General features: G+C 32.3%; 3 protein-coding genes, 1 long non-coding RNA gene and 1 other non-coding gene across 6 annotated transcripts; 4 read left to right on the forward strand and 1 right to left on the reverse strand.

Moving 5' to 3' along the window:
- Nucleotides 1-9,770: 9,770 nt before the first annotated feature.
- Nucleotides 9,771-11,617, forward strand: LOC132058577 (uncharacterized). Its single transcript, XR_009415342.1, has 4 exons — nucleotides 9,771-10,759; nucleotides 10,863-11,098; nucleotides 11,207-11,249; nucleotides 11,345-11,617. It is a non-coding gene; the product is annotated as an uncharacterized LOC132058577 (long non-coding RNA).
- Nucleotides 11,618-17,297: 5,680 nt separating this feature from the next.
- On the forward strand, nucleotides 17,298-17,371 carry TRNAP-UGG (transfer RNA proline (anticodon UGG)). The gene has a single exon. It is a non-coding gene; the product is annotated as a tRNA-Pro (tRNA).
- Nucleotides 17,372-29,997: 12,626 nt separating this feature from the next.
- LOC132057479 (uncharacterized) lies at nucleotides 29,998-38,723 on the forward strand. 2 transcript variants are annotated; one of them, XM_059450099.1, is made up of 13 exons: nucleotides 29,999-30,323; nucleotides 33,765-33,829; nucleotides 34,357-34,429; nucleotides 34,629-34,647; nucleotides 35,036-35,155; nucleotides 36,060-36,129; nucleotides 36,431-36,474; nucleotides 36,564-36,605; nucleotides 36,940-36,999; nucleotides 37,134-37,201; nucleotides 37,984-38,041; nucleotides 38,146-38,238; nucleotides 38,338-38,723. In XM_059450099.1, exons 1-12 carry the CDS (start codon nucleotides 30,034-30,036, stop codon nucleotides 38,233-38,235), a joined length of 999 nt encoding a protein of 332 aa, XP_059306082.1. In that variant the 5' UTR covers nucleotides 29,999-30,033; the 3' UTR covers nucleotides 38,236-38,238; nucleotides 38,338-38,723. The 2 variants fall into 2 exon arrangements, with proteins under 2 accessions (XP_059306083.1, XP_059306082.1); XM_059450100.1 differs by lacking the exon at nucleotides 34,629-34,647 and having other exon boundaries at nucleotides 29,998-30,323; nucleotides 34,357-34,448.
- A 5,783-nt stretch (nucleotides 38,724-44,506) lies between these two features.
- On the forward strand, nucleotides 44,507-50,042 carry LOC132057480 (alpha carbonic anhydrase 1, chloroplastic). The gene is made up of 7 exons (XM_059450101.1): nucleotides 44,507-44,635; nucleotides 44,754-44,837; nucleotides 46,465-46,685; nucleotides 47,260-47,366; nucleotides 48,185-48,287; nucleotides 48,750-48,929; nucleotides 49,728-50,042. Exons 2-7 carry the CDS (start codon nucleotides 44,756-44,758, stop codon nucleotides 49,857-49,859), a joined length of 825 nt encoding a protein of 274 aa, XP_059306084.1. The 5' UTR covers nucleotides 44,507-44,635; nucleotides 44,754-44,755; the 3' UTR covers nucleotides 49,860-50,042.
- Nucleotides 50,043-54,762: 4,720 nt separating this feature from the next.
- LOC132057481 (uncharacterized) lies at nucleotides 54,763-56,558 on the reverse strand. The gene is made up of 3 exons (XM_059450102.1): nucleotides 56,237-56,558; nucleotides 55,365-55,526; nucleotides 54,763-55,321 (listed from the first exon to the last, which is right to left on the reverse strand). The coding sequence occupies exons 1-3, from the start codon at nucleotides 56,475-56,477 to the stop codon at nucleotides 54,933-54,935; spliced, it is 792 nt and encodes a 263-aa protein (XP_059306085.1). The 5' UTR covers nucleotides 56,478-56,558; the 3' UTR covers nucleotides 54,763-54,932.
- Between the last annotated feature and the right edge of the window lie 6,790 nt (nucleotides 56,559-63,348).

A 63,348-nucleotide genomic window follows, 5' to 3' on the forward strand; every position in this document is an offset into this window, starting at 1 on the left:
ATGGTGTGATAATGTTCATTTTGGGCCAAGCCCGCGCTTTTTTCCCCAAAAAGCCCACACTAAGGGTGGGCGTTTGGGTTATCGGATTAGATATGAAAATTTCGGTTTGAATTTTTGATTCTCAGATTGAAGAAATTACAATCCAGATCCAATCTAAATAAGCTCGGATCGGATTGAACTTTTTAAGTTCAGTTTCATAGATACTCTTAACATGGTGTAATATTTCTGTTTTGGGCCATGCCCGAACGATTTTCTCTAAAAGGTCTCCTTTTTTTTTTGAGTGCCTTCTTTTGGTCTTTATATTTTGCCTCATTTATGTCTTCTTTAAATTTTGCCTTGCTTGCTGTTTAATGAAAGTTTTTTGACGAAATTATCCTTACCCCATTAAAATCCTTTTTATTTCGTCATTTGCCCCCTTTTTTTTTTTTTGCTTCTTCTTTCCTCCTCTGTTTTGTGTTTGTCTCATATGTTCTAAAACGTAGGTACGAATTTGGATCTTTTGCTCGTTTCAATATTTGTTTTTATGTTAAATTTTTATTTGTTGAATTAATATCTTTGTCTTCATCGTTTTTTATATTTAATTGATCCTTTTTTATTTAAAATGATAATGTCTTGTTATAGTGTCTTATGATTTTTTGAACTTTAGTTTCATTCCCCATGTATATATTTTAGTTTTTTGAATGTCGTATTATGAATGTCGTAATATGTTTTAGTTTATTTTGATATGCGTTTTGGTTTTCTCTTTGTTGAATCATTGAAGTTTTACCGTGAATTTCTTTGTTTTATGTTGTTCTTCTTTGTTTTTATTTAATAACTGTTTTTGTGAAGAATGTGTTTATTTGAGGCAACATATGCCTGGTCCGGCAGAGTTATTGATTTTTCAAGTTATCTGGGTTCCGCATAAAGTTATGCTTATGATAACTTCATGAATTAAGTTAATTTATGTGTGCTTGGTTTTATGGTGTTTTCTTGTTAATAATTTTGATTTTTATGCAATCTTATGTGTTTTTGGTGTTGTTTTGGTTATGAAAAATGAAAGTTTGCCTCTCACGGCATACTTTGTAATTTTGTCCGAAGTTATGCAGTTCCGGCATAAAGTTATGCTTGTTCGCATAACTTCATGAATTAAGTTAATTTATGTGTGCTTGATTTTTTGGTGTTGTCTTGTTAATAATGTTTTTATTTTGCTTATGAAAATGAAAGTTGCCTCTATGACAAAGATACTTTGTTCTTTTGTAAAGTAAACTTCGCCTCATCCGCATACTTTTCTAGTTCTTAACACTTGTATACTTGATGTTTTGCTTATGAAAATGAAAGTTTGCCTCTAAGACATAATTTGTTCTTCGTCATTTTTTATATTTAATTGATCCTTTTTTATTTAAAATTATAGTGTTTTGTTATAGTGTCTCTACGATTTTTTCAACTTTAGTTTCGTCCCCATGTATATATTTTGATTTTTTGAATGTCGTATTATGAATGTCGTAATATGTTTGCTTCGATTTTGATATGCGTTTTGGTTTTCTCTTTGTTGAATCTTTGAAGTTTTGCTGTGAACAACTTTTTATGTTGTTACTGTTGTTTTGTTTAATAATCGATTTTTTTGTGAAGAATGTGTTTGTACGAGGCAACATATGCCGGGTCAGCAGAGTTTATGATTTTTGAAACTAAAGTTATGCCGGTTCCGCATAAAGTTATGCTTATTCGGCATAACTTCATGAATTAAGTTAATTTATATGTGTCTTGATTTTTTGGTATTGTCTTGTTAATAATTTTGATTTTTATGCAATCTTATGTGTTATTGGTGTTGTTTTGTTAATAATATTTTGTTTTGGTTATGAAAAATGAAAGTTTGCCTCTATACTTTGTAATTTTTAAAGTGAAAGATGTCTAATTCTTAACACTTGTGTATTTTTTTGTTTTGGTTATGAAAAATGAAAGTTTGCCTCTCACGGCATACTTTGTAATTTTTTAAAGTGAACTTCGCCCCTCCGTGCAGACTTGTCTAATTCTTAACACTTGTGTATTTTTTGTTTTGGTTACGAAAAATGAAAGTTTGCCTCTCTCGGCATACTTTGTAATTTTTTAAAGTGAACTTCTTCCCCCTCGGCAGACTTGTCTAATTCTTAACACTTGTGTATTTTTTTATTTTGCTTATGAAAATGAAAGTTTGCCGCTAACAAAGATACTTTGTTCTTTTGTAAAGAGAACTGCTTCTCCTCCGGAACTTGTCTAATTCTTAACACTTGTATTCTTTTTTATTTTGCTTATGAAAATGAAAGTTGCCTCTAACAAAGATACTTTGTTCTTTTGTAAAGTGAACGCCTCCTCGGGCATACTTTTCTAGTTCTTAACACTTGCGTAAATTTTTGTTTTGCTCATGAAAATGAAAGTTTGCCTCAACATACTTGCCTCTAAAGAACTTTGTTCTTTTGTAAAGTGAAATTCTCGCTCCTCCGGCATACTTGTCTAATTCTTAACACTTGTGTAATTTTTTATTTTGCTTATGAAAATGAAAGTTGCCTATAACAGCATACTTTGTTCTTTTGTAAAGTGAACTTCTGCCTCCTCCGACATACTTTTCTAGTTCTTAACACTTGCGTAAATTTTTGTTTTGCTCATAAAAATGAAAGTTTGCCGCTAACAGCATACTTTGTTCTTTTCTAATGTAAACTTCTGCCTCCTCCGGCATACTTGTCTAATTCTTAATACTTGTGTATTTTTTTTATTTTGCTTATGAAAATGAAATTTGCCTCTAACAGCATACTTTGTTCTTTTGTAAAGTAAACTTCTGCCTCCTCCGACATGCTTGTTCGTAACTTTGCCGATTATTTTTTGTCAATCGAAGTTACTATAATTTCAAGTCTAAGTCATTGAGCATTGTATACTAATCAAATGGAACGTATAAACTAATAAAAATCAGAACAAAGCAATAAATTTGATCAATTCTATGTTGTTGAGTAAAATTATGAGATGTTGAAGAGCATAATTGTTTGTTCATAGAAGATGATTTGTTGTTATTTTCAAATATTAACAAATCTAAACTTAATAAAGCATGAAATTGAGTTGAATTACATTCAATTGAAACGCTATATATTATATATTTTATCTTTTTTGATGTTGTAGCAGCAAAATCAATGGAGATTTCTCCGGTGAAATGTTGGAACGATGGAACGATTGAAAGGTTTGTTGTTGAAATGATGGATAGGTTTAATTGGATGTTTGGGGTTCATTACGGACTTTTAGATTTTTATATGTTATGGGTAGGGATAGTAAAGTCTTTTTCTTATTATCTTTTAGCTTAGAAGGGCAAATATTAAAGACCACGCATTACGGGGGCAAAAATTAAAGACCAGCGCATTTGAAGGGCATTCGCGCCAATTGCCCAAAGGTCTCACACTATTAAGAGATTCCTACACCTTATATGTTGGCTCCCAATCTTTTCAGCTATCGATGTGATAGATTTAAAAGCCAGCAGATTGTGATTTTCATGAAGAATAACGCGAATCCTTTCTTTCTTAAAAACACATTTTTTATAGGGAAAATTTCAGAAATATACAAGTTGATCACTTACATTGCAAAAAAATAGCCCAAAACTTACATTACAAAAATAGCCCAAAATATACAAACATATACAAACAGATACAGACATATACAAACATATACATATACTTATACCAACATATACAAACATATACAGAGAGAGAGAGAGAGAGAGAGAGAGAGAGAGAGAGAGAGAGAGAGAGAGAGAAGTTTGGGTCATTGTTTGTAAGAACTAAAAAAATGGGTCAATTTTGGTAGCATTGATGCCCCAATTAACATACAGTGTAATTTTCTCTTTTTTGTATGCATTTATTAAAAAACAAATTGGCACTATCGGTGTAACTAATTAATATTCCCTCTGTTTCAATTTAAGTGAACATATTTACTTTTTATTAAGTTTAAAAAAAGACTGATCAATCTTTAAATTTGAAAAAAAAAATTACTTGTGAGATAATTGACACACACAAATATTTATGGCTTGTTATAAATCACAAGTTTGAAAATTCTTCATTTCTTATTTTACACTTTGTATCTAATCACATAAATAGAAACTGGGGGAAGTACGTTATAACAAGTTGCAGCCTTGCAGGTCTTATTTTACCGGATAATTACTAATTATGCAGTTTTAGACAACTACCTTCAATTATAATCCTATGTTTTAGTGGACCTTATAGTATAGGAAATTTTACACGGTTATCATAAAGGAAACTACACTCATAAAACTGATGACCTCGTACATTTGGGACAAGGGAAAATTTAATCATTTGATTTATTTTCGGGGATATTAAAACCGACCACCCATCTTCTTCTTTTTTCAAAGAGATAACAAAAACTTCAAATAATAACAATAACTTAAAGTAACAAGAAAACATGTAAGTAGTTGGATTTCTGTGATGACCGCAAAGAAACAGAGTTAAAGCAGTTGAAAAAATAACAAACTTCATTTCCGAAAGAAAGTTGTAATCAATACATCAACCTAAATTTGTAATCAATACATCAACCTACTGAATATAAACCAATTCTAATTATAACTACCAATACACCCATTGACTACATAATGGACCAAACAAAAAACATAGCACAAAAACCTAATACTCCTCAACATCATCATCATCTTCCCCTCTCCAAATTCACAACCAACTTCCTCATAATCCTTCTCAAGAGCAACCAAATCTTCCCCAGCTTCAAAAAACCCACCTTCTTCCATACCGGTACACAAAAGCCATCTTTGTAGAGGTGGGTTTAAGGAAGAAAAAAAAAAGTACACCACAACGGTGAAAAGTTGGAACAGTCACAGGAAAGTGAGAAACTGGAATTGCAGCGTCCTTATAAATTGAAGTTGATCTCAACATTGCTTGGATATACACGCAAAAGTACTCAATTGTTTATCATAGAAATCAAATAGTCCACATTTGAATTGAAGAAGAATGACATTGTCTTTGTCATTTCTAAAATGTTTTTCAGGTGTCATCTACATCCAAAATTTTTGAACGATAATGGTGTCTGTAACATGCAATTATCTTTCCTCATCAAAAGAAATACGTTGATGAGGAAAAATTAACGTTGTATATATCATTGTAGCTACCCCTGATCTTAGCATTGCTTGGATATACACGCAAAAGTACTCAATTGTTTATCATAGAAATCAAATAGTCCATACTTTTGAAGAAGAATGACATTGTCTTTGTCATTTCTAAAATGTTTTTCAGGTGTCATCTACATCCAAGATTTTTGAACGATAATGGTGTCTGTAACATGCAATTATCTTTCCTCATCAAAAGAAATACGTTGATGAGGAAAGTAATTAACGTTGTATATATCGTTGTAGTTGCCCCTGATCTGTCTACAATTTTCTCTACAATCTTGTCATACTTGAACTTTTTTGTCACCAAGTCCGGATAAACGCTTGAGATAAGTTGAGAGAATACACCCTCCAGCTCATCTAACACCATAGTGCGAAGTAATCTAGAGTGTTGTTTGAAGTTTCTGCCATAAATTACAACTCCATGTGAACGGCCATAAACTGGGTTATATGTGCACCTCGGGTCTGATGGGGGTGATGGATAGTATAAGACACTCTGGAACGCCTGCGGCTGGGATAGAAGTCAGGTATACCAACCGTAATCAAAATGATCAAGAAGATTGAAATTTTTACAAGCATTTGTGTCTTTCAGCAAAACATCATACATGTAAATATGGGCCACACCGGGGCCAGGCCATAGTTAAGGGGCCGAGCTTGGGGTGGGGAAATGATGTACGGCCGAGCCCCCTACCCGAGTAGGGGTACATCGTAGGCTTACCAGGCTAGACCAGATTTTAGTTAAGGGGTCGAGCCGAATTTTAGTTAAGGGGTCGGACTGAGTTTCAATTAATTTTAAAAAAAATCTAATACTATAAATCTATTAAATTTGAACTTTGAACTTAAAACATAACTTTTGGTCCTTTAAAAAAATAGCTGTTTAAATAACATTTCTAGCATACTAATTTAAAATTTTATATCCCTACGATTTAGGGATTTAGCTGACCCATAGCGTGATCTCTATCTATTTCATTTATTTTCCAAGTAACATTCTATCTCTCTGTTCTCTTTTATTGTTGCCATCTTTCATGCTTCATATTTTTTGAGAATGTTTATGGATGTAAAAAAATATAAATAAGTTCTATTTTATGAAACAATAAAGCAAAAGAATATTTAATAGAAATTAGAAGCTTGATTTGGGTATTTATTTGATATAAAATATGGTAAAGTAAGTTTTGAATACAAATTAATTAGGGGTGATTTTTTAAAATAATTTACTGACTCAGTACTGTGATTGCGATGCATGTCCATGTTTCAGTTACAACTGCATTCATTGATATTACTTGATACTATTGGCACCAAAGCTGCATATTTTAAAATTTCAAATTACTTCATGCATCTCTCTATTGGCCGGGGTACACTGATTTACACAGACGTATGAGCCAATCCAATTTGTGGTAGGCATTTTAAAAAAGATATGCTAAAATGAAAAATCAGCTAAGAATGAGCTAGAGACCTAATACACTAATCCGAAAAAATAACCAAACCTAATAGAGCTACCAAAGAAAGAAGAGAAGCACAGTCATTTGCTTTTATAGCTTGCACTAGTTGGTTGTTGATTCTGGAGCTCCATTCAACCTAATAGAGATTGTTTAATTTTAGCTACAACTAGAAAGGTCCATTCTTCGCTATTGTATTTTCTCATTATTTTTATTTTTATGCTAGCTAGCAATAGCATGCCTCTATCTATCTATTATCTATTGCTATGTCTGATGTGAAGGGAAAAATTAATTGAGTGGAAATTATTTCTAATGTTTTGTTTGGTTTAAAAGTAGGCAGTGTTTTTATGATTTTTATAGTAATGAAGGTTATAACAATGTGTGGGAAGTTATTTTTCCTCATTTAGTGGAAACTCTTTTTCTTGGGAAAACATTTCATTTTAATAATTTAAGAAGATCATTCTGCTATTAAAAAAAAAAAAAAAAAACACTCTAAATGAACCAGACACAGAGCTGCAAATGATTGGTCTTTTTTCAATAGTTAATTTGGGGATTTATGGTTAATATGCTATCTATGGATGATCTACTTTAGATACTAATGAGATTTATCGCTATCAAGGTTGCTTTAGTTTGTAGTTTGGTTATGTTCGTGAACTTTTAGGAAAATGAGCCACAAATGTTGGAATGTATCTGTTAGATGGTCCATTTCAAAAAGAAAAAAAAAAGGTATTTAGTTAGATGGTTTCTATATAAGGAATTAAGGAGTAACTGCAATGTGGCTTGATGCAGTAACCAAAGGTTATGTGTGTTGTAAATCCCTTCATTTTGTTGGCTAAGGATTGGATACCACCCTTTTTAACATCTGGGATGGGTTTTAGTCATTTTATGAACGGATGGTGTTATTTGACCCGTTCGAAAAAAGTCCAAAGCTTATTCTTTTTTATGAAGAAAAGAAAATTCCAGAGCTTAGTCCTCGGAAACCTTAGTTGGGATTTTAGGTCTGATGATCTTAAAGTTACAAGTTGAACCAGTAAATCAGTTTCGTGTAAAATGGTTACTTTCGTGTTATGGGAAACGTGAAAAAGGTGTGACGCAGCTCTGGCGGTGACATTTTAGGGTGTGGTTTCAGGGCAACATGTGATGGATAGTTGAGTCTTTTGCACTATGTATTACTTGGATATTTAGAGCTAAACTACCTGACCTCATACACTCATCTGCATTATAAAGATTTTCCACACACTGGCAACCAGGAAATCATGAGATATGAAGGTCCTTATGCATGTGGAATTTCATGAGATATGAAGGCCCGAGAGAGAAGTTCCATACAAAGAATGAATAAATAGGGAGAAAGAGGGTCTTCTTGTCATATTCCTCTCGTTGGAGAAAAAGCAAGTGTAGGAGTCCCATTGATAAGAATTTGGGTAGTGGGTGTGGAAATCAAGGAGCGTTTGGGTAGTCGGACGACACCAATCCACTGGTAACGGGTTGACTTCGGAGCTTCATTCGACATTCCATTGGGTTGTCGAGCTCTAGGAGAGTTGAAAATGGTCCATTCTTTTTGTTTTTTCTTTCTTTATCTTGTTCTATATATACTTGAAATAATTTAATGCCTTATTACTTGAGACCTGATTTGCCTACTATGTTGGGTTGGATCTTATTTGTGCAAAAAATGTTTAAAATGAAGAATGATGGATGAAATTTTGGCATTGTCTTATCAGATGATCAGTACATATTATTTCGATACTGAAGACTCTGAAATTGGGCCCAATTGTCTGAATGCAAAAGTATATTATGATGGACGAAAAGCCTTCCCATTTTAAAGCAAGTGTAATAACATATGAGAACTATTTAACTGCGGATTATCGCAGGGGGCGGATGAAACAATGTGGGAACACTTCGAAGGGCCTTACGTGGCAAGACCACTTTTTGCCGCCGTATGTCCAAAAACCAATAAGGGATTGCTTTTTGTGGATAGATTGTATCGAAGTCCACCAAAGCCCGAAATGTGGAGGGAATTAAAGGGTAAAGTTTGTAGGATTTTCAGATTTCTACGAGAAAAGATATCAGTAAGTACAATCTTTTCCTCTTGTAAATGTATGTTTAAAGATTAGTTGTCTTAAGATTTTTTTTTTTTTTTGAACTTTGTAGGCAGATTCTCCATGGTCTCTACCAGGGGTGGAGGCACATAACACCCGGCCGTGTCACCCGACATTGCTTGACTAAAAATATTTTTTATTTATATATACATAAATAATCTGGCGAACCAAAACATATACGGGTTATATATAAATAAAATGACTTGCTCGATAAAAGTGCTTCCGTCCACGCGCTAGTTTAGGCCTTTAGTTTTACTATCGAGGTCGAGTGTTCGAATCTGGTCAGCCCTAATGACTTTTTTTCAAAAAAAAAAAAAATAGCATTGTTTAGAAAATTTACTGAAGTCAGGTCTTGATCATTTGACGCCTACCCAAAAATAAAGTTTCTAAACCAAGTAAACCAACATCCATCAAACTCATATTGTTGCCAAAAATAAGTTATTGCCTTTGATGAGCTTATGAGTGGTTGTTTTATGACTTGTATAAAAAAATTATTTAGTAATATTTTCAATGAGTGTATTATAGATAAGTTTCAAAAATAGAAGCACATCGAGGAGAGTTGATTATACTTGAATTGTGTTTTCCTAAACTATCATGTCATTATAGTGATTTATAAGTTATTGTCTTTGCTGAGCTTCTGAGTAGTTATTTTGTGACTTGTAAAGAAAAAAGTATTTAGTAATATTTGTAATGAGTTTATTACGGATACATTTTAAAAAATAAAAGCTTATCGAGGAGAGTTGTAATTTAACACCTTGATTGTATTTTTCTAAATTACGTTATCGTTATAGTGACTTATTCATGTTTCCTTTAGAAGTGGCTCAAGGGGGAGACTAGTGAAGCCTTCGCTTTAGGCCCCTAAAAATTTGAGGCTCCAATTTTTTTTAATTAAGTGTCAATTTATGATTTGAGCTTCGCTTAAACAATATTATAGTTTGTAGAAATATAAAAAAGTAAACAATAAAAAGAAAAACTGTCTACTTTTACTGTAAAAATATTTTAGAATTTTGCATTAGACTACTCATATCTTCATATTAGTAAATAAATTTTATACAATAATATCCTACAGATTGTATTGCTAACGCATGGTTAACATCTTATTGACTTGAATTAATACTTACTAATATAAATGATAGCAATAATATTATTAAGTGAAATTAAAGATTTTATGTTATTAAGGATATACATTATAAACAAAAGTATGAAAAAATGTACAGGCCTCTTATTAAAAGTATTTTTTTTAATTAAATTTTTTTAAATATCGACACTGCTTGTAAAAAATTCTGCATACGCCACTGATCTCTACTGTATGCATTCTCTCAATATTCCTCATAGAAGCTTGCCTCAAGGATTTTATATGCTAAAGACGGAAGTGTAAGTCTTTACAATTTTCAAAAGCCTAAGAAAGGTAAGTACCTAATCAGTTCTTCTTCTTGTTTTAGTATGAAGAAACTTTGGTACAGAACTTGTAACTTATGATTAAGTGGAAGTTGGAAGATTTTAGGGCTAAATATGAAAGTGGGCAGCTACGTGTCATATTTAACTCATCAATTTAATAGAGTTAAATGGTTATACTGCCTTTATTAGCAGTATAATTCTTTTAAGCACATGTGCTATGAATTTTTTTGTAGAGATCCTAGATTTCGTTGAAGTGGAGGAAAAGAGATTTAATTTCAAGGCAGTGAGACAACTGATCCAAGCTGATCTCAGGGAGCAACCTATACTAAATGCACAGTTGCACAGACCCGAATTCAACATGCCTCATGAGATAAAAAAGCTACTGTGACCTATTGGACAATTGGCCACAAGAATCGGACTATACGTAAGTCTGGCAAGAAGTATTTTTTGTAGGAAATTTACTTTTTTCCCATCATTAAACCTGTTTTTAACCTTCTCACGAATGTAAAGATCTAAGGTTTTTTTGGCTTCCCTCATATTTTCCAATGAATTTCTCTATTCTTATGTTACCCATTCCTTTTTCTAATTGTTTCTTTTCAGGTTTCACGTGAAATGGTTGTATCAAGCCCCAATGTGTTGGAGCTCCCAAGTTAAACTGATTTTCCTTGAGACAATACATCAAGTTATGCGGAAGGACCAACAAAATTGTAAAAATTTTCCAACTTCGTGCTCATTTTGTTGGTTATTGGTGGCGTACCCGACTTCAAGACCAGCCAGCCTCGTTCGAAAAAGTCTTTTATTTTCCAACAGACCCAACATCCCCAAGCCACACACATGACCCACTTTATGACAAGCTAAATGGAGTTGTATTTTATGCTAGAAACTTCAAACATCACTCCAATTTTCGTCTCGCTACAGGGATAGATGTCTTTGGAGCGTGTATTTCCTAAACTTTTATCAGGCGTTTATCTGGACTTAGTAGAGACACCATTCAAGAATGACGTAGTTTGGGAGGTATAAGAGACAAATGAATGGACTAAGCCAACGTAAGATGCTCCTATAAACGTATTATTTGTTTCGTTGGTTGGTGTTCATATTTGGACTATGTTTGCTTTAGTAATCTGACTTGTATAAACCTACTATTTTATTTTCAGGGTTAAGGAGTATCTTTTCAGGAATCCTTCCTTGTTGTGCTTGGTAAGTTTTATGCATTCTCTTTTTTATTTCTTGTCACCTTTAAGTCTCAATTTTAAGCAAATTTGCTGACTGCCTGAATATTGTAACAGCATCAGGACTAGAGACCAGCTGCTTGGGAATTGTTCATTTATTTGGAAGCTCAGAAGAAAAAAGTATACAATAGTAGCCATTTTGCTTTCTGACTGATGTGGCTGATTATGCTATCGCTTTTGTCAACACTTTGTTATGTTCTTGTTTGTTCTAGGATTCTCTTAGTCACTTTGAGTTTTTTGCATTATTCTCCGGAACATTTAGACGTATTTTCTTTATTGATGTTGTAGAATTCTAAACATTCACTCACGCACATAGTCGAAAAGTGACTATTCCAATGGAAAACTGCATCTGTTTGACTTAAATATGCTTCCTTCTACTTTGTTTCCAGTAAGAGTAGACTGAACAATGCAGAAGTACACTGCCAACATTCCTAAAATTCAGTAGTAATGTTGGTGAAATCCAAATTCTCTATTCAACTGTTGGAGTTACAGAAATGTGTTGAAGTTCTTAATTTAATGAATAGGTTTGGATATGTGATGAATATTATAAAGACAAAAAAAAAAATTGTTACGTTTCCACCTCAAAGTGAAATATAGTATTTAGTTCTTTCTTTCATTTAATGCCTATTGGTGTTCCAAAAGTTCCTTTCCGAAGTCCTGGAGAGGAAGATGCATCTTGGGTTGACGTATAGTGCGACTTGTCAGATATATTGGGTCATATGGTTCCCCGTTCTCTCCCCCGATCGAGATATCCCCCGTTTCGCCCAAGAAAGATAAATTGAATCATCAAAAATTTGGAGCGTGAAGTGCAATTAGATCCATTTTTGAGGGGATTCATATTACTATTATCAATTAGAATAATTCAATTAGAATAATTTATGGTTGGCTTGGTTGGACTAAAAAAATGAAGTATCCAGGCTCCGTTTAGAAAAAACCCAATTGGATTGGTAAGATATCTATGATTGCTATTCATATTTTTTCTTTGTAAAGAGATCCTAATTGTCAAGCAAAGTTATCTCAACTCTAATAAATACTTGTATAAAATGAATTGAAAAAAAAAAAAAAAAAAAAAAAAAGAAATGGTAATGGAAGCATTTGTCCTATATTTAAAAAACCAAATCGGGCGGATCTTTACCCGGAGTAGAGCATAAACCTAAAAAGATGAAACAGACCCAGTCAGGAACAAGAAAATACCATCGCGGTTTGGATTCAATCTCGATGAAAGAATACATCAATGAGAAGTTAATTTGATAAGTTTAATGACCCTTTCTTATAACTTAGAATTTTCTAATGGAAAATCGAAAATATAAAAAAGCAGTCAAAACTCATCTTTATTGAAAAATCGAAGAAAAGCCCTTTCATTAGAAGTAAGAAAGAACCTTTCTAGAAAAAAAAAAGAGGACTGGAATCTATACATTGATTCACAATTTTTTGGAACCGTATGCATCAAAAGGCGCATGTACGGTTCCTAAGGGATACAATTTTACCCTAATCAACCGACTTTATCTAGAAAGATTACTTTTTTTAGGCCAAGGGATTAATAGCGAGATTTCAAATCAACTTATTGGTCTTATGGTATATCTCAGTATCGAGGATGAGACCAAAGAACTGTATTTGTTTATAAACTCTCCTGGGGGCTGGGTGCTACCTGGGATCGCTATTTATGATACTATAACATTTGTGCGACATGATGTCCATACAGTATGCATGGGATTAGCCGCTTCAATGGGATCTTTTATCCTGGTCGGAGGAGAAATTACCAAACGTCTAGCATTCCCTCACGCTTGGCGCCAATGAGGTTTTTATTTGAGAGAAAAAAGAAGACTATGCCTTCTCCATATGAATACTAAGTAATAATAGCATGGCACTTCGAATTCGATATGAAATTTTTTGAATTGTTTTTTTTTTTCAAAACATTAGATTCTGTATCGAGAGAGTAGTATGAGATAAGAGGTATTTCCGATTTGCTCTTATCTATCGAGAGTTCAGTTCAGCATCACAAACTTTTTTGTTTTCATGCCGGAGAGTTCTTAACAATATTTATGTTATGAAAGAGTACAAAAAAAAAAGATTTTTTCTTTATTTGATCGGATTAAAAATAAACTTTGGGATTGCTGAATCACAAAAAAAAAAAAAAAAATAAACATATAAAGCAACGGAGCCATCATAGTTTTTTTTAACTCCTCCGAAAGGAAGGATGGCAATTTGATCATTTACCCATCTGAGTCTAATAGATTCTATTTTTCTCTTTCTTCAATAGAAAGGAGAAAGGAGGGGGGTCAATTTTCTTGTAGAGCCGTATGCACAAAAGATGCCTGTACGATTGTTCAATTCTATCTTTTTTCTATTCTTTATCTTTCGTCTCTCTTTGCTTTATCATGCGAGATAGGGGAAGCTTTTATTTTGTTATATCATCAGGGTAATGATGCATCAACCTGCTAGTGGTTATTATGAGGCGCAAACAGGCGAATTTGTTGGAAGCGGAAGAACTGCTAAAACTGCGTGAAACCCTCACAAGGGTTTATGTACAAAGAACGGGAAAACCCTTATGGGTTGTATCCGAAGATATGGAAAGAGATGTTTTTATGTCAGCAACAGAAGCCCAAGCTTATGGAATTGTTGATCTTGTAGCGGTTGAATGAAAATAACATGGATTTCGCGCAAATCTGTGATTTGAGATTTTATCTTCGAATTGAATATTCTATGAAATAGAAGTAATTCATCATCATTCGGTTAGGATCAATCTAAACCAATCCATCATATTATGTATACGATTCAACATGCCAACTATTAAACAACTTATTAGAAATACAAGACAGCCAATTAGAAATGTCACGAAATCCCCCGCTCTTCGGGGGTGCCCTCAGCGTCGAGGAACATGTACTAGGGTGTATGTGCGACTCGTTTAGATCATGAGCTGGCACAAAAGCAAAAAAATGACTTTTATAGTATCAATGATCAGTACCGGTGAATGGGATAGGATGGAAAAAGGAACTCCATTCATTATTAAAAAAAAAAAAACTCTATCATATCCCTCTATTGTGTATGAAGTTTATGGTTTCCGTTGGTGTAAATCCAATCACCTGAATTTAAGATGATAAGAAATTCTCCATTGGTAACAAATGGTTATCCATTAAGCGGAGGAAATCTTATTTAAAAAGCATAAAACATAAAGATTAGGTAGGTTCCCAATCTGGCAAGAACGGACTAAGAGGGTCAGCTACCAAAGCAAACTTTCATAATTAAATACCGTTACTGTATAGGTAGATCTGATTGTGAAAGACCTATTACTGGATAATTCATGGGTAGAGCCAAAGCGTGTGAACTATACAAGTTCCCAATAACATTAATTAGTTGATTAAATATTAAATTAAAGTATAAAGTAAAGGCTCCGGTGTATAGAGAAGACCTCACCGTTTAAGAAGTAACCATAGAAACGAAGGAACCAACTATTTCTTTTATTTACTAGATTTTTGATACCTAGGAAAATACAATTTCTTATTTCTTTCTTATTTCACAGTGAAATATCTAATAAAAAAAAAAAAAAAAAAAAAAAAATCGTGGTCGGGAAGGTTAGAGTAGCCAAAGCCATTGGAATTTTGATTTTATACATTGGAAAAATCCGTTTTGTTATTAATAGACTAGGAAGGGGGAAAAGAATAACTGAAAGAAACGTAATCAATTAGTTATTCGTCAAAGTTTCATTTATTCAATGACCAGAATTAAACGGGGATATATAGCTCGGAGACGTAGAACAAAAATTCGTTTATTTGCATCAAGCTTTCGAGGGGCTCATTCAAGGCTTACTCGAACTATTACTCAACAGAAAATAAGAGCTTTAGTTTCGGCTCATCGGGATAGGGATAGGAAAAAGAGAGATTTTCGTCGTTTGTGGATCACTCGGATAAACGCGGTAATTCGCGAAAGGGGAGTATCCTATAGTTATAGTAGATTAATACACGATCTGTACAAGAGACAGTTGCTTCTTAACCGTAAAATACTTGCACAAATAGATATATCAAATAGGAATTGTCTTTATATGATTTCGAACGAAATCATAAAGGAAGTAGATTGGAAAGAATCCACCAGAATAATTTAAATGGAGTTCCCCGGAGAATGAACTCCGGGAAGGTAGAGTAGAAATTAGTATGAGAAAATATGCTAAAGTAGTCAAAATGAATGAACACGTTCAATTCAATAAAAAAAGAAATCTTTTTTTTCCGATTCATTTTTTTTTCTTACGACACGATACTCAAATCTAGATTCACTCAAATCTAGATTCTTGTAATTATGATTCAAGTGAAGAAAAAATAAGCCTATTTATTTCGGGCTTTAAAACTAGTAGTTCTAGCGGTCGACTCGGTTCTTTCAAATTGTTTCTCATTATTGAGAAAAGGTAACAAAGATAAAATACGACCTTGTTTTATAGCAAGAGTAATTAATCGTTGTTGTTTCAAGGTCAATCTATTCACTCGTCTTGATAATATTTTTCCTTGTTCACTAATAAATCGACTAATTAAACTCATGTTTCTATAATCAATTCGATCCCCCGATTGAATCGAGGCAAACGCCTACGAAAAGATCGCTTGAATTTAAGAAAAGGTCGCTTGGATTTATCCATGGTTTGTTTGTTTAATTTATTCCTTATCCCTAAAATCCTATTTCTTAATTCTAATTCATTTTAAATCCACCCAAAATAGGATTTTTAAAAAATAGGATTTGTTTATTTTCTATTTAAATATGTTATATATATAATGTCATTTTTTCCCCTTCCTTGAAAGGGTAAGACACAATACTCAATTTCGCTCTATTTCTTTATCTCCCCATGAATCGTATGTTTGTAACAATAGGGACAGAATTTTTTTCAATTCTAATCGATTAGGCGTATTGTGCCGGTTCTTTTGAGTAATATATCTGGAAATACATCTTGATACCTTATCAACACTGTTTCGGACACAACTAGTACATTCCAAAATCACCGTTACTCGGACATCTTTCCCCTTGGCCATGAACCTCCTTTGGATTTTTTATTTACTCAACTCTTCTATTTTCGATTCAAAACGAAGAAAGGATAAAATAGAAGTTACTAACTTGAAATCCAATTCTAAAAGTAAAAGATTAAAATCAAGAAAATAAAGTAATAGTAAAGCAAAGTCATAGTAAAATACAATGATTTTTCTAAAGTATATTTCAAATTGAAGTTATCATTTAAGTATCTTATATAATACTCTTGCCCTAGACCCCCATTTTCTATTCTACCCCCATTCCTCTATTATTAATATTCAGTTAATTCGAACTTGAGCCCGAACGTTGAATCCACTTTTTTTATTCTTTCTCTTTCCTCCCTTATTCTAAAAAGGGAAAAAAGAGAAAAGAGGGGGAGAGGGATTCATCACCAATATTTGATTGGATCTCTAATCTTCTTCATTCCTTCCCATGACAATAACTAGAATGAAAAAAAGGGGAATGTCAACGCATCCGGGAAAAAACGATTAATCTCTATCAATAGACCTGCTAAAGCCCCGAACCATAGCGTACTTAGTACTGGTGCCACAGATAGATATGTTTTTAGATCTCGCATTGAAAAACCTCCTTCTTTTGTATTATTTGTTGGAATAGATAATACATATATGATCAGATGCATATGTAGTTAAGGGCTGCTTAGAGTTGGACACAGAATTCCTAATTCAAATTGAAATGTACAATGATTCGGGAAATAAGATTTTCCTTTTCTTAAAACAGAAAAAAAAAAAAATATAGCCCCTTCTTCCTTACCGAGAATTTTCGAAAAATACTAATTTATTTTTACGACGGGTTCTGTATTTATATATTTTGTATATAATTGTATATAAGTATTTTCTATATAATCTATAAGAGAAGTCTTTTCCTTTACTATTATATGTTAAATGAGACCAAAAAGACGAAATGAGCAGAAAATTTATATATATCAATGGAGGAAATAACCATGTGGAAAACAAGACAGGAATTCTCTACAATTACACTGTGGAACAATTGAAGGGATGTGGCGCAGCTTGGTAGCGCGTTTGTTTTGGGTACAAAATGTCACAGGTTCAAATCCTGTCATCCCTACCTATTACTGCTCAAAGGAGCAGTAACGAGGGATCAATTGAGATCGCTTCAAATTGGACATAATCTTTGATTTTTATCATGCTATTCTAGTATATGCATACAAAATGTATTGGGGTTATGAGAAGAATTCTTTTGTTTACAGTCTTATCTATTCTGATAAGAAAGCGCTCTTCGTTCAGTTCGGTAGAACGCGTTGAGGTCTCCAAAACCCGATGTCGTGGGTTTTGTCAAATGGATCAAGGGTTGAAAGGGGTCGAAAGGAAGCTGATTAATTTGATATAAGTTGTTTGAAGAAAAAGAGCAAGTGAAGCGGCGTTTTGGGTTATGGAAGGAATGGAGGAGCCGGATATAAGTGTTTATCATGAGTTTAGGGAAAAGATGATAAAAAGGGGATGTGAGCCGATAATGCATACATATGTTATGTTGTTACAAGGGCATTTTGGGAAGCGAGGGAGGAAAGGATCAGATCCTCTTGTGAATTTCGACACCATCTTTATAGGAGGTTTGGTTAAAGCGGGGAAGACATCGAAAGCGAACAAATATGCAGAGAGATTACTGTACAGAAATGCTGAGGTGCCTAGGTTTGATTATAATAAGTTTTTGCATTGTTATTCCAATAAGGAAGGTGTGGTAATGTTTGAGGTGATGAGCAAAAACCTTAGAGAAGTTAAGCATTTTGATTTAGCTGATATATTTGAAAGGTATGGGGAGAAAATGGCAACTAGGGATAGGAGGAAAATTAGAACAACAGAGTCATGACACATATTCTTGCAGGTGCAGCTGAAGCTCTTTTCCCTTATCAATGCACTTGAACCTTGTGAATGGAATATCCCTAGTAGGGAGCACTTCCTCGTTTAAATTGTCTATACCTGACGTGAATCAAATAAGTCGAGCTAGTGAATTTCGAATATCAAATAAAATAAAGCACATGCAATAAAACCATCCTAGTTTGGAGCTAAACACTGCCTTAATGACTAAAGTTTAATAGTTGAAAATCTTTGACATATTTGTGATGAGAATATGCTTTTAGAAGAAGGGATAAGACATCTTTACCCCCCTGAACTATACCCGAAATTGCTACGACACACCTTACCTTTTTTTGAGTCCTATTAGCCCCTAAACTTTTTAAAACAAAATAATTACCCCCCTAAACGCTGATGTCCACTCTCATATGGGAGAGTGACATACACTCTCTGTCACGACCCTACCAGCGCCATGACGGGTACCCGGGACTAACCACTAAGCACCGCTCATACTATTACCCATCGTACTCATCCTGCGTTCATTCATTATTCTCATACTCAAAATCATAGGAAAACCATTTCCATTTTGAAACATATTTACCTTTATATACATAAGTCTTTCGGCTATCAAAATAATATATCTATACAATGAGGAAATCGTGAGACCATACTACCCACACATACGTATCTACGAGCCTCTACTAGAGTACTAGAGATATGGATGGGACAGGACCCTGTCGTGCCCAAAATATATATATACACAAAATCATAAGCAATGGCACCTCCGGAACAATGGGGTGCTCTCAAGTCTACTGATAACTCCTATAAATCTGGATCACCTCCCCGTCTACTGTGGGCATGAACACGAGCGTCCAAAGAAAGAGGACGTCAGTACGAGCATTGTACTGAGTATGTAAGGCATAAACAATAATAATACATCAATGAAATAGGGAGATATCAAATGAAGAACAACCTGTAACGGACTGTCAATTTTGATAGAAATAAAACATGATAACTCACTTCATAAACATCATCATATCATGTATGCATATCTATATAAGCTGCCCGATCATATAGGTACGGTGTGATCATCATTAGCCCGCGTCCGGGGTAACCGTATTATGCCGCCCACTAGTGGTGTCTGCCCATGCCATCTAGACATGGTGTATATGCTGCCCGCTTTAGCGGTGTCTGCCCGGCCATATAGGCGCGGTGTAATATCATCATTATGTACATCTCATAGGCTTATCATAATCTTATCATACTCTTATCATAATGCATGCATAGGAACTCAAAGATAACTATACTTTATCGGGGTGACATAAGGTCGTGAACCCCCGATTCCATTATGGAGCATTCATAAGCATTCTGCCTCACCTTGAAGGAATTAGCATATAAGGTGAGTATATACAATGAGCATCATCATTATCATTCTCATAACGTATCTCTTATCTTTATCTCATATGGCTCTTCATGAACATAGACTCATAATTTTTGGAATGTAAGAGGGTCATGGAGAGTAAGGGAAAATCATGCCATGGGAGTCATGCCTTAGAAAGAAGGGACTAGCCTTACATATCTTTTCGTTTAGCTATTCTATCGCTTGATCGTTCTCTTTCAATGCTCACGTTTCTACCTTCAAGAGAGTTTGTATTAACATTAGCTAATCGATTATATAATGTGCTTACTAAAGCTAGGGAAAATTGGGAAGCATTTCCTTTGTTTATACAACTTTCCTCATATCATATATCAACTCCTAAACGTCTATAATAACATTCACAACATTATAACCAACAATCTTCATTCATCTACATTACCCACATTTCACAATTTCACTTCAATTCATCCATAATCATGGTCATAATATACTATTACATTTACTCACAATATAGAGCTCATCCCATGTCCTTAATATCATTTATAATGTAATCATAATCACAATATATTAAGAATAATGACTCATCCCAAGCTACTACTCAAAATCTCATTATTCTCATCTTTGTAACCCATTATCTATCTCCTTCCATAATCTAAGTCTTTCAACCTCTCAATATCTTAAATAACATGGAATGATCATAAAACTTACCTTAGATAGTGTGGGAATGAGCCTTGAGTGGAAAGACTTTACTTGAGCCAAAACCCTAGTTCACTTCCAATGGAATTTCTTGATTTGGATGAACTCTAATGAGTTTTTTACACTTGGTTTTCTTGGTTTGATGAAGTTGATCACAAATCTCTCTTGAGTTCTTATGGAAGAAGTGTGGAGAGCTTTCTAGAGAGTTCTTGAAGTGTGGAGAGAGAATGAAATGAATTAAATGAGATTGGGTCCTTATATTAAGTTTTAAAATCTGTCCCGACACCATTCTACGGACCAACATACGGTCCGTATCTTTTATACTGGCCATATGTCTGGCCGTAGATTTGGTCCAGTGGAAGTCCCATTCTGGGCAGAACATACGGCCAGTATGTTTTATACGGCCAGTACGTTGGGCCGTTATGCCCATCTTTCCGAAGTTCGTCCTCGTTGACTCGTTTGATCTCCAATCCTTATGGAACCTTCTTAACACTTGTTTAACACCTCATTACCAATCTAAGGAACATTATAAATCTTCTCCAAGACATCATTAAGACATCATTAACTTGGTATTCGTAAATCTCTCCCGATACACAACGTATACCTTGCCTTTCTTGGCAAACTTTCTTCTCTTGCCTTGAACGTCTTTGAAATCTCAATTAGAATCATCAAATGTCATTTCTCACTTATCGAAATATCGTATACTTCGTGCCCTTCGTTAGTCTATTCACTGTGCATGAACGGAAAATTTTTTCGAGGTGTAACACTCTCCTTGCCACATGTATATTTATTTTATTTTATTTAAATTTTCTTTGCTTACTTGTCAATTTTTTAAAAAAAATGAAAAACTAAATTTTCTTTAAGAAAAATGAAAAATGGATATTTAAAAGATCCGAAAATTTGATTATAAAAAAAAAAATAGAGACATGGATTTTTTAAAAATATGGAAAACTTGATTATTTTTTAAAATGTCTTAAAAATCTTGATTTTCATGATTTCATTTTCTTAAGACACTTTTATTTTTCAAATAAAATCTAGATTATTAAAACAAACTGAAAAAAGTATTTTTCTTGTCAAAAAGTGAAAAAACTCAATTTTATAAAAAAAATGGAAAAATTAATTATTTTTCTTAAAATGTGAAAACCCCGTTTTTTTTTTAAAACTAGATTTGTAAAGAAATAATTTTTTATATTTTTTAAAAATAATTCAGTTTTTCATATTTTAAGAAAATACAGATTTTTAAGGAAAAAAAAATAATTTTTCCATATTTTTATGCTTCTCATTCTCCCAAAGAGAGCGAAACACACTCTCCTTGCCATGTCATTGCTCTCTATTACCACATCAGCATTTAAGGGGGTAATTATTCCGTTTTTAAAAAATTTAGAATGTAATAGGACCCAAAAGAAAAAAGTAAGGTGTGTCCTACCAACTTCCAATATAGTTTAGGGTGGGTTTAACGATATCTTATCCCTAACAAAACATCATGGTCATGCTTTTTAGTTGTCTAAAGTTCTTACTGTTTTTGTTGTCTTTTTTTATTTTGTCCTCTAACGTAAGAAAGTTTTGCTTGTACATTAATGCCTCATTTGTTTGCACTTAATGGAGGTCTGAATTTTAATCATTCATATTCAACCCATTAAGTGCATTTGTTTTACAAGTCTGAATCTTAATTATTCAGATCCAGTCCATTAAGTTCATTTGTTTTGTTTTCTTCTAAAACCTCTTAATGGGTCTGAATGAATCAGATCTGTAACAGAGTGTTAACACCATTTAGACTCATTTAAAATAATATGTCTCATTTCACAAAATCTTTCATGATTTCTCTTTTCATCAAAATTTCCACGCCTCTAGCTATCGTTTCTCTACCAAATATATTAAGAACTCTTGATTGATTAACTATATCAATAAAATTGTTTTCTTGAATCCATCAAAAATTTAGTTTGAAATCCTATGTGTAAACCCAGTTCTTAGCTTGATCAATTTTGCACTAGAAAAGTTAAAAATAGGAAATTCATATTATCAATAAAGTCCCTATCTTCTTTTCAACATTTAAAAGATCGCAATGACTCTATAAATTAGTGTTTCTCGAGATAATAACAAAGAATTTAAAAAAAAAAAAAAAACTTGAATACTACATAACCCTATAATCAAATTTGAAACTAACTACATAATACCAAGCTTCATGAAACAATAGAGAACGCTTACAAATTGTGTCAAGCATTGAAAAGTTTTCTCCTTTTTATCGTATTTTAATAAAGTTTCTGACTAGAAAATATCTTGTGAGATTCAGCCATAACAACTCTCTTTAAATCACTTTCAGTTGATAGAGAAAAGATTTACCATTTTAATTATAAGCACAAATTCTTAAATAAAATCATGTTTTAGTTACAATATTTTTTTATAGTGATATAATAAGTTCATTTCAAATGTTCAATTTTTATCTTTATAGAAGGAAAAAAATGAGATAGCTCAAATTTTTAATCAAATATGAATATTCAAAATATTATTTTCTATCAAAAATAAATTTATTTTGTTGAAATGAGATTTTTATAGTATTTTATTGATATAGTGGTGAAGTCCATATGCACATTCAGATATTGAAAACAAACAGTCTTAATCATTCAGTATTCAGATCTAGAGACAACATCTTAATATTCAGATATGTATTCAGATTCAGACATCTAGATATTAATAATGCACATCTTAATATTCAGATGTGTATTCGAATTCAGACGTCTTAATTTTGATGGAAACAAATGAGGTCTAAAAGTATTTAGACCAACATTTTTATAGTATTACCCCAAGAATTGTACATAATTAAGTGGAGAATCAAGCGGCTCTTGAAAGATAAATTAACTCTTTAAGGTAAAATAGATCATCTTTAAATTTTTTAATTTCCACTCAATCTTTGATCAATACTTATTTATTTATTTGGTTTAAGTTATATACATTATTATTGTCGAAAAATTGCAGTACCGGGTCATCTTTATATGTTATAGGACGTGGTTTAACTTATTTTCAAAATTACAAATCACACATTTTAAGGAGACTTAATTATATGTAAGATATGCTTTGGGCGACCCGTATAGGGTGATTTATGTAAATGTCCCCTTTCTAGGTTCCCATTTAGATTTTGTCCCTATTTTTAAAAGTTGTGCAAATATGACCCCCCTTAAAAAATTGTTATTGTAGAAAATTTACATCATTATGTCATCTTTATCTGTTATAGCATATACATCATTATGTCATCTTTATCTGTTATAGCATGTGGTCTGACTTATTTTCAAGATCACAAATCACACAACTTAAGGAAGCTTACATGTAGATATGCTTTGGGCGACTTGTATAGGAGATTTATGCAAATGTCCCCTTTATAGGTTCCCATTTAGATTTTGTTCTTATTTTTAAAAGTTGTGCAAATATAACCCCCTTAAAAAAGCTACCCTCAAGTCTAATGTTTGCTCGCATTTTATACCTTACGGACAAAATATTAGACTATATTGTCTAATATTTGCAATAACTTATAAACTATATTGTATAGTGTTTGCAATAAGAAATGAACTATATTGTCTAACATTTGAAATTACTTATAAACTATATTGTATAGCGTTTGAAATAAGAAATGAACTATATTGTCTAACATTTGCAATAACTTATAAAATTGCAGACCGTGGTCTAAGATTTTATCATAAGATTTTTACTTTTCTCAAAAGAAATTTTAAACCGTGGTCTAAAATGTCCATAAATTTTAAAAAAATATAAAAAAGGGGATCATTGAAACAACTATCCCAAAAAGGAATAAATTGGTAAGAATTTATGTTGTATATATAACTTAAAACTTTTTTTTTTGTTAGGTGATGCTTTGGGAGTCAAATTTGGTTACACAGGCCCAGTAGGCCCAAATAGATGGGGAAGTTTGAGCCCAACATTTTCAGCCTGCTCAAATGGCAAATCACGGTCCCCAATTAACATTATCAGTGATAATTGTGCAATATAATCATACTGAAGGTGCTACTTTGGTTGATAATGGATTTAATGTTGGGGTTAGTTTTCTATATCTTTTCATTTCTCCACATTTAGTTTTTGTCAATTGGTATTTACAATCTTTACTTCTATTGCATTGTTCAATATGTTCACGGATAATATTATTAATGTCGTTGGCTCGAATGGTTACCATGATTCTTTCTTTGTTCGTTTTTGAAATAAAAAAATTAATACCTACAGTAAAATGACTAATCAGTTATTTCTTTCATTGTTCCCAACATATAATTTACATATAATTTGATTTTTTAACTAGTACAAAGAAGGGTTAATAGCACATTTGGTCCTTCAATTTTTGATAAATTCTAATTTTAGTTCTTATGATATCTTACTAAGCATATTTAACCATCAATTAATTAAAATGTTAAAGTTATGATATCTTACTAAGTATATTTAACCATCAATTAATTAAAATATGCACTCTAATCCCTTTAACTTCTAAATATTCTAAATTTACTATGATTATTAATTGTACTGACACTTAATTACCCATCCGTTATGTTAAGTTTATTTTTACTCCATATTCAACAATAATATAGTTATGAGAAAATCCAAATATAACGTATTTTTTAATTAATTAAAGGTTAAATGTGCCGAGTCATATGTTCAAAAACTAAAATTAGAATGTACCAATAACTGAATGAGTTATATATCACATTTTAATTAACTAAATCCTTTTATTTAAATGAGACCTTTCAATTTTTGCAAAACAAAATTTAAAACATTTTTAGAAGAAAATTTTCTTCTTTTTTTCTTAGGGCTCATTTTTCAGTTCTCGCTAGGAAATTCTCCTTCTGTTCCTTGGGTTCTGTCCCCCTCTTTTCTTTAGTTTTATTCATGATAAACACTTCTTGTTTTGATGATCTGACAATCCTTAAAGAATCAGAGACGACCTGGCTCACCTGATTGAACCTGGTAAACCCCATGATATCTCACAAATCGCCATATGCATTAGCGATCAATCATGGTACAAAAACTACAGGACTAATGCGAGGAACCAAGTACTGCATCAAAAGGATCAGTTGTCCAGCTCGTGCTTGGCCAAGCTGTAGAACTACCAACACAGGTGCACTTGCAATGCATTTATAAACAGATAAAGGACCAGGTCGTCTAAGCGTTGTAAGTTCACATCTACAGCTGTAACGCAGTACAATACAGTAGTACTACGGCGCACCAGCAGGGAATTGACAAGTGCAAGTTGGTGAAGCAATAAAACAGTACAGCAGCAGAATTGATTGACAAGGTCCAGAACTCATGAGTTGTCATCATCAAAAAGGCCCGATCTCTGGCCTCTCTTGATCCTATAAAAAGTCTCATCGACAAAGGGAAGAAATCATCCTTGCATAATCTGAATAGAGCCACATCTGAAGTGCAAGTTTCCACCGCTTAAGGTGTCATCAAGAGCAAGGCTCAACATGCCAAAGGACCTAATCTGAGATTAGAAAATATCTTAAGTCCTTAGGTTGTTAAGTCCTTGTTCTTCTGTTCTAAAATGTAAACCTACTCTTCTCAAAAGGAAGTTGTGTGTAGGTATTGAATTCTCTAAAGTGGTCTAGGTAGCCTCCTTTTCTATCTTTAGAGTGCTACCGTTGGTTCATGATGAATCAAGGTGTATTGGGATGTTTTGGCTTGGGAATAGCCAAAGTCAGTTGCACGTCTGGCAAAGTGTAGTCAGGAGGTGTTCGGGGTTTGGCTAGAGGTACATTGGCTAGAGATAGTCAAGGCATGGGTTACCGTCGTAGATTGCAAGGCGTAGCGATTATGGGAGTTAATTCCTAAATTGTAATAAGATGTAATTCATGGTTGCTCGTGTAGTAGAGTGAAAATCCGACGTGATAGGTCGTGATTTTTAATCCCTTGAGCAAGGAGTTTTCCACGGTAAAAATTTTGTGTGTTCTTTCCTTACTGCATTGTAAAAAGGGAACTGGTAGGCACCAAATCCTTCAAACTGCATTTTTAATCACTATGTATCATACACGTAGCCGTATCAACATAACTGCCGGTTGCTTGAATGCATATTGGCATACATCGATCAGATTTCATAGGGGTGCAAATGTTAAAACCAACATCCGCAAAACATCTTTTTCCATGTACCACTGGAGCAATTCTCTTGTCTGCATTCACAAAAATTAAAATAAAATAACAAAGAAAAAAGATATAATAATTGCCATAGTATAAAGCATATATATAAGAGTTAATTGGGACCTGATGCGATGGCAACAAAGAGGACAAAAAGTGAAGCTAGAAACTTTGCCATTTGCAAGTAGTGGTTTAATTTTGAAGCTATAATACTCTTTTTTGTTTTGGTTGATGAACTCTTGACTTGGGCTTTCTTTTTATACTTGTTTATTTGAAAACAAGATCTACATTTTTGGCATCAAATTATTATCTTTATTAGAATACTATATGTATTATGATTAAATGGGAAATCCATTTAATGTTTAACTATTTATAAATATGAGAATCCGTAATAATTGAATTAATTATTAACTTTACAAATAAGGAGTCCAAATAGTTTGACTTTAATTATTTTGCCAAAAAAGGTTCACTGTTAGATTGTGAAATGTAGGATTAATTTCATGTATTGTCATTAAACAAAACGTTTATTACCATACATACAATGATGTGTATACGACATACGCATGACATATAAATGATACATATTGTGTATGTCCTTATATGTCATCGTATCTCATATGCATGTTGATGTATAAAAATGCTGAAATTGTTGAACAATTTTCGATATAAAATGTCAATACATATTGTGTATGTCCTTATATGTCATGATATCTCTCATACTACATTTATTACTAATAATAAGTATTTTAAAAACATGTTGTTTCTTTAAAATTGTATTTGCTAGACAATCTTGTTTTCTGTTGATACACGGTATATAGTATATATTAGATTGTGATAACTCTAACTTTGATAAAATTTTCGGGCTAATAGGCTAATACCTGAATCTTGTGGAGATATATATACTTGTGATGTTGACATTTAACATATTCTCGTTCTTTCAAAATGCATCCACACCGCACTTGATTAATCTTCGCAACTGAATAACAAATTTAGATAAAGAGATTTGTGGAAGAATTGTGTGAAAATGAAGAAGAATAGTTTATAGTTTGAAAATATAGGTGAAGTTATTTAAATTTAGGGGGTAAAAAAGTTTTTAAATTTACGAAAGCTTTTGAAGATTTTATCATTAGATGTAAATGTTAATTTTATTATTATTAGTAAATGTAAATATTTTTGTTTGACTTAAACAAAATAAAAAAAATCTTTAATTTTATGACACCCTTAATATAACTCTAACAATATTCGGGCGGAAGGTGGATATATACGGTTAGGGTTTGTGGGGTAAAAAAGATACGAAAGAAGAACAAATATTTGAAATCCTTAATTTTATGAAATGTATTGGAAGGTTATATACGTAAATTAGCTGGCTTTTAAACATTCTGTAAAATTAGTTTCGTTATACTTTTTAAAGACAACAATATACTATAATTAGCAATAAGCATCACTAATATTGCTATTTATGACCTTTTTCCTAAAAATTAGGTAGATTTGGGTAAATATATAACCCAGGTTGACCATAAAAATCTTCACAAAAATATTTATCAAAAACATTTATTATGTTATATACAACCAAATAAGGAGAAGAAAGTTTTATTAATTTTGTTTAAAGTTAAATTATCTTTAAATATAAAAATATATTATTATTTCTTAGACAAATTAAAAAAGGAATGCATGATGATAATTGAGACAGAGAGTTAATGATCATGGTCCGACTTTTAAGGTATTGTCAATTTTGTGCCTCAATACGCACGTTTTTATTCCTTGGGCTTTTCCCCCAAAAAACGCCTCAAAAGTTGATTCTAAACTCATTCTTTATAAGATTTCTAAATTTCTTCTCCAATTTCGTTCCATATAAGAATCGCCTAAAATATAACGGGCCTCTCTTTCAAATACTATTCCTCTGTCATTGTGCATCATAGAGAGGGTATTAATTTTGTATGAAACTCATAAATACTTTTAGTCTATTGCGACTCTCACATATTTCCTTAATTATCAACCATTATAATATTAACTAATCTAAGTGTAATGTTAACTTCATAATATTATTCATCTTTTCAGGCCATAAAAGATAAGAAGAACATGATAAAAACGAGTTGGGTTGAGTCGAGTTAAAGATGTGAATTTTTAAAGAAAATGAATGTTTAAACTTGATGGCAGGTGATTTGATTTTGAACTTGACATGTGTTCCTCCGTTAAAACAATAACAAATTATGTCAAGCTATATTGCGAAGGGTGTATTCAAACGAGGGGTACATTTAAACTACGGAAAAGCCTCATTTATGCCGTGAAATTATCGGAAATAGCTCATCCATATCATTTTTATTAACGTCAGTTTTACAATATCAAATATGATACGTGGCCTCCAATTAGAAGTTATGACACTTGAACATGGACCTCTACTGGAGGATTTATGTCATATCTGGTATTATAAAACTGGTATTAATAAAAAATGACATGAATAAGCCATTTTGATAACGGCGATGGCATAAATGAGTTAGACTAGTGACGGGTACCATAAATAAGTTATTGGGAAAATATCACTGCATATCACTTTAGGTAAATTAATTACCCGTTGTAGCCAAAAAAAAAATTTACATGCTTTAGCCACTTTTTCTTAGTTTGGTGCCACCGTTGGATTTCTATGTTTGAATTTTATGTTTTTGCTTTTGTTTATTATTAATATAAAAATATTCCACGAAATTTCTTAGTGGTTGCTAAAAAAAAAAGGTTTAAAATATGTATAAACATTTTTATATATTATTATACACTTTTATACGGTGTAGAAATATGTATAAACACCATGTGTATTTATTTATTTTTTTCTTTTTTTTTTAATTTTATACGTATAATTTTTTTTTAAAATAAAAATAAAAAAGCTGAATTTTCATTAAAAAAAATGAGTTTTAAAACGCGTTTTTTTTTTAATTTAATTAAAATTTGATTTTTTATAAAAAAAAAAATGGATTACGAATTTTCTTTTAAAAAAGGATTTTTCTTTTTAAAAATAAAAAAATGGAAAATTTGTTTTTTTTTGCAAAAAAGAAAAAAAAATGAAAAATGATTTTTTTAAATATGGAAAAATGGATTTGTATAATATTGATTATTTTTTTTAAAACTTAAAAATCTTGATTTTTGAAAGTATTATACACCTCGAATTTTTATAAATTTTGAAAAAATTAATTATTTTGTATATCTAGACTAGATTTATTTTAATTTTAAGTGATTTTTGAAAAAAAAAATTAAGACACAAAGAGAAATGAAACTTATACATTATTATAAGTTTACTTTGGGAAAGGTGGGTGTGTGTGTAAGTCGGGTATAGTTCAGGGGGGTAATGGTGCCTTATCCCTATGTATAAACATTTTTATACATTATTATACACTTTTATACGGTGTGTGTATATTATTGTATAAAGTTTTAGTTGAAAGTATTATACAATAATTGTAATCCGGTGTAAAAGTGTGTGGACACCTCTTATACATTATTATACACTTTTGGGCCATTGTATAAAGTTGAAATGTTGGGCTGTAGGTTTGTAATTTAAAATATGGGCTATAAATATGTAATTTTAACCCATAAATTGTGTATAAGTGAAATTTCCCCTAAGTTATTTCTATTTGGCCCTTTTCCAAAAAATAAATATATAAATATAAAACTTGTCAACAGAATTACCTGTTTCATTTTCAACCACACCAACAGATACTCCAGACACTTCGCCGGAAAGCATGGCCGGAGTTCTAAACATTTCACCGGCGCCAATTTTCCGGCCAAATTCAGTTCTGAAAAAACAGTATATAAACAATAGAAGTTTATTTGTCAAATCAATGACTCAATCTTCAGATAATAGTGTGAGCACTAAAGAGGAACTTAATTCGAGTTCTTCATTTTCGGCGCCTTTGAATTTCAAGGCGCCGAAACCTAAGCCGTTTACGCCGAGAAGTGATAAGATTTTGGATATATTAAGTGCTTCACTTGCTTTGATTTTTCGACTTGGTACTGGTGCTCTTGTTTCTGGGTATGATTTTGTTCATTCAATTTAGGGAGAATAGTCTTTTTGGTCCCTCAATTGTTGGTCAATTTTCATTCTGGTCCTTGTGATGTAGCGCTGTAGTATTATTCTTGTAGTTTCTTGTTCTTCGATTTCTGTTACTATATGTTGTGTCTTGTAATTCGATTATAGTACTCCCTCCGTTCCAATTTATGTGATATAGTTTGACTAGGCACGGAGTTTAAGAATAAAGGAAGGCTTTTGAATTTTGTGGTCTAAAATAAGCTAAATATATTTGTATGAGCGCAAAAGGTAAAGTTTGATGTTAAATTGTTGCCAAACAAGGAAATGTATCATTGTTTTTGGTACAGACTAAAAAGAAAAGTGTATCACATAAACTGGGACAGAGGGAGTAATGTTTTGTTGTAGCTGGTTCGAAGTGGTGCTGGTGCTCTTGTTTTTGGTTATGATTTTCTCAAATTAGGAATGAAGACATCTGGGACAAAATGAGGGAAGCGAGGTTGAGATGGTTTGGGCATGTGAAGAGGAAAAGCGTCGATGCCCCAGTAAGGAGGTGTGAGAGGTTGGCAATGGTGGGTGTTAGGAGAGGTAGAGGTAGGCCGGAGTATTGGGGGAGGTGATTAGACATGACATGACGTATTTTCTTGAGCTCACCGAGGACATGATCTTAGCTAGGAGGGTTTGGAGGTCGCGGATTATGGTAGAAGGTTAATTGGTAGTTGTATGATTTCTCGCTTTTCCGCTAGATAGGATTGGTTATCTTACTTGTACCTACTTTCTTACTAGTAGTATTAGCACTATTCTCGTAGTTTCGTGTTCTTCGTTTTCTATTACCTCTTGTGATTCTTTTACTTTGTTTATCGCATTATTTCGTTGTTGTTGTTGTTGTTGTTCCTTTTTCTGAATGCTATGTACTGCTTTCCATTTCGCGTGTTTTGTTGTTGTTACTGCTTTCATTCCCGTATTCCCTTTTTTTCGAACTGCTTTACTCAAGCCAAGGGTCTTTCGAAAACAGCCTCGCTATCTCTACGAGGTAGGGGTAAGGTCTGCGTACATCCTAACCTCCCCAGACCCCACTTGTGGGATTACACGGGGTATGTTGTTGTTGTTGGGATTGAAGCTAGTTGATTAACTGATTTGTTGAATGTATTGAGATAATGATATAGCATAGGGTTCCTAATTGTTGTAGTATTTGTGAATTGGGGAATAATCAAGCTTTATGATCACTTGGGAATTGTGTTTCTGAGATTTGAATGTGTTATGAGGATTTTAAGTAGAGGCGGAGCGAGGATCTGAAGCTTATGGGTAGTTAGACATTTTAGTCCTTTTAAGTTATTGGGTTGAAAATTAATAATTTGTCTTAATATGAATGTCTCAAGACAAATATAAGGTTTGAACTGTCGAACCCGTTTCTTACTCTCTAGCTCTACCCCTAATTATAAGACTTGTTTTGTTGAGAATTATAGGTGTTATTAACAGATTCTTCTGGATGCTTTTGATTTGATTCGATCTTAAACAATAGAACGTCGGGAGTTTAGTTGTCGCAACGTATAAGTTTTGATTTGATACCAAGTTGTGTTTTGGCATTTAATATTATAGTTATTTAAGTTATGTGAGTAGCATTACAACTTCAAGGAGTGGCCTGCTAGTGACCAATAGTTGACTTGTATGTTAGGACAAGGAGATGGTGAGCTTAGTCCTAGGGAGGGGAGTAAGTCTCAGTGGATGAAACTTGCCCAAGGATAAATGGTAATCTGGGAACTACTCAAACAACAACAAAGGAAATTGTATAAGTAACTGGCAATAATAGGAACAACTCTGATGAAGGAAATTACGGAGAACTTTAAGAACAATACAAGGAGATGAGAATACCAGAGAGAACGGGGATGAGAGGATACAGAACTTTTCACATTACACACTACTACAAGTGATACGCTACTCGTCATTTATAGGTAATTGCTAATCTCTTTCCTGGCTTCACACTTCACGCATTTCTCAATCCATCTGCCAAATGAAATCTGTTAGCATTGTTGAAGGCTTTCTCACTCTCGTGCTGCGCCTCACGTTTTCTACTGCTTGATGAGTGGTGCCTGGCTGCTGACTGGGTCTGCTGACTGTACCCTTTCAGCTGATGTGGTGGTCATAACATAAACAACAAATAGGTGAATAAGGGCAAGCTTTTATATAATAATATATTTAGTGATCTCAGTATTTCACAAGAACTTATCATAGTTTGGGCAACTAAAGTCCAACAGACTAGCTGCTAAAAGGAATGCCCTGCATAACTTTAGAGAGAGAATATGAGTCTCTACCTTCAACCAGGCAGTAATTTCTTCTGACAACAACGTGAACAGACTTCCATTATGAGAAGAAGAAGCACATCCAGTGTCATTTTTCCAAGAGAAACCCATGAACACGAAAATGGAAGGAACAATGCTTGTAGACTTACTGTCCAAGATGGATTTTGCTATGAGGAAATTGAATTGAGCTGCCTCGATAGAAGTAATGTAACATAGACATATAAACAGTCCGCTACGTTGTTAAATTTTCTGTGCAGAACAATCAGCCATAGGTTAAGTTTCCCAATATCTCATTAATATGTGACCTTTCATAGTATTCGTGAAACATTTATCTTAAAAAACTTAATCAAACACATTAGTTAATCAAGATTGACATGTGGCCTGAGTAGAGGTATTGGTAGTTCATGGCATGAGTGTAGGTGTGCCTGTGGAATTCTCAGCAACAAGCATATTATTTGAGAGTCAATAAGAATTTGACATTTGGTCCCTTCTTCTGTACTTCTTGAGGGCGAGACTTGGGATATTGTTTTAAAATTACTTGCAGAAGATGAAAACCAAAGTAAGAAGATTCGTTTTTTTTTTTTTTTTTTTTTTTTTTTTTTTTTGTTGATATTGATCATGAGTCAAATCCTAGAGATCTTCCTTTTCATCTTTCCTTGAGCCGAGGGTCTAAAGGAAACAGCCTCTCTACCTTTACAAGGTAGGGGTAAGGTCTGCATACACTCTACCCTCCTCAGACCCCACCAGGTAGGATTATACTGGGTATGTTATTGTTATTGTTGTCAAATCCTAGAGATGCATCTGGATGAGTATTTAAAGCTTGATTGAGTAGTGAAATGCAATATGCTTTTACGTGATAAAATTATATGTGATAAATCTATTTAGCTAGATGAGACAAGGCAAGGCGATGCTTCAAGATTTAAAAAAACTGAGTTGGAGTGTCCAGTTATCTTCCTAAGTGGCATACATAGTTATACCCTGATATGATTTGTATGGAAGCTAGAATCCCACTTGTTGTGACACTTCAGTATTAGGAATGATGAATTGAAGCATAATGACATATTTCTTTTGGGTTTTCTGGAAGACATTTGTATTAAATACAGATATTGATACATTTGAGATACTTATTCTTTGTATACTACTGCAGGTATTCAGCATCTTTTGTCTCCAAAAATGAGGTTCCATCTGACCAGTATGCACTTGGAATTGCTGGTAGTTATCATTCACCTTTTCCTCATGCATTTTCATCCAAAGCCTGTTAGGATGGTGTTGAGGAGAATCGGAATCAGTTGTTAGACTTTACACCTATTATCAACAAGCGTTGATACAGATACAGTTCATGTGCATAGAACAAAGTAGAGAAAGCGACATGTAAAATTCCCAAAATCGGGAGCATTAAAGGATAACCTTTATCAAACGCACTCCCGAGGAGAAAAAGAAAAAGAAAAAGAAGCAAGACCTCTTCCAAGTCATTGTTCATTAGTTAAATATATGATATGTTTTTAAAATTAATTAAGTGATAGAAGACCATGACTTGTATCTTTTAATTACTTCACTATATCATATTTTTTCATTGTTGGAGATCTTCTAGTTTCAGCAACACCGAGGGAAATCTTTTGATATGTTGCTGGAAATATCCTTCCCAAGTTTTCCGATAAAGACATTATCTAACAGTTAATTTGAACTTTAGAGTGTAAGTCTTAGCTGAATGCTTTTCTGACACGAGATGTTTATAATAGGCTTCAAGGTGAAGGAAAGTTCAAATTTAGGTCCTCGACCTGAGAAGCCAATCGAGATATATGAGTTCGAAAGGTATCTTTGCTGGCGAAGTGTTTTAAAGCTTTTAAAGCTCACTATTACATTCAACTATCAGCATCTTATGACAAAGTTATGCTTCTTATATATTTATTTTTTCCTGTCTCCGATCCAAGTTTTAGACTTAATTATAGACTTAATTCACCTGTTTCCTCTCTTACATTGCCTGGCACGGAACATGTGCGGATTTCTTCAGCTGCCCGTTTTGTAGGAAGGTAACTTCAGATGCATCAACTCTTTATTTCTCATTCTGATTGATAGCTATAATCTACTCAAGCATCTCCAACGTAACGTACCTATATATCAGAAGTTCTTTCAATTGTTAAAATGGTTGATTGGTGAAAGTTTACACTAATATCTGTAGAACTACTATTACAAAATTGTGTGGAACTACTATATGTAAGTGATCAACTTTAATTAGCGGAACAACTCTATGGAGCTTTAGAAAAAAGAAAAAAGAATCTTGTTACATTCTTCTTGAGCAGACTGCTACTATCCTCTTCTTCTTCTTTTTTGTTTTTAATATTATACACATTGAACTACTCATTTGATCTTTGTCCTTTCGTTTTATTCCTAATTATTAAAGATGTCTATTTATTTCAGGTTAGGGAAATAGTTGCTGTTTTAGACCTTGACGTCCTCTTTTATCCTTGCCCAAGAAATGGTCCAAATTTCCGTCCCAAGGTTGGTCAGATGGGTGGAAAGCAGCTGTTCCCCTATATGGTTAGATAACTTCTCTCCTATTGCTCCCTGTAGAGAAAATTGAGATTCAGAAGCTCACAAGACCACAAACCTTTTACATGCTCTATAATAAAACAATAAGGAGAATTGTAACCTGCATCATCATTTTGAAAGTCCTCCTATATTCACTTAAATTTTATTTATTTATTTTCAGAATGTTCTCCTCTTGTATTCCCTTGATGATATGCAACTGTGAGTCAAGAAGCATCATGTCAAAAAGTATGTTGAGACAAAAAACAAAGTGATATTTTTTACATACTTCTTTTTCCTTCAGAAACCGTCGGCCACTTTGTTATTGAATGTAAATTGAAGAGCACCAGGTGTAATTCACCTGCAAACTAAGAAATTTTGTCTAATATATATATATATATATACACACTCCCTCTGTTTCAATTTATGTGAACCCATTTGACTGGGCACGACATTTAAGAAAAAGTGAAGACTTTTGAAACTTGTGGTTCAAAATAAATCTTGAATATTTGTGTGGCTGTAAATCATTTCATAAAGTGAATTTGTTTCCAAATTAGGAAAGATTTCATTTATTTTGGAACAGACTAAAAAAGAAATAGGTTCATATAAATTGAAACAGAGGGAGTATATATTTTGAAATAATCTACAAAAACTTCTTTTGGAAACAATTTTCTACTCAATGCAATTATCTGATGGCTGCAGATGGTTTAAAACATGCTTAAGTATTTTCTTCATTGGATACTGATTTCTCTTGTTTTGCATTTTCTTATTGCTCGTTCTGAAAGTGAAATTGACTAGCTTTGCTGTAAATCTACTGAACCTAACTTCTTCAAATTAATCCGGTTCTCTATTCTATTCATTGATCAGGTCTATTACAACACTATGACATCTAATATTTTGTGTTATTCTGTTGCAGGTTGATCCAAACACTGGAGTTGCTATGTATGAATCAGATGCGATTATTAAGTACTTGGTTGGAAAATATGGTATGCAACTGTAATGGCCAACTTATGCTGAAAAGATATCTGAATTGTACTTCTTAATGTTTATTTTAGCTTGTTTGTACATCTGAAACTTTAAGCTATATACTGGTGTCAATATAGTTTCTTATTGTGAAAAAATAAGCAACGTTTAGATCTTGGATTGGCATGAAAGACAGTTGATTCCAAATGACCCATTTAAAAGATTGTTTGGTTTGATACTCATTGATCTCCTACTACTTTTCCGTCTTTCTGGTAAAATTCTGTTCTTAGTGAGCACATTGATTCTGTTGGTTTCCTCGTGCAGGTGATGGAAATGTCCCACTTATGTTGTCCCTTGGTCTTTTCACTGTAAGCAACAAACATCACTGAGTTAGATCTATTAGAAATAGTGTTTAATAGATGTACAATTTAATGAATATTGGATATTGTCATCTCAGACACTTACTGCAGGCTTCGCCATGATTGGTCGAATGGGGAAGGTACATGCTTTCTCACTATGCTAATACTTACGGGCTTTTGGTGCCACAGCTTCTGATCCAGACAGTTTTACCCTCTAGAGTTAAAAGACATCTAATGCCCATAATTTTATTCACAGAATTAGGCTTTCAGTATAAATATACTGTTGGTGGAAAGCTAATAACGGTATGTTGCTCAGACTCTCCAAAAATGTTTCCGTACCCGTGTCGGATCCTCCAAAAATGCACTACTTTTGAAGGATCCGGCACGCACCCAGCAGCATTTTTGAAGAGTCCGAACAACATATGAGTGTCGCTGAGAACAGGATGCTTAGATGATCTGTTTTGACTTTTCCAGGGGACTTCATATAAGCCATCTAAACTGCCACCCAAGCCACTTGAGCTATGGGCATACGAGGTCAGACCATACTTATTTAGAAAGCGTTATAAAAACTCTATTAGATTGCTAATTCAATCATTATGTAAAAAGAAATTTTGCGGAATAGCTTATCCATATTACATGACTTACTTGCACTTTTATCCTTCTTTCAGCCTTCTCCATTTTGCAAAGTTGTACGTGAGGTACTTGTAGAACTAGAGCTACCCCACATACTTCACAGGTACATGTTACTATGAAATGGATGATGAACAAAACCTACATGATGTGCACTATAGGATGCCATTACCACCAAATGATAAGCTGAATAAATTACTTAGAATGTTATCTGATGTCTTATGAGAATACAATCAATAATTAAACATCTTTTCTCTGAAGTCTTTTATAAGTTTGTACATTTGATTTAAGTAGGTTTCCGTGCAAAGGATTTAACTTGCTGCTTCAATGATCAGACTTAATTTTGTAATTCTTGTTAGAGTCCCACATTGGTTGGGGAATGGACTGGTTGTTTGCTTATATGGACTTGGGCAATCCTCCCCTCATGAGCTAGCTTTTGGGGTTGAGTTAAGCCCAAAATCCGTTTCTTATCAATTCTTTTGTCTGAGAACTAGATTAAATGACAAATAAGTGAGTTGACATTCATTAGAAGGGATGAATAGAGGATCTTCCTCTCACCCTGAACAGAAGAGAACCTGAATACATTTAGTTCACTTGTCTTTTGAATTTTTGGTTTATCGTCAAAAAAAGTGTGCTTTGCCACTGGTTTCAAGAATGAAATTCCTCTTATCTGGTTTTGGAGAGGGATTTGAAGAAATTTCAATGATGATATTTCTAGCTGTTATGGGAGCTTCAATGATTAGTTTGATAGAAAGATGCTTCTACTATTTTTTCGTGACTTAATTAAAAATAAAAAATAGGACAAAGTTGAAATGTCTGTTCCTGTATACCTGATAACAATTTCATTGCTTTGATTTGTTCTGACTGAATTAAAACCAAATGGTGCAGTTGTGCTCGTGGTAGCCCCAAACGCCAAGTATTATACGAGAGAGTTGGTCATTTCCAGGTTTTGTGTTGCTTTATGTTAACTCTACCTGTTAGATGTTTGTTAGGTGTTACACGCATTCCTCCGAGAAATGTGGGGACTTAATAATGACTGTCTGTTTTTAGGTCCCATACTTAGAAGACCCAAATACTGGAGTACAGATGTTTGAAAGTGCAGATATTGTGGAATATATAGAGGCAACTTACGCTCTTTAAGGAGTGAGGCCTTCTCCCATTATCAATAGTTTAATTTCTTAATGCCTCTGTAACATGAAGTCTATATTGTCTGAACTGCTCTCTTTCTGGGTAGTTTCACAGGAGAATGCTTGCCATGAGGCGCAAAAGTTTCTTCTCTTATAAATGAACAAAAGATAAGTTTTTATCATGAGGATAAATAGAGAAATAGCAAAGACGCTGTGGAGGAAAGTGATGTTTCATCAACATCCTCATCACATCCGCGATTTCAGTTGGTAAAAGTAATTGGCTTTGACGTATCCCAAATCATCGTCGTACGTTATTTATACAATATGTTATTATTCCATGTTGTGTCATTTGTATTAACAGTTGACTTCAGTTAAATATTTGTTTTAGACCATAGCTTGGTTATATAGGCGACTAACATTGTAAATATGTACTCTCCGGAGCAAATACTGGGATTTACCATGTATGACTTGTATATTTAGTCTAAACCAATTGTGAGCGCCTCTGGTGTTTATATTTACATTCTGGCAAAAAGATGTTCCGTGACTTGAAGATCTTCACTGATGCAACTCATTGACTTGATTTGTTAAAGCTTATGCGATACACTAAAATGGCTCATAAACCAATTCATCACCCTTCAGTTGCAAGGCATAGCAGGTACAGACTCCTGATGGAATATTGTGAAAACCATTGCCTATGACACCTCATAGGCGTATGCAGTCTTATAGCACAGGTTCATCTGAACCCAGTGCTTTCAGCGTAGAGTATAAATTTATACATAAAAAATTACTAAAATTACAACAAGTATAGGTCTGAACTAATTTTTAAAATATAATAGGTTCAATGTAAAGAACCTTAAAGGTTGAACCCATAGAGTTTAAATCGCGGATCCTTCTCTGGACACTTGCGAAAGCACTAATTTTCTTTAGTGCACCATAGCATTACTTTTTGTGAAGGAATACCTTTAGTGTGTTTTGAAACATAGGATGATGAACTGGTGAACAAGGAATACTGTAGGATGATAAAGTTGGAATACATTATACAATTTTCTTTATAGTCCTTTAAGTTGTGAATTCTTATTGCACCACTGTTTGGCCCGAATTATCAGAATACTGCAACTTGCTTTGAATGGGCCTAAATTATTACTCCCTCTGTCCCAATTTATGTTTCATACTTTTCTATTTAGTCTGTACCAAAAAGAATGTCATACTTTCTTATTTAGAAATAATTTAACTTTAGACTTCTTATGTTATTCTTAATGATTTGACTTATAGCAACATAGAATTCTATGACTGTTTTAGACCACAATAAGCAAAATTCAATTCTTTCTTAAGCTTTGTACCCAGTCAAAACACTGCCACCACATAAATTGGGACGCATGGAGTATTAAAGTTGACTATGGGAATCTTTAATGTATTTTTTAAGCTAAGAAGAAAAGTAGTCAATAGTAGCCATTTCTTGTGGGAGTTGGGTACTAGCATGTTCTGTGGTCCAGTGACAAGCTTCTCCACTTTCACAATTCATAAATGTTGAATTACTTTAAAGTTTGAAGCATGGTGATCTTTTGGTAAGATATGGTTCTTGCACTTTGAGTAGCTATAAGATTAAGAATGTGGCTTTTAGAGCTTGCATTTTATGCTCATTTTGGATCCTTCTGGCCCTACACTTTGCTTTCTGACTGATCAGGCTGATTATGATATCATTTTTTGTCAATACTTTGTTCTGTTCTTGTTTGGTCTAGGATTCTCTTAGTCACTTTGAGTTTCTTGCATTTTTCTCTGGAACCTTTAGATGTATTTTGTTTCATTGATGTAGTAGAACTTTTCATGCGCGGGCGCACGGTCGAAAAGTGACCGGCTCAATGGAACACTACATCTGTTTGACTTAAATATGCTTCTACTTTCTTTAAGAGTAGACTGAAAAATGCAGAACTACACCCCAACATGCTTATAATTCGGTAGTGATGTTGGTAAAATCCAAATATGGTTCTTTATATGCTTTGGTTTCTTTTGTCGGAATGGGTGTTTAATTAGACCTATATACCTCTTAGTCAATTGAGAGGTTATAGGTGGTGGAAGGGCAGTGGGGGGCTGCTTGAGAGAGGTTTTTCAGCTATTGATTTGTAACATTGTCTGATTGATAATACTCTCAGGGTGTGTTTGGTACGAAGAAAATTTTTGCCACGGAAAATGTTATACTGTAAACTATTTTCTGGAATAATAAGTGATTTTCTTACTTAATAAGTAATAAGAAATTGTTCTAAATTCATTTATATATGAGTTAGGCAACCACTATGGGGTGGGGACTGGATGGTGGTAGCGGCGGGGGGCAAGAAGGGGTTGGGGTGGGTTGGGGTGCTGAGGGGTTGGAAGGAGACGATTACTGTAAAGTGTCACTTATGAAACTTGTTTTCCATACATGCATCACGGAAGGCATGTTCTTGATTTTAATAAACTTATTTCCCAGGGAAAATGTTTTCCAAAACATTTTGACCATCCAAATATGAGAAAATTGATAAATAATTTCCTCTATACCAAACACACTCTAGACTGATACTCTTGCAAGTTAGCGAATTCAGGATTTGGAGTTTGGGTGTTGATCACTGTTGCATCTACTAGTGGGTGAAGTTCATGAGATAAAACCCATCGTATCTACTAGCGGGTGAAATTCATGAGAATAAAACCCTTAGAAAGACAAGATGTTTGGTGATTTCTTTCAATCTAGTACTTGTAATTTTTGATTGGCAGATAGCTGGTACTTGTGCTAGTAGAAAGTAGCAGGTGCCCGTGGAATAGTCGGAGGGACTTACTGACCGAATTAGGTTATGATCCATTTCATCTTAGGACAATTTGCCCCCTTGTTGAAAAATAAATAAGGTCTGACATACCCAAAAGAATTTGGGATCCTCGTGACCAACTCAATATAATTATTTGTAATGGCTAACAGTTACATTATTTGTAATTGTCACAAGAAACAAGATTCAAGCTGGAAGATCTTGGCCTCTTCTCATCCAATTGGCAAATATGGTTGAGATTTTCTAAAATTTTAATAAAATTCTCTATGTGACATTGAATTGAACTATTTCTTCTTTCCAGAAATGAACCAGAATACTTAATTAAATAAGAAAACATAGATAAAACGCCAAAGGAACTAGCAACTCATTGCTGGAAACTAAGATAGATCTAGCACGGGGGAGGTTGTATATGCTTCCCAAATAAATGGAATTTTATATACTCTCTTTGTCCTATTTCATTTGATACCATTTTACAATACTTGCACTAAAGATATGTATTTAATTGTGTATTATATGTTAGTAGTTTTAGAAGTAAATGTTAAAATAACAGTTGTAAAGCTAATTTTGGTAATGAAGATATCAAGCAAAGTGTGAAGGAATAATTAAATCAATCTGAATTCTTTAAAAAATTGATTATTATGTATAAACACTAGTGAAATTTGTTTGACTCTTTTGAAACAAAGTAGATTTCTTTTGCATTTTGTTTAATGAGACCGAGAACACAATAATATGTTGTTTTATGGATAGCTATATGTGTTACTTTCGGTTCAAATGAGGTAGAGTTTAATGTCACCGAAAGTGAACTGACAATGTCATCAAGGTTATGGTTAGTGGTGGAACCATTTTATTCCAGTGGAGTCAACTGATACTTTTTCGTCGAAAAAATATACTGCACAAATAGGCCAATTATTTTACTGATTTATACATATACTATATGTTAAATCCCCTTAACTTCTTCACGTGTATACTATTCTCTTAATGAACTCTTGACTCTACCACTAGTTATGGCGAGGTGGTAAGCACCCCTCCATCCTAAACCAGAAGTCTCGTATCATTGATAGGAAACGTTTTATCCCCATAATAAAATTTTCGGCAGTGAATCCGTATTAGTCAGATTTCAATTTGAATACTGAACATTGAATGAACAAAAAAAATAGATCATGAAAATCTTGATACTTCCGCAATCACATGAATATTATTCAGTCAACCTCTCTGCAATGGTGTTGTTTGTTTGTATATTGTTTGACTGCTATGGTGAAATGTTGTTATAGAGAACATATATAAAATAATATAACATGAAAAATCAGTTTCAATTTATAGTAAATATTATTATAAAATAAAGTATGATTGTTATAGAATTTGTTTTATTATTTTTTTATATATATTTGTACCTCCCTAATTACCACTTTTCTCATTTCTCCTCAATCCAAAAAGAAATATATGTCTATCACTTCCTTTCAATTCCAATCCTTTAGGTCATCTCTAAGCCACAACTTTTTTATATTGTGGAATGTACCCTTTTGAGATTTTAGTGACCTCTAAATTCACAGTGGATACGTGTGGCTTCTGCAACAAAGATAGAATATTGTGGTTGTCATCATCCATTTGATTTGAAAAAAGAAAAAGAAAAGGTAAAATTCTCTTACCCCTTAATTTCTACTTTCTTATTTTCTTTTCTTATGGTGCAATCAAATCACTTTATATTTTGGCCTTTCAGTTATAAAATAATCTTCAAAATCGACTCATAAATATACATGTGTCAAAACTCTTTTCTACGGGGTCATTTGGTTTGGGACAAGCTATTCCGAAATTATAATGAAATATCTTTCTTCTTTTGTTAAAATTATAGACCATGTATTTATTTTTCTCCTTCATGTCTTTCAGTTAAGTAAGTTAAGCTTATAGAAACAAGAAAATCTTTTACATTGATGTATTGTATTCTCTCGACTGGATCATTATAAGAAAATACTTTTAAAAAATTCCAAAGTGAGAGGAGGATAGGCGCGCTACAATTAACATAATAATCAGCTAGACTAGCGCGCAATATATGGCTTTCTCTCATAGGCCTTGCTCTGCCTAACCTATATAAGGTGTTGCTCGCTTTCTCTCAGCTACTTGCTTTGTTTGCTGCATTGAAACACTTCCGTTTCTAAAAACCCTCAAATAATATACTGAAATTGATAGATGGTATTATTTAATGGATAACAATATTAACAAATTTTGATACTATTAGTATATCTCCACATTTTATAAAAACAGAATTAATATCCTCAAAATACACCAAGTTACATGTTACAGCTTGTTAAAATATATCAATAAGCCAAGTTAATATTAATTATTGCCAATTGGGATCACATGTACATTTTTTTCCGAAATGTTTGTCTCAGTAACAATAATATAGTATTTCCCTTTATCCAAAAACATTGTCATTGCAAAATTCATAGGCTCAATGTCACAGGTCACGAGATAACATATTTTCAGAACAGTACTTATATTTATCTAACAGTCTAAAAAATTCACAACATTCTTATTCCTTCTTCCAATATTTTGTAGCTAGTAATAAATGCACCACTCAATAATTTCCCACTATTCCTTGAAAATCGTGATAACTACATTGGTATGATGACCGTCATATATTATGTGTTCCGTTCGTTATCTGAAGTTGGATTAATTCGGATCAGCTTAGAAAATTTTTACGGTAGAATGTTATCTATCAAAGGCGATTCTATCTTCATATCCAAATCTGAGACCTTTGATTAAGAATAAAGAAACTGTTGCACTACAATCCTTAAAATGTGTTGTGCTCATAGTAGATGACTTTCATTACGACATCTAAGTATGTCAAGACAACTAATTAATTAAGCGTGAAAACATTGCTTAGTTTTTAAGGATCTAATTTGAACCAAATTGTAAAAGAAAAAAATGATTCAAAACAGGTACAGCAAGGTTAGCTGGATTGTTTATCTTTTGTAAAACAAAATCCCGCAATTAGTAACTCTTTTTTTTTTTGTTTCCCGCTTGCATTGAGTCCAAGTAATTCAGATTCGCATCAAAAAATTTATTTTGGAGGATAAAACACCCCATATAAAAAATGATTTTATTTTCAAAGTCAAACCTGAGATCTCTGATTCAAGCTTAAAAGTTATTTATCACCCCACCATAACCTTTGGTGGTCACAGTTAGTAATTAAGTCGAGAAAAAATTGTCTTCACGTAAAATTAAAGTAAACACAATTAAGTCACTAGTCGAAATATTCACACATAAAGCTAGAACTCTAAATGTATCAGATTGAGTTTAAAGTATATACACCGTCAATATAAAAAAAAAAAAAAAAATCAAATCACATTTATGTGTAATAACAAGTAATCTACCCTATATTATGGTGGAATATGTTCTCCAATAGTAATTACTATAATTTTTTACTTGTGGAAATAGAAAAGAATCATATCCTCAGACAAAAACAAAACAAGTCCAAATCCAAGAAAGGCAAAAGAAAATAGTGGGCAACTACTGATATAGTAAAAGGGTCATTCAAACAGCTTATAAATAAGGACATGAATTGAGTTAATGTTCCAAAAAAACTTCTCAGACAGTGAGTTGTCTCTGTTTCAAACATCCTCTGTAAGCCATCAATAACACTTCTTTTTTTTTGATTTGTTGTTTCATTCAAATTCTTTGTATTTGGGTTTTCAAGAAATTGATAGTCAAGGATTTTTTTATTTTTCTGTTTTTGCATCAGCAATGGCTGTTGTTGGTGGAATTTCAGTTTGGGTGATCAATGTGTGTATAGTTCTTTTGTTCAATCTATTCACTAGTGCATCTGGTAAGTCCACTATCTCTTCTTTCCTGAAATAAGTATATATTTTTAAGTGTTGAATATAGCGGCGGCGGTAGAGGCAGTAATTTTCGTTAGGGGAATTCAATGTCTAATATATATACCCATGAAAAAAATTAGTGACATTATATATACTGTATGATTTTCAGAATCTGAACCCCCTTTCGTCCCTCCAGCTCCACCCCATCATGCATGCATGTCTTTCTCTCCATTGGTTGGTGTGTGTGTATAGTTGATGCCTTGATGGTTAGTATAGCCAGAAAATTTTAGAAGAGAATATATAAAAGCAATAATATATGTTACTCGAGATTCAGACGTGTGATTAAAAAAAATGTTCAACCACATTTATCGGTATACTGGAGTTTCTCTTAGGAATTCAATAATTTGAATATATACAAAAAGAAAAACTGTTTTTTACTCTATTTGCACAATTAAAGATTTTGGAGAAGGGAATTCAATTTAGTCGCTTTGGACTCCCGAACACAAGTGTGATGGATGAAACTCCTCCAGTTATTCTCCCCTCTTAATTAGACGTTTTTTGGTTCGGGCCTATAAAATGAAAATCGCTAATAAAAAGCGCTTTCACTTTAAATTTGAATTAGTTGAACTACCGAGTTATAAATACCAGAGGGTTAAAATACGTATTGGGAAATAAAACCATCCTACTTTGAAGCTATTCATTGCTTTAATTGTTAAAAAAATTTGACATACCTTGTGATGAGAATATATACTTTTAAAAAAACAAAACAGCATGGTCATGCTTTTTAGTTGTCTAAAGTTCTTACTGTTTTTGTAGCTTTATGATTTTGTCCTCTAACATAACAAATTTTTGCTTGTACGTTTAAAATATTTAGACCAGCATTTTTATACTATTACCCCAAGAATTGTACATAATTTAGATGGAGATCAAGAAATACTTGGAAGATAAATTAACACCTTAGGGTAGAATATATGAGCTTTAATTTTTAAAATTCCACTCAATCTTCCCGTATTAATTAATTTATATTTTTTTTAATTTAAATTATATACACCATCAGCATAGAAAAAATTTACACATCAGGTTATTTTTACTTGTTATAGCATTTAATCCGACTTATTTTTAAGATCACAAATCACAAATTAAAGAGACTTTTTTGTAGATATTCTTTGAATGACCTGACAGTATAAAAAAATTGCATTGATAGTGTACATAACTTTTTCCCAATAGTGTATTGAGTGATTTATGCATATGTCCCGTTTTTAGGCTCACATTTTGATTTTGTTCCTATCTTTAAAAGGTGTGCAAGTATAACCCTTAGGAAAGTACCCCTGGGGAGAACGTTAGACTCATGTCTGATGTTTACTCATATTTTTTTCAACCTTACAGTCAAAATATTAAACATCGTCTAACGTTTGCAATCATTTATAAACTTTTAGATTGTGGACTTGTGGTCTAACGTTTTCTCATAAGATTTTCACTTTGTTCATAAAAAATCTTTAGACTATGGTCTAAAAGGTTCATTAAATGCAAGAGAAATAAAAAGACGATCATTGACTAAACAACTATCCCAAAAAGAAATAACTGGTGAAAAATTATATAATAGTATATAACTTAAACTCTTCTCTGGTTTTTTAGGTGATGCTTTGGCAGTCAAATTTGGTTACACTGGCCCAGTAGGCCCAAATAGATGGGGAAGTTTGAGCCCAACATTTTCAGCCTGTTCAAATGGCAAATCACAGTCCCCAGTTAACATTATCAGTGATAATTGTGGTGTCAACAAAAAGTTGAAGCCCTTGATTATGCAATATAATCATACTGAAGTTGCTACTTTGGTTGATAATGGCTTTAATGTTGGGGTTAGTTTTTTTAATCTTTTGATGTATCCAATTTCATTTTTTTCTTTATAACATTTTTTACATATAATTTGTTTTTGTTACTAAAACAAAAAAAGGTTAATACGAAATCTGGTCTTTTAATTATTGGTAAATTCTAATTATAGTCCTTGTATATTTAATCTTTAATTAATTGAAGTATGCACTTTGATCCCTTTACTTATGAATAGTCTCAAATTTACTGTGATTATTAACCATTACATCACTTAATGACGTGTGTGTGTATATATATATATATCTCACATTTCAATTGATTAAAGGTTAATATACTGAATCATATATCACAAGAACTAAAATTTTAGAATTTATCAATAATATGACCAAAGAAATTATTTTCCCATAAAAAAATTCTTATTTATTGTGTGCTCATTTTCAGTTCTCATTAGGAAATTATCCTTCTTTTCCTTGGATTTTGTCCCCCACTTTTCTTTAATTTTATTTGTCTTTGATCGTTTTTGCTTCTTAGGATAATTGTCATGATTATTTTTCCCCCAAGATTATTATTTTGTCATGAGATTAATTAAATCAATTCTTGCAGATAAAATATGGTGAGAATGCAGGAAGTTTAATTGTGGATGGTAAAACTTACAACTTTAAACAAATGCATTGGCATGCTCCTTCTGAACACAGAATTGATGGCACTCAGTATGCTCATCTCTCTCTTTCATTAGTTCAGTAATTTATCTATTTATTTATAAATTTATTTTTTCTCTGTAACTACACAAAATCAGATGAGTTTTGCTAATGAAATTTAAATGAAAAAAAAGTGAGGGTTAAGAAAGGGTATAACATTTATCTCTTATTAATTACAAGATTATCTACTTTTTGTCTTGTAAGCACCAAAGAGTGTGCCTAGCCACCAATAAAATGGATGGAAATTTTTGAAATCAGGGTTCAACTTTCAAGAGAAACAAAAAGCCAAGTGATCTCTGTCCATTTATCAATATTTTGATGGGCAGTGTTATTAAATATTTGTGTTGGTGGAAGATAGTAATTATTCGATCGGCAAAATAGTCAAGCAGTGACGGAGCCAAGAAGTTAGACGAGGGAATTCAAAAAAAAAAAAAAAAAATCTAGCAATGTCAGACCTAAGATTTGAACCTGCAATCTAAAACAATTCTCCAACCCCTTTGCCACAATATTAGAATTGTGCCTTTTGTTAGCAAGATTCAACAGTATCAAATATACCAAAAAAAACCGTTTTTGCTCTATTTGCATAGTGTAACTTTTCAAGAAGAGGATTTGACTACCCCTTTTCTTTAACTTAGCTTGGCTTCCACAGTCAGGGTGCGTACAAGCTGACTCCCGATACCACCAATTACAAAACTAAGTGAACGAATTAAGAGAAAAGCTTATTGTCAATTGAATGTGCAATAACAAGACTGAAGGTTGTTGTCCAAGTACAAATTGTATGTCGAGTGAACTATATCTTAAGGCCAGATTAATTTTAATTTTTCTTACAGATATGCTGCAGAGCTTCATCTAGTTCATTTTGCTGAAGACAATACTATAGCAGTTTTGGCAATTCTCTTCCATCTGGGCCATCCTGATCCCCTAATGACCAAGGTACTATCACATTCTCTATACATTTATTATTACTTTCAATTTTATACTATGACTTCATTTTCAGAGATCGAACTTGAGATAACGATGGATGGAAACCTGCCACCCGATTACAACCTATGGTAACCATTGGGTTGATGTAGTATTTGACGTTAGTTTCCGTGAACCCAATTACTTTGGCTTAGTTTATATTTGTGTTAAAAATTAAATAGCTAGAAATGATAAGTTTAGTAAATCACATGGGTTGTAGTATAGTCCCAAATTCGAACCTATCAAATTTAAATCTTGGATTCGCCTATCAAATTCGAATTCATCTGAATCCCCTTCGTTGCAAAATTACACACTATATATAAGGTCAAATTTTTATTTTTTTTATGTATATATAATAGATGTTTGTGAGAATTTATATTTGTTTTATTAAATTTTTAAAGTTAATAACGTTGTAATGTTTTTTATGTTCATCAGCTTCAAAACAAACTGAATGAGCTAGCAAGGGATGTAGCAAAACAAAAAGAAACACAAGTTCAGCTTGGAACAATTGATACACATGAAATAAGGAAACATTCACGCAAATATTACACATACACTGGTTCTTTAACAACTCCACCATGCTCTGAAATTGTCTCTTGGTACATCCTTGGCAAGGTATGTAATTTAAATTTTCTCCTTCCTTTATATTTTTTCTTGAAGTATTTGACCCTCATTTGTTAGTCTAAATGAATGTTACATGAGCGAATTAAAACTGTTATTGTCACATCCAAGGATGTCAAATAGACAGGTTGGGCTGAATTTTGACGGTTTAAATGAGTTGAATCAATAAATGGATAGGTCTTTATTCTGCCCAAATGTTACCTGCACTTAAGATGAGTTGTGTTAAGATGGATAACGGGTTAGCGTAACCCACCCAAAAATTACTGTCTTTGAGATGAGTTGCTTTAAGATGGATAATGGGTTAGTATAACCCGTCCAAAAGTTAATTTTGTTGAGATGGGCTGCATTAAGATGGATAATCTTTCATGGTTCAACCCGCCCAACTTTAATCAAGTTTTAATTTATTTACGTTTACAATTTATTCAATTATTAAATAAACTTTTTTTCTTTATTATGGCCATATCTAAAACTAAAAAAGTGACAAATTCTTTTATGGTCAATTGGAGCCACATATTTAGCTCAAACCAACCTAATTTTTAGATAGGTTAATATGGGTTATGCTCAAATAGACCTGCCATAAAAATAAGCCCAACCCGATCCATCTAAATTTTGACATGTTGGGCGAATTATATTTACATACGCTAATTTTATCACACATAGTCACATCTTAGGCAAACATAAGTAGCATGAGATTTCTTAGTTAGCATTATCCACCACATTTGGATTAATTTTGTGCCCAAATTTTGTACTTAGAATATATGAAATAATGAATTAAAAAAATTGTGAATGCAGGTGAGATCAATATCAAGAGAGCAAGTAGAAGCTTTGAGAGCTCCATTGGTTTCAACTTGCAAGAGAAATGCAAGACCAGTTCAGCCTTTAAATGGAAGACAAATTCAGATGTACGAAGCCCAAGCGAATTAAACCTTCAATATATGTTTTATATGTGTCTATAAATTAATTCTCCTCGAAGAAAAGTGCATCACATAAAATAAAACCGATCGAATAATTATTATGTGAACAGTTTGACCCATTGTCAAATTTCCTTTTAAGGAGGTTGATAAGATAGATCGTAGAACTTAACTGGGATAGTTATGCATTTGTACCTTTGGTCAGTCTTAATTACCGACGGTAGCCTAAATATACAAAATCAACACAATCATATGTGTATTATACGTATAGTATAGGTATATTCTACGTATAATATATGTATATTATATGTATATATAAGTATAAATATACAAAACCTACACATTTCTTTGGTTATTTTATAAAACTAGATCACCCAAAGATACTGTGTACAAACGAAACCGACAAACCGCACTAAACCGATAATCCGAACCAAACCGAGAAAAAAACCCAACTAGTGGTTTGGTTTGACTTAGTTTGGTTTTAAAAAGAAAAACCCGACCACTCTTGGTTTGGTTTTAACTTAAAAAAGTCAAACCGAATCAAATAAACCTGTCATTACATGTATAAAATTTCAAAAATATTTTATACATAAAAATATTGATTTAAAATGTAATTTATAAATATTTCTTAAACTTTTTCATAGTTTTTTGTCTTTTAACATATTATTTCAAGCTTGGAATTAGAATTTGAATGGTCCAATAGGTTTTATAGCTTATAGATATTAGCAACTCAAATGAAACCCAACAAAAATCAAATCAATATTAATGCTAAAAAAAGAAATTTAATTCTAACACTAGAAATGACAATAATGTTGGCTATCTATTCTTTAGTTTATATTGTTTATACAATGAAAATAAATAAATTAATTTTATTTTTTTCTTTAATAATTAGCCATGTAACTAATATGTATTAGCCGTACTTATTTTAGCATGACTTAGTACTCTTACATTATGATAATTTTCGATATGCCTTACAAATTACCTGTATTTATTATAGCATGACTTAGTACTTTTAGGTTATGATCATTTTATTTTATGCGATTTCATTACATTTTTTGTTCAATATTTTAGTACAACGTCATCTCTCATCTCACATTTTGTGTTATTTTCTTAAAAATATCTTAATTAGATAGTCGTATCTTGCTAGCACTAAAGAAATATTGAAGTACAAGGAATATATTTTGTATGAAGACTTTACCGGAAAAAACCCGAAAAACCCGAGCAACCCCAAAAAATCGAGAAACCCAAGGTTGGAAAACCCGAATTTTGTTGGTTTGGTTTGGCTTGGTTTATAGATTTAAAAATCCAATGCAATTGATTTGGTTTGGTATTTGAAAAATCCGAACCAACCCGGTCTATGTACACCCCTAGATACTAGTATGTAATTTTCCCAACTTAATTCCTAAGTTTAAATTTGATTTTCAAATAAGTTATACTTGAAACTTCTAGCAAAAGATTTGATCACTAATATTCTTTCCAAATGCACTAATAAGTTGCACTTATTGACTAAATAACTAGTCAATAGTTTGACTTCAACCATTCAACCATCAAAAATTCTCCATCATAAAAGCTAGCAAAAGAAGCCATTAATTTGTTTTATGAAGGGTAAATTAGAACACTTACATAGAAGTGCTATTATTTCAGCAATGTCAAGCTTTGCAGTTTTCACATTACTCACCATTTAAATGTCAAAAGCTTGTACGACTTAATAATTGTCTTTACTTGTTTTCTTCTTCTTTATCTAAAACTGCAAGTTTCTCTAATGTCAAAAGCTTGTACGACTTAATAATTGTCTTTACTTGTTTTCTTCTTCTATATCTAAAACTGCAAATTTCTCTATTTTTCATCTTTTCTTGATTATTATTTACTGCAAGTTTCTCTAATGTCAAAAGCTTGTACGACTTAATAATTGTCTTTACTTGTTTTCTTCTTCTATATCTAAAACTGCAAATTTCTCTATTTTTCATCTTTTCTTGATTATTATTTTTTCAATGAAGAAAACAACAAGTAAAGACAATTATTAAGTAATACAAGCTTTTGACATTTAAATGACGATTAATGTGAAAACTGCAAGTTTCTCCGTTTGTTATTACTTTATTAAATTCTTCTTATTGTTGTAGAGGCAGATTCAGAATTTCAAAAAAATGAGTTTACTATATCATGGATAATAAGCAGACTAGAATTTAAATTTAACGGGTTCTAAGTTCTACCTTTATATTCTTACCATTGAGCCCTATACAATTTTGAAATTATAGATTCAATTTTAATTTTTTTAAATAATTAGTGATACTTCACATATATATTTTATTCTCCGTGTCGAGAATGTCGCTATCAGTTCAATCCACTGATTATATATGCTACATTTCCGCTACTTCTAGATTTAATACATACATTTGGCATAGATAAATATAAAAATTCAATTACAAAATGAAATGGGGAGGAGTGTGCACATCACACCTCCTATGGTTGTTGCCAAAGCTCCGAGTGTATTCAAAATAGGTCAAAAATTTGGATTTAATAAATGATAAAAATGCCTCTAAAATTCAATCATAAACCACCTTGCCTCGATTCTATATAATCTCTCCCCTTTTCACCCCCCCCCCCCCTTTTTTTGAAAGAATTAACCAAACAAATAAAAAAAGACTAAATAATACTGAGTAATATATGTAGTTGGCGACTAAAATAAGAATATCATTAGCACAGTTGATTCTCACGTAGTATCCAACTCCAAATAATAATTATTCTCCAATCATTTAATCTAAGTTTCATTAGTATTGTTGATTCTATAATTGGTACTTAAACTGAATATTTATTTGGGATTATAATATTAATACACCGACGTGGAAACAAACTCATGTGCTACGCAGTTCTGCCTCGACAGACTGTATGATTCCTATCTAATTGCTGTAACCCATTGTTTTTCCTTCACGTTTGTGTGTTTTCTTTAGTTCTTTTTTTAATAAATCAGTTCGAATTTGATATAATAAAATATGTGAGATATTTTAACTTCCTAATTGTTTATATACTTCAAGTGAGGATCTAGTTATAATAAGATTCTTTCAACACCAAAGTATATATAATTCAAATGAAGATAGCAAATATATTGCAACATCATAGGTCAAGAATGGACAATTGAAAAATCACCATTCAACTAATAAGCTGTGTATAACTTTGATTTCGTTGGGACAAATCTAAGTCAATTTATTGACGGTAAAGATGTATTTGAGACCAAATTTAAACAAACAATCAATTTGTTTTATTTTTCAAAGTTGAATGACAAATCTGAGTTACTCTAGTAATGGTAAAGACAAATTCGGGACCAAACTAAAATGAAGGTCAAAAATTTCTATTTTCCATAATTGAGGGACATTCAAATGGAAGGATAAGTATGAAAATTTTTCTTCAAAGTCAAACAAGTGAAATCCACTCATTTTATTTTTGATCTTTATTAATATAAGAGCAAACACGACACAATTTGCTAACAACTAAAACATAAATGGACCAAAAATTCAATTAGTCCTAGATTTCTTATTGTATTGACCAAATATCTTGTCTGTGTTTGTGATTTTTGAGATTTATGCGTCACGTGACAACTTTGGAAATAGTTTTTGGTTTTTTACGCCCAATGTCTAAAATTCGTATTGGAGATCATTTAGTAAGATTCAACTAATTTGAATTTCACCCGCGTAATGTCCATAAACGGAAAGCTTTTACTCTCAGATTTTTTTTTTTTTTAATATTCAAAGGTCGAACCCGAAGCTTTTGATTAAATGTGAAGGAATCATATCGATTTCACCATATATTAGTGATCCAAAGTAATAATCTCCCATATTTGCTTATACTTGAATTGAAGTAGAAACAAAAACGATAGTTCCAAATCATTTTCATTACTAATCTAACTGATAGAAAGTAAATTTTACAATCCTCCAAAACCAAATCTATTTACAACATATATATATATAAACCTATTCATTTTCTCCTTGCTTTTGTGATTTTGACCTTTTCAGTACTAGGATGATGAAAGATGAATAGGTTTAACATTTACTAAAAGAAAAAAGAAAAATTCCAAAAAGTACCATAATAGTAGCTTTTTTGTTTTACCTGTAATATATAAACCTGTTCATCATCCCAGTACCGAAAAGGTCAAAAGTCAAAAAGGCAAGGAGAAAGGAAAACATTTACTAAAAGAAAAAAGAAAAATTCCAAAAAGTACCATAATAGTAGCTTTTTTGTTTTATCTGTAAATAACAGAGTAAATGGAAAAAGCCAACTAATTTTTCCTGCCTAATTCCAAAAATTTTCCAACTACCATAAAGACTTTTCTTCCATTGGAACCCACACTTTAAACAACTACATTAATTTCATCGCCTCCCCATGATTCCGATTTCCGGCCCGATGCGAACCGTTTCATCCATCGTAAACCGGCCGGTTCAATAAAAATCAGTTCAACACCACGCGTAGTAGTAAGCATTTTTTGTTACTCCGGTTTATTTTTTGTTACTCCGGTTGGATCGAGATATGGACAGTAAATTGTCAAGTTGCAGTAAGTACTTTTTTCGTTCTTAATTAGATGGTACTGGATGAAATCGGAAGAATTAACTCGTCTTCAGCAAAAAGTGTTTTACCCCTTAATAAACCACTCTGAGCGAATTCGAATTAGTTAAAAAAACAAAGCAAAACGATTATTTCCAAATCATTTTCATTATAATCTAGATATAGTAAACTTTACAAGCCTTCACTCCAAAACTAAATCTATTTACAATATCTATAAACCTATTCTCATCATCCTCGTACTGAAAAGGTCAAAAATCAAAAAGCAAGGAGAAATTAAAACATTTATAAAAGAAAAAAAATATCCACAAAAGTACCATAGTAGTAGCTTTTTTGTTTTACCTCGAAATTTAACAGAAAAAAAGTGAAAAAGACTGTTAATGTTTCATGCCAACGACAACATACCAGTATAGTCCCACCAGATGCAGTCTGAAGAGGGTAAAGTGTATACAGACCTTCTTGCCGCTAATTTTTCCTACCAAATTCCAAAAAAAATTCAACTACCATAAAGACGTTTATTCCATTGGGATCCACTTTAAACAACTACATTAATTTCATCGCAATCCCATGATTCTGATCTTCGACCGGAAGCAAACCGTTTCATCCCTCCTAAACCGGCCGGTTCAACACCACGTGTTTTCTCTACACTCACACTTTTGCTCTTTCTCAACGGTATAACAACCGGTTCTTCTACTCTTGAACCCAACCCTTTATCCGTACTAGACCGAACCGGTTTTTTATTAGACCGGAATATTGACAATAATCTTGAAAAATATCCGGTTTTTTTGCTTCTTGATCTCTCGAGTGAATATTTCTTTTCACATTTTTTTGATTTTTTTTCCGATGATCTTCTTCGACCTCGTTTTGATCTTACTCTTCCCATGCATGATACCTTCGGCGACGAAGGTTCATTAACTCGCTTAACTTTAAGATTCGGGAAAATGGATTTTTTGCGTATAAAAAAGACGTATGTTTGCCGGTTTACATGCTCGCCGTTTCGAATCAACATAAGTAGCTTTCTGAGTTTTAGGAAATCCGATTATCGAAGCCTTAGATTTCAAAGTTGATGAGAATCTCTGTGAACTTGAGTTTGAACCTTGATTTAAGTTCGTTGTGTTTGGACCGATACCTGATGGAAACATGGAAAATATTTTATTCATAAGTTCGTAAATCTTTGAATAATCTTTATAATTCTGTACTCTATGAAAATAGCCATCAACATTCTTATTTATAATAGTACGAAAATCTAATTTAGTTCAAAATACGAAAATCAATTCCTATATAAATTCTGACTATAAATCCTAACTACACATGAATTAAAATATCAAATTCTACCAGCTTTTATTCATGAACTTATAAATCTTTGAATGTTCTCTACTATATAAACCTACTTTAACTCAAAACAAAAAAATCTATTCCTATATAAATTCAGAATATACTTTGCTAATCAAGCCATGTACTTTTACTTATCACGCTGCAGTGTGTTTTTGAATAGTTTTTGAAAATCTATATAATTTAAAATAGCAAGATTTTAAAATATATTTTTTTTATCATATTAATAATAGAAAATAGACATGAATTAAAACGCTAAAAAACTTATAATATTTTCAATTATTTTTTGCAACAAAAATCTCAGATCAAAAACAAAAAAAATATTAATTTTAAAATATAAATCATCGATCTAATTCAAAATACCAAATTTCGATAAAACTTTAATTTATTTTTTTCTAGCAATATAAAATTCTAACTACGTAAATCGACTCTAAATTAAAAACATAAATTCCTACCAAATTTTGATATTTCCTACAACTTTGAATTATTATATTTTCGTAACAATACCTTTTGTCGACTGTTTACGGTCCAAAAAGGCGTTACGATCAAACCAATCAAACTCAGCATCTTTCGATAACCAAAATGATTCCGGCGGATAATCCGGCGGTATCTCCGGTTGCTTTTCCTCATCATCTTTCGCCGGCGATTCGCCGGCGCTGACGTCAGCTAAAGTTTCACATGCAACTTTCCGGTCATTATTTCCGCCGGCACAGGCAGAAACTAGTGTTTCCAAATCAACTTGAGGCATTTTTAGAGAGAGAAATTAGAAGAAATTTTGTAGAGTGAGAAAGTGGATGAGCAAATGTGAAAGGAAGAAATCCTAAGGGAGGATAGCGTAGACGGAAGTAGATATTTATAAATGAAGAGAAAAAAAAATTGAATATTATTTATTTTATATTCTATTAAGATATTTTTCTTGTCACAAATTTGAGAAATAAGAAATTATTAATATTTTGTACAGGTTGAAAAGGCTTGTTTGCGCCTTTCTTTGTCACAGGATGCTTTGTGCACGGGATGCCCTTTTTTCTTTCCGTCCCAAAATAATTATCGATTTTCTTTTTCGAGAGTTAATTTAACTGACATTTGAGATTAAACTAGATTAGATTAACTTAATATTTTAAAATTAAAATTTGGATATTCAAAAGTTATATGAAAAATAATATAAGTTGTAATTTTTCTCATAATTATATGATGATGATGATACGGAATGAGCTTAAATAAAGAAGAGATTTATATAGTCGGCCTCAACTTGATGAGAGTTAGGAGTAATTATTATTGTTGTTGTAAATTTTCTCATATTAATATGTCAAAAATATATTTTAAAATATTAATTGAAGTTCACATGATTTAAATTTGGAGTAGAAAAAAAAAACGACAATAATTTGGAACGGGAGAACAGTACTAGTAATAAATAATGGACCAATTGGGTTCTTTTTCTAGAAGGTGAAGTTCATTTTTGCCAAAATGAAAGTGAACGAAAAGGAAACTTCCAAAAGTTATAGTGTTATTTTGAGATATTCAATGATTTGATGAACTTTTTTGTACATTGTTTACTATGAATCTGTGGGGCACTAGAATAATTTGGATTTATGTTTGAACGAGATGCTGAATTTTGAGATTGTCTTTTTAATATTTACAAAAAAGTGAAGGTAGTTATATGATGGACAATCATTTTAATAATTTAGTGTATTACAATATTTGTAAATGATTGAAGAGATCTTTATTTCAAATGTCATTAACTTGTTAAGCTTTTTTTTGTGTGTGTGTGTTTGTCATTACTACTCTTTGAGTACTTTATTAAGAATAAAGTTAATACTATTATTAGGCTTAATACTACAATTAACGTTTGTACCTGCATAGTTTTGTAAAATTGACCCCTTAACTTCACGATATTCCAATTAATCACCTCTAATGGGCTAGAACACATGTTTTAAAATATTTATGAATATTTATTTGGGGAATGACTTCAGATTGCATGTTCAACTTTTATCTCGTGAACTCTAATTAAAGGAGAGAAATGCAAAGTTTTTGTCTCGCACTTGAAGATGTTTACAATTCAATTTCAAATTGTCAACTCGTAAACATAATTAGAAATATCCACAATATATTTGGATTAACTAGAGGTTTTTAGTTGAGAAATCGTGAAGTTAAGAGCCTACTTTACATAATCGTGCAATTAAAGGCGTCAATTTGTATATTAAGCCATGTTATTATGTTAGCGAGTGATATTCTCTCTCTTTATTTTTCCATAATTTTCTCCTTTCCCATTTATTGTTTAAACATTTACATCAAAGTCCAACATATAACTTGTACCAATACCAACAATCATATTATAATAATTCAAAAAGACTGATTATACTTGGACTTGCCAGGGCTAGCGATCAATAATCAATTAACTTACAATTTTTGATAGTTTAGTTAGGCGCAAATCAATTTATAATTGCCTGTGACACCAACAGATATGCATGACCTTCGTTAGGTACCAATTTGGTCGTGTTAGATAGCAATTTTAAGTAGAATTAGGTATAAGTAGATGTTAATTATCTTTTTATTCTAGCCAAAGAATTAGAAAAAAAAAATAGTTTACTATATTATATGAATTTCATTATTTAACAACTTAAAACCTGGAGGTTGTGACCCAAAAACCCAATAATTGGGAAAGAGAGACTTTTAGATTCTAAAGAATTATTGAGGTGGTAAATTAAAGCCAGGGATAATAAGTATTGATTGAGTTTAAGTTACATGTACTAATATCGTTAATTTTTTTATACTGTTAGTATAATTTAACAAGTTATAGCAAATTATTACTCTATTTGTAAGATTATTATATTAATTTTGATATGAAAAGATATTTGTTATTATAGGTCAACTTAACTTAATAGGTTAAAAGTTCTGTATATTTTTAGTTCCGCTTAAACTTTGTTTTTTTTCTTTTCTTCCCTTTTTTTTTTCATTCTAATTTCTCTCAGAAAGATAATCACAGTTTTTTCTTGTATAGTAACGTTTTCACTATCATGTAATCTTTGAAGATAAATATCCAATAACCGCAATATCATTTGTATATTCCAATTGAAAGTTTGGAGATTTGCCATATTTTAACTGAAGATTTCAGATTTAACTAACGATATTGGGTTCGTATTCTAGAAAATGAAAAACAATCCTGGAAGGGAGCACTTCCTTTTCGATAGGCTTTATACAACACAAATCTTAATTAGTCGGGATCGTAAAACTGATGTTGACTAATTAACCAGAAGTCTCTGGTTTGCGCGTATTAGTCGGGACCCTAAAAGTGATATCGACTAATTAACCAGAAGTCTCTGGTTTGAGCGTTTTCCCTTTGATAAATCTTACGCGGCGCGAATCTAGATTAGTCGAGACTCTAAAGTGGGTATCCACTAATTAACCACATGCCTAGAGTTGGAGCGCTTCCCTCTTTTTAATAGGCCTTATACAATAGAAATTTAAATTAATTTGGGCCGCAAAGCGAGTATCAGATTTTGAGTAAAAATAAAGAAATAAATTAATAAATTCTTATAAGTAGCTTAAACTGATATGAAAGAAAAGATTACCAACCGGATTGATTTGGTACGACATTTGTCAAACCAACAAGTGATGATTAGGTGGGTATTGGAATTGGCGAATGGTAACAACATTAAAATAATATTTAATTGGTAATTACTTAGTCTAAGTTACTTAAATATTTTTGCCCTATATTAGCTTGTAGGTTTTTGGTTTAGCAATTAAGTTGATGTAGTTTATTTAATTAAGAATGAAGAAGTCCGTATATGTTAGGTACGCAATTTGCTTTCAGTATAAAAATGATACTAAAAATTAGGCATTGGCGATAAAATCACTCAATCGTCAAGCTTTAATTGACCTTAATTTCATCATGCAATTTTGCAGAGAAATCTTTCTTAAGAAGGGGCTCTTTTTCTAATCTTCACAAAGACAAATTAATCAAAGCTAAACCACGATTCATTAAGTCAACCTCACTAATAATTAGTTTTGAACCAAACAAACCAGTTAGGTCAATTAAAATGACATGAAAGATAGTAACAAGAAGTAGAGGCAAAAACACTAAGTAATTTCTTCTCATCTGTTCAAGCTTTGACAGACAGAGTTATTCGATATCTATATTGATGGGAGGTAGCAGATATCCCGTAGAATTAATCGAGATACACACAAGTTGGCCCGAACCCTACAATTATAAGAAAAAAGAAGTTATGCAACTTTGAGATTCTTTTTGTGTATAACCATTTGGTCTTCGGAACCAAAGATGGATGCAACCTTAATCGTTGACTTTCTTTAAACCAATTACTTTTAATATGGGGTTTAAACTTATATAAAATTCAATAAAATTGCAACAGATAATAGATTTAACTCATAATTTTAAAAATATAACAATATTAATGCTAAGAACCTTAGAGATTGAACCTTTTAAATTCTAAATCTACCTATACCTGGAACATATTGGTCCGACTAATTCGAATTTGTACCACATATGATTTACTAGTAAAAAATAACTCATAATCAGATATTTTTCTATTCCTAAAACTCGAACCCATTGAGATATTTATTTTTTATTTCACCATTTAATGGAGCCCGTAGAAGATTAGATATCTTACAGGATTAGCAATAATCATAAACCAGTGTGGGCTAGTATATTTTATATATATAGGTAGAAATATATCTACAAGTCTAGTCATATAGCACTCTGCCTAAGAAGTCTATATAATAAAGTCACAAAAATTGAGAAGAAAAAAAAAAAAAACTTTTAGGAGCTAACATTCTGATTTTATGCTTTACCTAACAAAATTCTTAAGAAGATTTCGAGAAGCAGCTTAAGTAGAGTAGATAGTACGTAAGCAATGACAAAGATTAGAATTTTCAACTTAATTGCTTTCTTTTTTGTTTCTCTTTGACAAGATTTGAACTTATGACAACTACTGTTGCAGTCACCAGGTAGGTACAGTGCATTTTGAAAATTTTGATTTGATAATTTCTGTTTTCAACTTTAAAAATATTCTATCATTATCATCTCGAATTAGTTCTGTATGATTTGATATTTTTAAGTTCAATTTCAATTTTATGCAGTACAATACAGTTCGTTTGACTTTGAATTACATAACGTAGAAAATTAAGTTTTCGACAATGATAGAAGCCCTTTCATGCTTGAAAGGAATGAAAATTATCTAGTATTGACAGAAAATAACACACATGTTGGAGTAATTTTTATTGTATATGATTATATATAACTAAGTACTCTTATTTAGTTTATATTAAACAGTAAAGGTAAGAAGCTTTTAGTCTGAATGATTATAAGAAGCTTTTGGTCTGAATGATTATAGGTCTTTTATTATACATGGATTGATATATTAAGTACTGTGATACGATATTTGATATTTGCAATATTTTTTTATACGTATCGAATATAGTAACGGATGTCAATTATTTAAAAAAAAAAAAAATACATACCAAATATTGTAATACTGAAATTTAAATGCCAAAAATTTTGACTTAGGTACAGTAATTCAGTATTTACCAACGTATATACTCCCTATCACCAAGTCAATATGTAAACAAGTTTTTTATTTTCATTTCAACGGAAGAAAGATTAGAATAATGGTAAGAAGTGAAAGTACTAATTAGGCAGGATAAATTTGTATTGTACTACTATTTTCTTATTCCTTGCTTTAGTCTTTGCTATCGTTATCTTTGTTGACTAATAATTATAGTTTCGATCCAAAGAGAGAAAAAAAATAGTGTACGAGTATAAAAAATAAACTTCTCATTGATTAAGAAAACCCATGAGCTAGGAAACTCGTCTGTGTGTATTTCTTGTAATTGTCAAACCCAAATAATGCGAAAAAAGACAAGAAACTATACTGTCAAAGAATTTCCTAAAAATTCTATGAACGTTAGTCAAATTGCAATTTGCAAAGACAACATTATTGTGAATTAAAAAACATGTTGCTACATACCCTTGTGGTCTGGTTCTTTCCCTAACCTCGCGAGATAGTGAGACAATCGATCGTCCAAAAAACATGATGAAGTCAAGAACAAAAGTGTAGTGAAAATATAAGGACAAAATCAAGTGTAACAAATGTAACTTATAGGATTAGTTCCAAAAGGATTTAAATTGCATGGTTTGTCTTTCAAATGGAATGATCTTTAATTTTTGTCCTTCAAAATTGAAACTTATGCCCAGTGGGGGGCATAAGTTATGTAAGTTTAAGGGTGCTGGTATAACTTGTGGATATGAGCGGGCAATTTGCACGATTTTCCTTGTCTTTAATTTTTGTCCCGCTTAAAAAGGTTAAAAAAACCAAGGTTCCGAGTTCGAAACCCAAGAGAGTCAAAAATAATAATATTTCACAAGGCATAGGTTTCTATGAACCTATGCCTATGCAAGTTACATATAACCTATCTTGTAATTTACGTACTTTTCTTGAAGACAAACTTTTAGATGTTTTAAAAGACGCATAAGGCAGACTTTTTGCAATTGTTGTTACATTGCTTTATCTAAAAATTGTTACCTCCTCAATGAGCTTTATCTAAAAATTGTTGTTACATTGCTTAAACAGGTTTCAATATTTCATATGTATTTTAAGACAAATGAAAATAGCACCTAAGAAATAAGTCATACCCTGAAATTTAAATCAAATTGATACTTTAGGAGTACCAAAATTTCACGAAGCACTGACGTATGAAGACAATTAATCTTGTTTAGTGTAACCATTGATGTCGGGTTACTTATTTTCTTACTTTTAGCTTCTTCTTTTCTTTTTCTTTTTTTATACTTCTAGCTTTTTTATTTATTTTGAGTGATATGTTTCCCACGCCTATGTTGGATTATCTATGCATTGTCATTTTTACTTGATCATGCACTTATGATGCTTAATCAGTTAATACCCACAAATTACTCTATGACTGACAAAACTTATCCATCCTACTGTTCCTCGCCTATCTTCCTCTAACCTTAACTATTGTATATGTATTTAGCTTCGTCTCAGTTTGTTCGGCATAATTTAGTTGATGCAAAAATTAAGAAAATAATTTTTTTCACATATAAGTTAAATAGAATATGAGACAAACAGGGGGAAAAGAGAGAGAAAATAAAATATTGCTAAAACTTGAAACAAAGTAAACTCGAGAAAGAAAAACTTAATACCTGCATTCGTGCATTATAAAGATATCAACAAATGAAAAACTAACTAAAATCAATCAATCATTGCTTATTAATTTGCAATGTATATACACGCATTTCTGTATGCGTATGCACTTACCAGCTTTTAAGAAAACTACTAAACTTTTTGATTTTACATAAAACTCACAACCCTCTCCACAGCCAATTTCTACTTTCCTCCCTCTCAAATTAAATCCCAATCTCGAAATTGTCGATGCCAACCAAGAAGAGTCATTCACTTCGTCTTCCCTAGCAAAAATCACATCTCATCTAAAGGTTGTATCATTATCTACTCTCTCGCTTCCGTTCTTCATGACCCTGAACCTCTACAGTTGGCTCTATGATACCTTCCAATAATCTAGCCAAATCTGCATGTTGTCGTGGTAGGATTCCTACTAATCACTACCCGGTATGTATCTTTCAGGGGTTGTTC

This window comes from Lycium ferocissimum, chromosome 5, assembly GCF_029784015.1.
Source record: "Lycium ferocissimum isolate CSIRO_LF1 chromosome 5, AGI_CSIRO_Lferr_CH_V1, whole genome shotgun sequence".
NCBI classification, from domain to species: Eukaryota; Viridiplantae; Streptophyta; class Magnoliopsida; order Solanales; family Solanaceae; genus Lycium; species Lycium ferocissimum.

Excerpts from the sequence above, each read along its gene's own strand:
- LOC132057480 (XM_059450101.1), top strand. The coding sequence starts at position 44,756 with ATGGCTGTTGTTGGTGGAATTTCAGTTTGGGTGATCAATGTGTGTATA. Across the intron at positions 47,367-48,184 it reads CACAGAATTGATGGCACTCA|ATATGCTGCAGAGCTTCATC; the intron begins GTATGCTCATCT and ends TTTTTCTTACAG. Across the intron at positions 48,930-49,727 it reads CTTGGTACATCCTTGGCAAG|GTGAGATCAATATCAAGAGA; the intron begins GTATGTAATTTA and ends TTGTGAATGCAG.
- LOC132057481 (XM_059450102.1), bottom strand. The coding sequence starts at position 56,477 with ATGCCTCAAGTTGATTTGGAAACACTAGTTTCTGCCTGTGCCGGCGGA. Across the intron at positions 55,527-56,236 it reads CCGTAAACAGTCGACAAAAG|GTATCGGTCCAAACACAACG; the intron begins GTATTGTTACGA and ends TGTTTCCATCAG. Across the intron at positions 55,322-55,364 it reads ATGTAAACCGGCAAACATAC|TTAAGCGAGTTAATGAACCT; the intron begins GTCTTTTTTATA and ends CGAATCTTAAAG.
- LOC132057479 (XM_059450100.1), top strand. The coding sequence starts at position 30,034 with ATGGCCGGAGTTCTAAACATTTCACCGGCGCCAATTTTCCGGCCAAAT. Across the intron at positions 36,475-36,563 it reads TGTCCCTTGGTCTTTTCACT|ACACTTACTGCAGGCTTCGC; the intron begins GTAAGCAACAAA and ends TTGTCATCTCAG. Across the intron at positions 38,042-38,145 it reads AGAGAGTTGGTCATTTCCAG|GTCCCATACTTAGAAGACCC; the intron begins GTTTTGTGTTGC and ends GTCTGTTTTTAG.